The sequence below is a fragment of the Dromaius novaehollandiae genome, chromosome 2 (genome assembly GCF_036370855.1).
Source record: "Dromaius novaehollandiae isolate bDroNov1 chromosome 2, bDroNov1.hap1, whole genome shotgun sequence".
NCBI classification, from domain to species: domain Eukaryota; kingdom Metazoa; phylum Chordata; class Aves; order Casuariiformes; family Dromaiidae; genus Dromaius; species Dromaius novaehollandiae.
The window spans coordinates 16,724,948-16,792,346 of NC_088099.1; the positions used below are offsets into that span (position 1 = coordinate 16,724,948).

A 67,399-nucleotide genomic window follows, 5' to 3' on the forward strand; every position below is an offset into this window, starting at 1 on the left:
CTGCTTTGAAGATCAGTTTTCTAACGGTCAACACAGGATGTATCATCACAGCTCTGTTATATTAAAAGCTCCCTTTCAATGGGAGTCTGAAAGGGATTTCCTACCTCAAGTTTAACGGTAGTAAATTGAGCCTGCACCTTTGCATTAAGCAGTAACAGGAAAAAAACCCAGTGTATTTTACATAAGCAAAGGCACCAAAAAGATTGATCAGATTCCAGCTATGCACATTACCTCTTTGCTGATGGCCTCAAAGAAAGTTTCCTACGGAGTAAATGAAGTGATGACAAAGATGATTTCTCAGGGAATAGTTCCTTCTTTCGTTCCCTGTAAATCCGAGTGACAAGCTATTATTTAATAGAACTCTCCACAGGGAAGACGTTGTAGTCTCAGCAGAGAACCACAGAATGAAGCAGGCAGCATTTAGGAAGGTAACAAGCACAAAACCTCTGCCTAATATTGAAGTACTGGAAAACAAAATAATCTAGTTGGGATTAGGACCCACTTTGTACATAACACTCCACTCCATTTGAATTTGTAATGAGAACAGGAGAAATCTTGCTTAAAACTGGGCACCTTACACTGCTCCAAATGGATGATCACAGTACAGAGCATCCTGAAAGAACCTGGCTGTTTGTGTTGAAATGCTGCCCACAGGGTCATTTCTCAGCAGCAAGAACAATTCAGTTAGAGCTGCTGAGTGTCTTCAGATCCTCCCTCTTCTAAAAAGGCTTCTAGATTTAACCTGGAAGTTTCTGGAAGACATCCCACAATTTGTCTTTCCTATGATATACCCATCCCTGCCAGATCAGCTGAGCAAATAATCTTCAATGATCAGATTATTGCTGCAAAAACCGCATTAAACTTGCACTCACTAGTGGAGAGAAACCTGCCAAGGCTTTGTGCCTTACTAAACACAGACTGTTTCAATATAAGATGTGATACAATATATGGCCTCTTTCTCCATTGCTACAGAGTTATGTGGATACTGGGAAAATCAACCTTTCAGTTTTACTAGGTCTAATAGACATTATGATAAAAATATTTGTCTTGGATTAGAGACAGAAGATAACCCAGCTGGTGATTTTTCATCTTGTCAGGAACATTGAGCCTATTCCCTGAAATGAATTGTCTGTTCAGTCTCCTGTGTCTGCTGGGGCTGAACACCCTGTTATTATAAAATGGAAAAAGACAGATTCATCAACAACCAAAGAGACCGAGCCCAAAAATAATTCGGCAGAGATTAGCCCTTGGGTTGGCACACTGCCTGGGAGTGAATTACATCCATGCCACTGGATTTAGTGGCCTTCATCATATGGCTCTTACTTTATATTCCCATATTCCTACAATGATTCGGCATCTAGCTCCATCTATTTATTTTTTTCTCTTCAAATATCTTCAAATACCAATGCAATAAATGTTAGATTTGTAGTGATGAGATGTTTGGAACCCAGAAGCCTCATCTCTCTTACTTAGTTTGGCTTTTATGCCTCTCTTTGCTAGGCATTTTGTATTCATTTTGCCTTTCCTCATCCTTCCCAGTCCATTTACTGGTACAAATTTCTAGTAATTCACTGGGAACATGGCTGTTTGTCCAGCCCTCAGGTTTGAGTAGACTTCAGTGGAAGTACAGGAACGCGAATTCTACCCAGAAAGGTATGCACATTATGAAAAAAAGAGATTCAAAGCACAACTCAGACTTGAATTTAAGCTGACTTCCTGCTAGAGGACTGACTTTCCACTGGCCAGCAACAGAGCTCCATCATTTGGTAGAAGCCATCACTCCATGGAAAGCAAAGAACTGGTGATTGCCAAGGACTTGGAAGAGGCCCTCAGGAGTTATCACTCCTTGTATAGACAGAATAGATATCAGCACACTTGAAATATTGGAAGGAGTAGCAAGGTAGAACTCTGTAACTTAGTATCTGTTCAGAAAGCACTTACTTACTAGTAAAAGCAAGCATTAAACTAGTCTGTTTTCAGCACTGGTGAAGTATCTCCTGTGCTTTTTTTTGTTTTTGTTTTCAGCATAAAGATTTTTATTCTGGGTATGGCAAATGGGATTGTGGTGAGCTCAGCTCAGCTCCATCTGCTGACAGAAATATTATTTTTGGCTGTAATGTCACTATCGCCTTAAATAATTTAGGTCGGAAACATTCAGGATGAATTTCACAGAGACTCTCCAATGGAAACTATAACATTTCCTGCAGCATCCTGATCTGGGACACTGTCTAGAAGAAAGACGAAAACCTGAGATCGGTTCTCCCTCCCTGCCTCCTGAGCATAAGGAAAGTCTATGAGTGATTTCTTGAGAAACTCAGCCACTGCAGTGTCTGCCTGCAATGCAGAACAGGTTTCTGAGCTAACTTCAGACTAGCTAGTTAGCCCACCACAAATCTAGCTTTGGTGCATGGGGCTCAGTAGATATGTTTATCCTGTCACACTGCCTGCTATGCTGCTGTGATACAAGACCCAAACTAGTTTCCAGCTACTGTGGGCATGTCTGCAGAGTAGAGAAAAGCAGAGAAAGGAGGGAGGCCAGCATACAGTTATAAAGCTCATAGGAACTGGACTAGGAATTTTTATATCTGCTCCCTGCTTTATTAACTTATTTTACTTGCTATAAACAAACGCATTTCAAGAATAGATCTTAGTATATATTTCTATTGGTTCATTCCTCAGACCATGAACCCATGCAATCAAAAAATCAGGACAGACTTAAAAAAAAAATCTAAAAACCCAGACTGTGCCCCCTGGCCCTGAGCCAGTGAAGTGTACATTCTTCAGTTTTTCAAAGACTTGAATCATGCTTGTTAGCAAGAAAAGCTCTGAAAGCGAAGATTCTCATATAATAGTCAGACTCCAGGAACCATGGTTTGAAGAAAAAAACCTGATGTTGCAAAGCTTGCTGTAAACTAGGGCCAGCTGACAACATTCAGATTGTCCCTGTTGAGCCTGGACCTTTTGCTTATTAGTGCTAGTGACTGTGCCCACTGCAGCAAATGTCTAGCCCACCTCTGTCCAGCTGAAATATAAAGTGACCCCTGTTATAAGTCAGTAACGGATCTCTTGAAAGATTGCTGGTTTTGGTTTTTGGAAAGCAGTCAGCACTCAGACTTCCCAAATCACTCAACAAAGTAAGCAAAGCACTATACAAACAAATAGTTTTTTAGTGAAATGGCTTAGGAGTCTGTCTAGCCTGTTCCCAGTGCACAATGCCCTTATCACTGAATGCACCATCACATTGGAGGATAACTGAGTTTCAACAGAAAGACAAAAGGGCAGAAGGGCTATGGGGTCTGAATTCCCATCCCACCATTGGGAAAGATTTATTACAAGCAAAGCTGGATGCAAGATTTGTGAAGTGCATTGATGAAGAGGATTGCACAGCTGCTACCCACACAAAACATTTCAGTGGAAGAAACCTGACTTTGTAACAGTCACTGGTGCCTTGGGCAGCTTTTTCAAAGAGGAGCTCTCATAGGGTTTGCTGACGAGAAAAAAACGGTCTTGGTTAAGGCAAAGGATATATATTTATTGGAAATAATCCTGCATCCACTGAAGTTACCAGCAAATCCTCATTGACTTCAATAGGATGGGATCTCGTCCATTTGTGATGGAGAGCAATTGAACTCCATAGGATGGCAAAGCATTTAAATTTGCTTTCAGTTTAGCTGTGGAATTGGAAGAAGGGCCAGAGGCGTACTTCCTTACATGCATGTAGTGAGCACAGTCACTGTTCTATTGTTCCCAGCCTCTCTATAGCCCACTAATTAGGTAGAACTCTCAGCTGCTGTCTTTGATCTCACATGCTGTCTTTGATGCCAGAGTTGTATTACAAGACTGAATGATTCAGATTTATTAATAATTGTAAGTGAATTAACACAACTATAATTCAAGATAAAAACTGGGGTATATGTCAGCCTATAAATATCTGCATGTTAGGTTTCAAAAATCCCAAGTGACTTTCCTTAGTAATATGTCTGGAAAGTTTGTTTTTATTCCCACCAATGGCAATTTACAGAGTCATGTCCTGATCCTGGGCCTGATCACTCTTCCTAAGTGGACTTCTTCACCCACCCCATGCCTTTCCAAAGTCAGCAGGGCTCCATATGTGCATCAGCAACTGTCTTCACAGCCTCAACTGCATAACTGAGCCCAGAGAAAGAAAGAAAATACTTCATTTCTGACTATAAATGGAATCACCAATCAAATATAATGAGGAAAAGCCCTGCAGAAACATATTTATGACACACAGGATGTTAAAACAAACAAGAGTCAGTGACAGCGGGCAACTGACTATAGCAAGCCAATAATAATGCATCAGGCTTCGAGTTGGCAAGAACGATGCAGAACCAGATGTAATCTGTGAATCAGCAGCTCTGGAATGCCAGCACAGAAAGAATGGCAGTAACGATCCAAGAGGACACAAAGGCATGTAGAAACTCTTCCAACCCCATTTTAGCAAAGCACATGTTTCCAATATATATATACTCCTGTGATGGTAATGTCTCAGGGACTTATTAGCTCAGCTCCTCAAAGCATTAATTGAGGTTAAACAGAGTTCCTGAGATCCTGAACAGATGAAATCTACTGTTAACCAGACACTGAGGCAAAATTAAAAAAAAGAAAAAGAAAACTGCTTTAGAAAGAAGGCCTAATTGCCTAATTACTAGAGGGTGGAGATAAAAAGCTGTCATGTGGCTTAGTTTCCAAAATCCAGATTCCATAGGCTGGATCCTGCTCTGGCTCACACCGAAGTGGGCTGAGAACAAGCAGAGAGGAGCTACCCTGCGCTCCTGCCAACCTGGTGCCAAACGCAGGATTCCTTTCAGTGGGTGGGACGAGATACTCATGCTGTGGGCAAGAGCAACATTTGTCCCCAGCTAACTTTGGCTGTTTGCTAAGTAGTCTTAGGATAGAAGCGGGTCCAGCTGGAGTGCTTGGCATGCATCCTTGTCCTCACTCTGCTGATTGCTCCCTTTCCTTGGTCATAGAGGATGTAGGATTATTGCAGTTCTCAGCCTTCATTACTAAAACTCTCTTGGACTCTGTGAAAAGACACTTGTGCAGGGCAGTGTGAGACATTACTACCCTTTCTTTTTGGCAGTGTCAGTCACTTCTTCATCCCTGTCAGAGATGGGGGATACCAAAAGAGTGTTTGGCCTCCTTGGTCCCTTAGGATTTACAGCCCCTGAGCTGCATTGTTAGCTTGGGTTCACCGGAAAAAGCAAATGAAGTTTCTGTTTCCCTAAAGGGGAAAAGCACATGATACTTTAGAAGAATTAAGGGTGATTTTGAATATCTTTCTTTTTATGAAGGAAGTCATAATGCAGGAAATTTTTTATGGAGTAAAATTTATCTACTTCACGTCAGATGAAGTACTTCCCTACTGATTTTATGGTCAGTTTTCTTCTCCTCTCCTTTCCTTTTTAATTTTTGACCAGAAGAAAATAATTGATTTATAAAATTCTCATGATAACCTTTCCTCCAACTTTCAACAAAGAAGAAAGTAAAAGAATTTGTCTTCGTTAACCCTATCAGCTGACTGACTGCAGGGACACACCACTCTGCTCAGCACACAAACAGCCCATTGTGAATATTGAGAAAACACCTCAACGCTTGATAAGCAAATCACATGAAAGGACCTTCATAGTGACTGGACGGTCAGTTGGCAAGGGGAGAACTGATGGTGGTGGCAGAGTTATTGTGTGTGTCTATAATTACCACCCAAAGCTGCTCAGAATATTTCTACTTCCTTTGTCTTCTCGTGGAGCTGCTCCCAGCAAAATCAAATATCTTTATGACTTCCAGAATCTACCTGCACAAGTATTTTCCTGGAAATCCATTTCAGCATTAAGATGGAGGAATAATCAATCCTTCCAAAAAAGCAGTAATTGTTTTCCTATTCCAACTGAAAACTGGTCCTAGCTTTCACTAGTCCCCTGAATTAACATAATTAATTTGGTCAAGTTCAGAATAACAATGTAGAGTTGTTTTCAAAGAGCAGGATAGTAACTGTGTCACTTTTGTCTATGGTAGAGAAATCTCTGGTGTACTGTGGATGAAGACAGGCCAGGAAAAAAAGAAAGATGAGAATTTCTAGTGTTTTATCCTGCTTCTCGGTTGAAAAAAATCCCATATGAGATGGTAATGTATTTTGGCATTGGCTACGGTCAGAAGGAGAACATTTTTAGAGGACAACTGTAAAAGCAGTGTTCCCCAGAACAGCATTGTGCCGAGCTCTGAGGCACATTGTTGGGTTACATTCTTTTCAGTCCCACTATGCCCAAACTAAGACTTACGGGTAACTTTAATGATGTTCTGTGTGGGCGTTTTGCACTCGTTGAAATTACAGCCACAATAGTGCGAGTGAAGGGAGCAGCAGTACAAGTTTACTTCCACAGCTAATGAATCTCGGTCCTGACTTGAAAAGACCACTGGTAGGATGAGAAAGTTATGTCAGTCTTTTGTTCATTCATCACTAGTGCTGCACAGATTGCTTACATGTGTGATGAAGATGGTAGTTTGGGGGCAAAGGATACCTCATTGCTGGGAACTGGCCTATTATTTCTAGAAGAACTCCAAGAAAATAACTGGTGGTAATAAGCTGTTACTGGTGTGATATTTGAACTGAATTGTTAGAAGCATAAGATTATGCTTCCCCACTACAAAGCACCTGGGTGTTTTAGAAATTCTGTGCGTTTTTTTCTGTACTGTTTGAGAATGAAAGGAAACGGCTCAAACCTCTGTCTATTTTTGTTTCAATAAAAAAATTGGGAGCTTAAGCTTTTTGTCTTATGATGCAAAAACAAGAGCTGCAAATAAAAACAAACAAATCAGAATAAAGAATTGTCAGAGTTATTTCACAGCTGACCTCCTCTAAATACATACAAACAGAATGTAAGATCTTTATCTTTTGGTTCATGGCTTGTTCAGCTTATACAGATGTTTTGCTCTCCAAAAGAAAAGCCAGAAAAGAGGAAGTAAAACACAGTGAAAAAAAGAAAAGAAAAACTCAAAACAACCCTATGCCTAAAGGCTTATATTTGCAGATAAAGTAGAGTTGTTTGCAACTGTTTCTGAAAAGCTTATGGCTTTTCATATTATCTCCCTGAGCAGAAAACAACCAAGAAACAGAAAAATGAAGACTTCATTTGCAAAAGTACAAGACCTCAGTAAAAAGATTAAAATAAGATTAACTGTATCTTAAAATAAAGATCAGGGGTATTAATCCAAGTGTGATTCTTTGACAGTTGTGCCATACTCTTGGGACTTTGTTTTTGCACTTGTAACCCAGGCAGAGAAATGGCATGCAAGGGAGAAAGCTTCAGGAAAGGTTCATTAATGGCTGCGTAAATACCAGATTCTTGCCTTGTGTGGGCACTGGAAGTTTTTTTTTTTTTTACAAAGATTCAGTGAATACTGAAGTAGCCTCAACACTGGAGGACTCTACATTTCTTTACAAAGTTTATACACACATACAAGTTAAGATTAAAATGCATTTGCAAAATAGCTCTAATCGATCTAAAAGATCTGCAGTTAAGATTACCCTATTAATCAACCTTTTGATATTGAAAGACTTTTTTCTTAATATATGCATCCCGAGCTAACCACTAGCTGTATAAAGTGAATACTTTGAGTCTGTTGGCCCAAAATGCAGTGTATGCAGAGCAAACAGTGATTTGAGTTTGGCTGAGTATACATATTCTTTATGTAATTTTATCTGGTTACATTCCCAATCTGAATTGCGCATGAGATACAGAATGATAACTTCACATTGAAGAAAGGAAAAACGTCACATTGAAGAAAAGAAAATATGTGTACTTTCCAAGCTTTCTGCATGTTGCCACAGGTTTACAGTAGTTTACGCAGAATTGCTCACAGTAGATTGTTGGACAGTACGCAAACAGACCATATTGTGAAAATAACATAATGCAAGTCATTTGTACAGACCTAATGTTTGTGATCTAAAACGACAGAGCTTGCTAAGACAAACGTGTCATGTTTTGTCAACGATATATTTGTACCTCTGACAAAAAAAAAAAAACATTCTGTTGAAAAAGGTATTTTTTCTGCAGCAACCTCAGAAGTATCACAACATTTATGATAGCCATTCATTACATTCATCTGCACAGATGGAAAGCAAATCATCCATCATTTGATTGATTATTTCTGTGACAGCACTGAAACTCCATTAAGAATATTTGAAAATATAATCAAGTATAATGCAGTCAAAGAGCTTGAATTTTAGCAGTGTATTATCACATGCAGGTAGTAAGTTTAACTGATGCCACTTATTCTTCAGTCATCAATTTGATTCACCTAAAACACAATATAGCAAAGCAGATAAATCCAAGGCAAATTAATTCAGTCAAAATAGATTATTTCACATTTTGATTTCAGCAAATAAAATTTCCATTGCTTTATTCGTCATCTTTCAACATCCCCCTACCCAGTGACTCCTCAGGAAATCATAAGCATTACTGCAGGGTTAAAATGCCACAAAGCTCATATAGATTGTTTGAATGAGAAATATTGTATATAGATTAATCAGACTGTGGGTACCTGCTTCAGCAGTCTGGTATTAGAACCATTCATAGCTTACCATATCATACCATTTCATATCTTCAAAACCTAGATCTTAAATTTTGTGGAATTTGTTACTTGTAACTAAGTTGCAGCAGTGGAAAGATTTTCTTACCTAGACAAACAAAGTGGAAAAGATCACAGAAATTGGTGAAATACTGATATTGCTCTTCATTTTTGACTGCACACGTTGAGACTTTAATGATTTAAATTATTGAAATACATTAAACGATGATAAGGACTATTTTATAATCTTGCATAAGCTGAAGCTTATGAAAACAAACTGTACATTTAGGGACAAAAGAAAATAGCAGAAATGTTCCTTAAAATAACACATGGTAGCTTACTTTTCATGTGATTGTCTGTTGTTCCACCGAAAAAAGATCACTCTGATACCCACATAAAACAATAAATAATTTAACAGGAAAATCACATGTTGTGCTTTGCCTGTAAAAATGTTTGATTTTGGTCATTGCAAGTGTTAATTAAATACATAGGATACATCAGTAAATCAAAGCTTTTTAATGCCATGTAGGCAGATGATTTTAATACACAATTCTGTATTTAGATTTGTTTTCATTCAATTAACTCTATTTATCATTCAATTTAACGTGCTTTCATAGATAGTAATGTCTCTGGAACCTGGTAGAAAAGGTGCATAATAGTCCATTACTGGCAGGTTGTTCAGTTAATCTGTAAAGAATTACATTTTGAAGCTGATTGTTCATTATTTTTCTTTCAAATATACTGGAGGTATTTGCCAAATTTGTCTCTTTGACATGAAAGTAAAATGTAGATTTTGAACTTTTAAAAAGCCAGTCTCCGTTGCTTTTTTTTTTTTTTTTTTTAATAGCAGAAGTATAATAATAGGTTAGACAAAACAATTGAGAAGTTGTGGCACATTGGGAGTAGGGGAGGGTATGCATGGATGTGCCAGAAATGCAGTTAGGCCCTATGCTTTTCACTACCTACACTAACACTGCTCGGCAGCTACATCTTCTCTATGCTAATAACTCACGTCAGAGTCTAATGAGCCCTTTTAGAGGACTAAAGACAGAGCTTTGTATGGAGACTGCAAAGTTTCGAATCAATAACATTCTTAATGGATTCTATTTGATCTTTGCAAAATACAGATAGATAACTGTTTTGATCCGATGGCATATTAAGACACTTAATTTCAAATGAGTGCCAAATACAGCCTCTCCTTTGACAAAAGTGTTCTAAAAAGTTGTACTAAATACATGCAGCACATCCTAGACGATCATGTAATTAAAATGGAAGTTCTGAGACTGATGCATTCCTCCCGTAGGCAGTTTTCTATAAAACTCATTAAGAAGTTACAATTTACAATTTAGAACTCCATGAGTAAACGTAATCATTTGAATAAAATTCCCGTATTTAAGAGTCCAGTTCCATATTCATCCTACCTAAGCTTTAGGCATCTAGGATTTGGCTGCCCAAAGCTAAGAGCTATTTAATTGGACTCTTTTTTATAGTCCACAGAAAGCACATGGGCTTCTCCAAGGACAATTTATCTGACCTATCTTACAATGACATAGCCCACCCTCTAGAGATACTCACCTTTGCCCATCGACAAGATGTTTAACTGTTTTAACTGTTCTGGTTATTTAACCCTCCTGCCCCAAGACAAGGTCAAAGAAAGGACACAACATCTCTGTGGTAGACAGAACTTCAGCTTCCCCCCATCAAAATGCTGAAAAGATTCTCATGGACACCAGTCAGAATACAGAATACGAATACTGATGACTCAACACACTATGAGATATGATGTTTCCTTAGTCAGTCTGTTTTCTCTTGATATTTCTACCAAAAAATTAATTTTACTAGCAGAAGAACAATGTTCCCATAAATAAAAGATGACCGTTTTCCTAGCTGTACTGTTTTATTGTGTTTTTCTTTGTGGGAGCAAGCTAATCTAGGGAAAATAATAATCAAATAATCAGCTGACAGCAACTTCGAAGTCTTGTTTAGATATTTTTATTTTAATGTTGGACCTCAAGGAGTGGTGAAAGCCATGAACACTGCTAATCTCATGAGAAGCCCACCTGTAGTAAACCAAGCCTTTGCACTTTTTACAGTATTCTCCCTAAGTTATATAAATATACCTGTTAGCAATGTATTAAATCCTGTTGACCATTATAGGAAGGAGTAGAATCTAACTTATTAACTTTAAGCATGTCTAACAGGAATAAAAAGCAAAGCAAAATTACTTTTGCCACCAGTGCGTGCAAATAAAATGCTTACAGACAGAAGAAACAGATTTGCTAAATAAAAATCTGCCACCTTCATATAGCATTTTTCTCAGAACAGAAACACTGTTTAAAGTTAAAAACAACTCCTCTTCTGTTTTAAGGAGTCCGCTATAGTATCCTTTCATTAATACATACAAAATTTTCTAAAAGGTTTCCTCTAAACTCTTCTATTTCCCATAAGGCCTTCAGCGATCTTAATAAAGATTTATGCTGCATGGGAATTTCTAATTAATTCTTAAGCGATGCAACCAGGATGCTAGCACTCCATGTCTTTTTTTAAAGATTAAGTTTTGCTGTTGAGCTTTGAAGCGCAAAAAGAAAGGGTATGCCTGCCTTCCAGGGAAAGAGCTGTGCCACTTCCCATGTCTATATGCAAATGAGAGAAAACAAAAATGTACTTCATCCTCAGAGCGAAAACAGCTCTCGTTACACATTCAACATCCACAAATGCTCATTTGGGATTTCTTAAGAAATCTTTCATTTGACTAAGAAAGGAGAGCTCTAAGCAGTTCAGAGTTACAAATAGCTAGTCTTCCAAGGTTACAAGCACTTCTCAACTGCTGGATTTAGACCTTTGCACAATTTAGAAAACAGGAACGAAGAACTGAAAAAGACCACTTAAGTCACTGAATGAAGTCCCAGGTGATTCAAGAAGCACTGCAACAGATGTTTAGTTCCAAAAGCTCCATACAGCTGCTCCATGCACACTCCCATTTGTCAGGGTACACATCACTCCCAATTGCCTATACTGACAAGACCAGAAGAAAAGGACAAGACATGCCTCCAATGTACCATAAAAAGAAAGCAGGAGTGATCATTTCCACATGTCCTTACAATAGTAGGAACTTTGTTAAGTAAATTGCCCAGAAGATCCCCAGATGTTCCAAGAATTTCTAGTACCAGAAGTAGCAGCCAATGCATCTTGCCAAGCACCAAACCTATACCTGCCTGACTCCCACAGCTGATCAGCAGAAGTCCTGCAAAGTGAGGCTAAAACACGAATACAGTGCAAACACACTGAAATCTAGTCTCCAACAAGTATTTGGGTATTAGCCTTGCTAACAAATTGGACACAAAGAACAATTATCTCAGTCTTTAATTGTAACTTCAGGGTCATTCTTATCTTGTTTCGTGATCCCCCTCCATAAACTTATCAAACTCAATCTTAAAACAATTTGGGTTTCTTACAACAATGTACTATTGTTGTCTATCTTTTCCAAGGGATATCTAGCTATGGTGAATACAAGAGCAATCCAACTCATTTCTAATATTAAAACAACATGAACTCCTGTGCTAACCCCTACATTATTTTATTTAAACATTACATAAATCTAAAACTGTAGCAACCAGTGCTGCTTCCTGTACCTGCCCGCATTGGCAGGCTGTACCTTCCAACGGTGGAAGTAGGACCAATGTTTCTGCAGTCAGTATACATCCTCATGCAGCAAAGACAGCTGCTCCAGACAGCTGGTCATCTAGTAAATTTATGTATAAAAGATTGATGCAATTAACCCTGCACATTCTAGATTAAAAGCAAAATACACACTATACATACATTTTTAAAAGCATAATAGGATCAGTACTCACCTATGCCACTGTTAACCATGAGATGCTGATAGATAGAAGTTATAGAGAGAAGATTTCCAGAAATTGTGAATTCCTTTCTCATGTTCACAAGAATTTGGGGAACTATATCTGCACTAGATGCTCGATCATCAGTACTTGATTTCCTTAAGAGTGAGATATATACATGATTTAGCTATCACAAATAAAATGCTGATAGTGTATTTACAAAGCCAATAAATACAAGTTACTCACTTTTGAACAATGACGAATGCAAATAATACTACTTCACAATTTTGTTATTGTTGTTGATGACATATTTGAAAAATAGGTGGAATTAAAGTGTTGAAAATAGAAAACATCAACATTCTTGACCTCAAAACAAAAAGGAAGATTATGTTGATGAGGCTCAGAATTGATAGGTAAACAAAGACACAACTGCATAACAGAGAAATAGAAGGGTCTGTTCTAGAGAAGACTTTTGCAAAAGGAAGCTGACATCCATGTGGATAATTGTTAGGAGGCTGCTAACTCTGAGCAGTAGAGACCAATGTAAATTTGGCCTACCACATACAAGAATTGTTGATGTCTAGTACTAGAAATTTGAAAAAACTAAATTAATTTTGACTACTTATTCACTTTAGAAAATATTCTGAAGAATTAAAGTATCTGTAAAACCATTATTCTAAAACTATTTGATTGACTGTGATGAGCGAAAATATTTCTCTTCAAAGCCGCATTTCAGATCTTTCCAAAATTTCCAATTTGTCTGTTTCAAGTCTCCAAAGAGGATAAAATAGTGTTTTCCAAAAAAGTTCCTGTCTTTCTCCACACTCTTCCATCCCTATGGGAGTTAATAGGAACACAAGATATCAATATTGGAAGGAGAAAAATATGATACTCTTTATGCAAATGAAATTCACACTGTAACAACTTTGTTTCTGAACAGGCTACCGAACCAGCGCTTATCTGTACTATGCTGCACACGCTGAGTATGTATACATATGCATACCACAAGTATGTATACTGTAGCTAACTTGGAGAGCTGTAGTGGTCTCAGCGCCACAGCATGAGGTCCATGCAGACTAACTATCCCGTTGAGCCATGACTGGGTGAAGATACAGCAGATGAGATAAGAGAATCTAAAGGCCACACAAGAGGATTTGATAGCTGGAGGAATGTAGTAGAAAGCATTGTGGCAAGTTCGGAAGAAAAGGAAAAACTATCCTGGGATCAGTGGCAGAGAAGAGAGGACAAGAAAGCCATGAATGGAGGAGGCAAGAACAGTTAAATGAGCAGTGGCAAAGTCATGCAAAGCTCAGAACACAAAACCAGTGATCTTGAAATTATTACAGTTCTCAGGGAAGAGAGAATTAAATGTGATCAGAGCAAGGGGCAAGAAAGGTTATATTAGTAGCTATACTTCTTTTGAACTACCTGAGGTACCTACTGAACATTGGGAAAGCAAGGCAAAAGGATATCAAGGGAAAACACTACAGGGTCAAAGAGGCAGAGTATAGCTATATAAATGCTATTCACCTACTTGAATGAAATACGGATGTGACTGAAGTTTACTTAGGATGACAAAAGCTCTGCAGATATTGCCAGAAAGTGATTAGCACCTGCCTCATCCCTTACCTGATTTTCTTTTTTGGACTCAGCCACTCCTTGGTGTGCTACTTCAGCACTTTAGAGCCAAAGCTTCTGAATAACCACCCAGAGCGTCTGCTTTCTCATATTGTAATTCAATGTCATAAGGTCTGGCAAAAATCCAGATTAGAAAAGAGACTTCTAAATATCTCGAAAAGCTATTGAAACCTCCCTACTGCATCTTGTGGATAGCATGATAAATTTGCTTAGTGAAAATATAACTCCAAGGAGATGGAGAAAACTGTGTGAATAGCACTACGGCAAATACATGCGCATGCATGCACACACACAGACACACCCTTAGTTTGTGGCAGCTCTCCAGCTAATGAAGACTCTTCTATTTTTCTGCATGCAAGGCACACAACCATTTATGGGAAGATTAGAAGTCAGGATGGTGAGTCTATGCGAGGTCAGCAGGAACCGAAAACAATATAAAAAGTTAATTTTGAAGCACAGCTCCCCCAGTTTCTCTCCCCCCCCCCAACCCCCAACAGGACTGGTGTGCTTACCATTGACAGAGAAATTTGTTCAGCATACAACTTTGAAAAGGGCTTTAGCCTAGCAATTTCAAACCGGATTCTGGAAGGCAGCTGTGCTCTGCACGTCTCATGTGCTGTCACCAGCAGTAAATGGCAGAATTTAGTTAATTCTGTTGACGAAAGAGCTAGAAAAGGGTTTGTATTCCTCTCCACCAGCACTATTTCTGCAGAGCTTACTAAGCAGAGATTAATAAAATATATTTTACCAATGGATCTCTGATATGATTTTGAGTATAAATAAGTTTCAAATTTGCTAAGTAAAGAGCTAACTGTGTATGGTCATCTCTCTGACCAGAACTACACTTAAAAGCAAATATGTATCTTATAATCAGCATGCGTGTGTGTGTATGTGTGTGTGCAGTGACAGTGAAAGGCACCAAGCTGAGAGCACTGGAAACAGAAACCCTGTACAAAATGGCAGAGCAGCAGGAGTTGGATCTGAAGCGATGACGTCTACCAGACATATGCCAACTGTTGTCAGGGAGCAACAGGAGCGGGGCTGCTCCGCTGGGCAGCCGGGAGCCGGGGTGACCAGAGCAGGGGCAGTGCCCTCACCAGCAAGGGCACAGTCCTGCACCAGCTGAACAGGATGGTGACAGTAGCAGGTTCCAGCAACGATGCATTGCATGTAAGACAAAAGCGAGGTGACAAGTCAGGTTCACGGTCAAGCCAGTCCAGAACATCTAGACAAAAAGTCAGGACTAGCAGGGAACAGAGCAGGGCTCACGTCTACCTATAATGTAGCTCAGGCGAGGTCTGAGGGTCCAGGTCCAATCTTCAATGAAGCTTCCGGGCACAGAGGCAGAGGGTGCAGGGGTGGGGATCCCAGATGAGGCTGGTGAGGGCAATTTAGGCCTATTGGCATACTCAGAGCACTGATAGATGTTCAGAAAAAAAAAAAAAAAAAAAAAAATCTCTGAGACAAGGTCCAAAGATTTGCTCTATGGTTAGTGCTCTGTAGCGAGTCACACAGAGTTGCTGCACTACTTCTGTCTCACAGTGTTTCTCTTTACCATCAGAGGATAATCTGTCCCTTTTCCATTTTTTCCACCATGTCTGGCTTTAGTTAAGTAAATGGTTAGGGAAAATAAAGACTGGGATGGAGTAATTCCATTCTTTTTGCCTTTGTTTTATTCTTGAGGGTTATGTCGTAATTAATAATAGCAGGCTGTAAGTGGGATCCTAATTTGTGTCTGCTAAAGCAAGTGCTTCTCTATACATTCAGTGGAGTTACGTAGACGCTTCTGAATGCTTCCAGATCTTGTCTGCCTAAATGAGTATATGGAGAACTGGTCACTTGATTGTACACTGTACTTAGGCACTTGCTCTAAGAGAACTGCTTCACACTTGCTTTAAGAGAACTGCTTCATGGTACAGCTAAGTTAGGCCCCAGTTAAGTGACTCAGTGAGAAGACTGGATCTCATTCTGCATTTTCTGCTGCCACAGACAGCAGGTGGATGATAAGTAGTTTTCTGCATTTGCAAAAACTATCCTGCTAGTTGTTAGGTGTCATTTTAAGGTGTTCTAATATGATGTAGGACTTAGGAGTCTAGTCTAATTTTCCTTCAACATTATAGACTCAACATTTTTTTGGTGCGTGAACTGGACAAGAAGATCTAGCCAGGTAGTCATTATTGGAAGAGTATTGGTAGCAAGCAAAACCCACATACCTGGAACTGATTCTGTCTATAATTTTCACTGGCTGATTGAAGCAAGTGACAAGCTTGGCCAGTTAGCTATAAGAATTAATAAATGAGAAGAAAGGCAAAATGTTAGCTCTGCTCTAGTAGGCTTTCCAGGTCCTCCCCTAAGAAGTCAGCTAGGCCTTCCGAAACACTTCCTTTGAGCTTTACATTTTAAAGAATCATATTAAAACATGGTTTTGACCAACTACTGTCTGATTCCTTCAATACTATAAATACAAATTCAGAAAAACATATGAATTGAGGCATATGTTCTTGCAAATGGCTGATGCAAGGGACTATTCTTAACCACAGTGGAGGCAGAAGTGTCAGAGGGTGTTCCATAGCTTCAATGAAAAGGTTTTTTAGATCATTGGACATAAGATAGGACTGAATCACCTGCAAAATCTTAACATAACAAAGACAGAAGCTCTCAAAACCCCCTCCCCCTGCCCATGGATGTGTGCATCCACACTCAAGATGGGGCATTGCATAGGATTTCTGACATCCTTATTGCTAGCTATATGAAATCACTGAAGAACTGTGATGTGCTTTAAAGTACACATGATATATAAAACAAGTATTATGACAGGTAATACATATTATGTAGATATCTGATGATACTATACAATGACATTTCTTTGTTGTTCAACTGAAAGAGAAATTTTTCATTCTAAATACACTGATGTGACTCCATAGGCGAGGCAGACTTCCATTTTCCACTCCAGGTGAGGATCCTGCTTCTTTGCTTCCTATGAAATGCTAATTTCACCACCAGCTAAGTAGGTGGCAGAACAATCATCTCAGTGGGATTTTTGTCATTTCTGTATGCAAAGTGAGATGCAAGGAAATGATGGTTATAGCCATCCACTGAAATCAGGCTGTTGTCAATATCACACTCTTTTTGATATCACATCCTGACAATGGGATCAGCCAGGAAAAATTTTCCCCATTGGCCAAAAGCAAACTTTAACAAGAGAGAGATCATCTACATTTAAAGGTTCACATATTTTAATTCATTTCCCTTTTTAAAAGCTTCCTTCATCTGATAAATGAAAGACACATGTTCAATTTAACCTTTAACCACTTCATTGTGTACTAACTTTTGCCTATTTCTTTCTAGAACATTTGTAAAATGGATCAACAGGCATAAAATTATTTATAACAAGCCCAGAAATTTCTCTATGTGATACCATATTGGCACCAATTTTGTTCTGTAGCACTTGAGCCAAATTTCTTGGAGTATTACCATACAGACATTCTCACGACTGGACTTCAGGTCCATTGCCTTGCCCCTTTCACAAACAAAGCTCATGGCAGCTATAGATGGTATCCCTCTATGTGGGGGTCTTCTGAGCTTCACCTGCTTGCTGAAGGCTTCCGTGCCTATTTGCTGACAGGAGAAAGTGGGGGATCTTAGATCCCACTCTTGGCTTTGGAGAAGTTCCTGCAGCAGTCACAGACCTTTCTGCCTGTTTCTCTTATGTCCCCAAACTTGGCTCTTCTGCCTTGCCTCTTCTATCCCAGCTGTTTTTCCCAGTTCCTTCTCAAACCCCATACTCTATCTGCACATGAATCAAGCATCTTCCTGCTTCTTGAATTCAAGAAAGATGTGCTCCTTGCTTTCAGCTCCAGCTCCCAGATCAAACACATACAGAACACGAAAGGAAACCCTGCTAACCACCTGCTGTGGTCCAGACATGGAGCATGTTCATTTGTTCAGTGTTTCATACATACACACTAGAGCCACTGAGAGTAGTTGTGAGGGCTTGAGTAGTTTTACATGATTAAAAGCAGAGCCCTGACATGGATTTTTCTATGAAATTTCAGTCCTTAGGTAACACTGCTAAAACTTGTACGTGAGTTCTCCTTTAGCAACAGTGGCAAGCAATGTATCTCTAATCTTACTCTTAAAAAAAGCTACACCATTTTTGCTGCTGCTGTGAAAAAAAAATTGCTTGAGGCAAGCACCCAGCAAGCAACAATACAATCCAGTGGTGAGTTTAGTACGGATTAGAAGCAATGGAAAAAAACTGAGAATAGCTCTTCTCCAAATAGGATTCAGAGGCAATGCTTTAGATAGCAAGCTTACTGAATTTTGGCATGCATTTGCATAAAGTAGCCAAAATAAACTTATATAATATTATTACCAGAGCTTAATTTTGCTTTTAATTAGTCTAACGTTGTTAGAAACAATTAAATATGGTCTTGGTCATTAGGAATAAATTAGAGGTCAGCTTTTGTTTTTTATGCATTTCCAGTAAAAAAAAGTAAAAATAAAATTAGTTTTTATAATTACTCATATTTATGACAAGAAGTTAATGTGCATCAGCAGCTGCATCCTCAATGCGTGTTTCATCCTGCTAGTTTATACAAAAGCCTAAACTGGACTGGGACAGGAGATACATTCCAACATCATATTGTGTGCTGGAGCAAAAGGAAGATTTATAATTTCATAACTGAATGAGACTTTACATAATCGAGTTTGACTCCAGTAGTATCTTAGGCCACTGAATTTCATCAGTTCGACCTTCTGTTAATCTCAGTTTAGTTAGTTATTGAGTTCCCCAAGCTGAATTGACTGAACACGCTCAGTTTGTTTGCTGGTAAAGAGACTTTAAAATGTATTTGAATAAGCTATCTGAAATAAAATCTTGTTACTTTTAATGAAGGCTTTTACAGTGTCAAGCAATGACACTAGACTTCATAAATTATCTTAAGAGCCTTTATTGACAGAGGATGCTACAAGCAACAAAGAATTTTGTTTTAAGTGCAGCATATCTAGCAAATTAGTCACTCATTTGTCCTACAAATTGATTTGTAAATTCAGAATAAATCTGACCTGGAATATACCTTAGATTCTCAGAAATTGTATGCTATATTTTTCCAGCACATTGCAAATTAAAATGAAAAGAGCACTTGTGTTTGCATCAGGAACACTGAATTTCAACAAGTACTGTCAACTGATGAACCTAACATCTCAGAATTTCATTCTTTAAAGGGCAGGAGGAAGCAGCTTTAATTTGCTTCTCCACAAACACCTGGTTTAAAGGTTTATTCAAATATGCAATATTCTTTTAAGATCAAATCAAGATTACTGTCACTCTGCCAAAACAATTTTCATACTTCATTACATCATTATCCAGATATAGTTTCACTGTAAGCCTCAGGTTTGCTAATGCCTTTTGCTTAACATGCTGATCTTTTAATGCCAGGAAGACACTAGAGATCTAAAGGAACTGCAAATCATAAAAGAATTTCTAGAGGATTATTGCACTGATCATAGATGCGAAGAAACATGGTTAGTGAAATAGCAGGCATAAACTGGTTAGATAAACTACTTTTCTTAAAAGACATTCGTCTTTACTGAGAAACTTTACCATACGTGTTTGTTAGATAAATTATTTCTTTAGAAAATATATTTCATTTATGAGGTCATACTAGGCCTAAATACCAGATGGGAAGATTCACTTCTTATGACAACTGATACATCATATTTTCTCACTAAAACAGATTACTTGTAAACAGTCTTTCATCCTAAATGACTGAAAAATTATGGTATAGCAGGTAATTACATAATACAGAAGAGGTAAAATATATTTCCAATTAAAAATGAAAGAGAAATTTTTTAATTGTGACAAAATTGGAAACTTGTCAGGACATTTGGGCCCTGCCCTGCTTTTGGGAAAGTCACACCACATTTTTAAACACAAGTCGTCAAGACTGCTGTTTGATATCTATGTTAGAGCCGATAGAGATAACACACTGCCCTCTTTGAACATGCTGCATCATTATTAGACTGTAAATAGGTCACGTAAAAGAATGGTTGCTGAACTTTTTGAAGAGCAGATCACAGAAGAAAATCTTCATGACCGAAAACCTGGAACGAATATGAGAACATGCATGTTTAGCTGAAGGGAACTCGTTTAGTAAGCTTTCCCATAGCCAGTGTGAGAGATGGATACCATCAGTCAGATCTCCCAGGAGCTTGCATGGAACCAAAAGTGGGCAGTTCATTCTGCATAGTTCACACATTCTGGTATTTTTTGTTACAACATAATGAAAATGTGTAACTACCTATTCATGAGTCTATACTGTCTCTTTATGAAGTGTATGCTATCTGAAACATTTAAAAGATAAGCAGGGCTAAGCACTTATTTTCTTGAGAACCATTTTATTACGAGGTTTTTTTCCTTTACCAAGTTGTTCTTACTTTGAGTACTGTGTGTCAGCAAATGTTGCTAATGATACATCCCCTTCAGTTGCGGTTAATGATAATTACAAGTTTCCTAAATAGACTGGAGTAAGGGATATCTCAGCAGTGTTTCAGCTGGGAGTAATAATCATGAAGTTGTTGATTTAGCAGCTAACATTTATTTTTCCTCACATATTAAAGAAAATGAATTGAAAAAGTAGTAAAGAATTTATGTGCCCTTCATAAAAATAATCACCTCCTGTCACAGGAAATCTGTAAGGATCCAAATCCAGCAGCTGTACAAACACATGCCTACCCATAAGCACGTGAACAGTCCAAGAAATAGAGTCAGACGTATTAATATATCTTGCTGACTGGGTCATAAATTCACAAATTCTAAAATAGAAATCAACAAAAATAGGCTTTTCTCACATTTTAAGGAGAACAACCATTATGTTTAAAAAGTTTTATTGAAAGCAGCTGAACAGAACTCTAGTCAGATGCCTGTACATCATACGCTAGATATTGTGGAGCAGCAGTGCTCCTTTTAAAGGCAGAGTACATAGTCTGGCATTACCAAAAACCTGAAGTGCACTGGTAGGTTGGGAGGGGTAACTGTTGCTGCTCTGATCAAGACAGCACAGTCCTGCAGAAGTTTTAACTTCAGCAGAAAAATAAACTTGTTATAACATGATCTCAATTTAGAAAACTTAAGGCTCGCCTCATAACATCAAACAAAGCGCAAAAAGTATTTTTTGTATTATAGCATGAAAAAAGAAGCTGTAGATGAAATTAGATTATTAGATAACTTTCCTGCCATGCGGATTAGCATGGAGGAGTTGACACAACATCTACCTGGTATGCCTATGCTAAGTAAAAACACACATTTCAAAACCTTGCAGTAAAGAAGGGCCTTGAAAATGGAGGCTGCTTGATTTCAGATGGTCCCTATAACATTTACAACCATTTTACCTTTTTTAAGGAAAAAGAGAATACTTTTAAAGGAATGACACTGCTAACCTGAGTCATTCTGGCCTACTAAAATTTACTAATTTAAGAGGACTCTCTCATTTTTTATTAATTTCAAGGCCATTTTAAAAGTTTCCAGTACAGATGGTGATTTCTAACAGGAAGTTGACTTAACCGAGCTGAGCTGTAAATCTGTACTTTGACCCAGTTTGAAAGTTCATGTTATACCTAGATGGAAGCGGTATGGTGGTAAAATCTTGAAACTCTTCTGAGATCCTCTGATCTGAATGGCTTACCTGACAACTCTTTTAATCTAGCTACAGTCAGCAAGGTTCTATGGATTAGCGTTCAAGTTCCATCTAATCTGTACTAAATAAAACTTGTGATAAATGAAACTTTAGAAAAATATTGTGCATATTCTTTTTTTATTGGAATGAAAAGGTGGGGGGAGACTTTTTCATGGGGAATGAGTTGTAAAGGCTGCGTATCAGCACAACGCCCTCTGGTCCACACTCCCACTGCGGACTTCCCAGCCCCAGAAGACCTCCACAGGTTAACAAGGAATTAGTTCACGGGAGATTTAGAAAACACTGACATTTCCATGGCAGGCTTTCACTCATGCATTTTTTTCCCCTTTTAGCTCTGCCGAGCAGAGAAAAAAGAAGAAAAGTCAAGAAATTTCGGACGTTTCTCCTTCCAGCGCCTTAACTTCACGCCCGCCGAAGCCGGTCCGCCAGCTCTCAGGCCCGCCCTGCCTCGGCGGCCGGCAGCAGGGACACGGCTGTGCCGCGCCCCCCTCCCCGCCACGAGGCGACCGTTAGCGCGGCAACGCCGCCGCCTGCCTGAGGCGCGCGCCCCGCCCCGTCAGGGCTAACGGCGCTCGCCCCCCGGCGGCTGGGCGAGGCCTCCCGCCGCGCAGTACCGCGGCCAAGGTTAGCCCCCCGTACGCCCCCAGACCGGCTCCGCCGCGTGCGCGTGGGGAGCGGGGGAGGGGGCTGGGCCAGCGCTCCCCAGGGCCATGCCGGGTGCACCGGCCGGCGGCGCAGACGTCCCTACCACACCCTCCTCCCACACCTCAGGGAGCCACGCCCCCTATTGGTCCCGCCTCGCAAAGCCACGCCCCTTCTCGGCCCCGCCCCTCATCCTGGCAGCGCCTGCCTGGTGCGAGCGTCTGCACCCCGAAGCGCCGATCCTCCCGCCGGTGGCCTTGTTCCCTCCCCGCCAGCGACGGCTTCGCGCCTGCGCCGTAGAGCTCCCGTCGCAGCTGGCCTCTCGCCGCGCCTGAGCGGCACCTCCACGCTCAGGGGGCGGGGCTTGGGCCCTGCAGAGGGTGACGTCACCCCCTCCCGGCCCTGCTGTCCGCGCCGCCTCTGCCCGGGGAGGGGAGGGTCGGGACTTGCCGGCTGCAGGCGCCGCCATGGCTGCCATATTGGGGAGGAAGTGAGAGCAGGAGGCGGCAGCGGCGGCCAGGAAGGAGCCCTTCCCTTTTCCCTTCTGCTTAGGCAGACGCGGGCCTCCCGGCAGCGGCGGCAACGGCGGCTTGCGAGATCCCCGGAGCGGGTGGCGCGGAGGCAGCAGCGGCTGGCGGCGGAGCTAAGCGCCCCGGAGGCGGCGGCGTTGGCCTAAGATGGCGGACCCGGCGGAGTGTAACATCAAAGTGATGTGTCGCTTCAGGCCCCTCAACGAGTCCGAAGTGACCCGTGGCGACAAGTACGTCGCCAAGTTTCAGGGCGAAGACACCGTCGTCATCGCGGTGAGAGGCCACCCCGGGCGGGAAAGGCGGGGGGAAGCGTCGGGGGGGGGCGTGCGGGCCGTGGGGTCAGATACCGCGGGGATGGCCACGGTGTGAGGCGAGAGGCGGGGCCGCCTGGGGGGGGCTGTTTTGGGGTGGGGGGTGGGACAGGGAGGCGGCAGGTGGACGGGACCGGCTAGGTTGGAGCGGGCATGGTGGGGTAGAGTGTGGAGCCGGTGGGGGCAGCTGGGGGGCCCGTCCTCTGGCCGTGCGTGTGCGGTGGCAGGACGTGCCCGCGGTAGCAGGTCGGGAACCTGGACAAAGGCTCTGGCAAGAGGCTTGTAACTTGGGGTGTAACTCGAGTTGTCATTGCTGAGCCTGAGCCACGGGGCAGGCTTCACTGCGCCCACCGAAAACGTGTGTGTTAGGTGAAGTGTAACAGACGAGTCCTGCGGGGTGTCCCTTGGCTAGGCTACGCCTGCTTTTGGCGACCGTAATGAGTTTGGCCGCTGAATAAATAGTCCTTCAAAAGGACTAATTATCAACAGACAGGTTTTAGAAAGAAAACGCACAACAGCAATGTAGGCTCCGTTGACTGGTGCTTATGGTCTGTAAATCAGTCATCGGCTGATAACTTTTAAAGCAAAGTGAAATGAGACCTTTTGACTTCGTAGAAGTCTATAAATCCATTTTAACCTAAGTTATCTTATAAAGTATGAGGGCTTTATAAGGCAGTCTTGATGTTACAGGGGAAAAGATAATCCTAGCCTTGTTGTTCAGTGTGTCATATTTAGCTACAAAGTGGAGCTGGAATATAAAGTACAGTAGCTTACTGCATGGTTTAGTTGGTTTTCTGCAAGCAAACACTTTATTCCCAATGCTTGTGTCTTATCTCTGCTAACTTTTAATCATTCTATAGAGACAGTCCTAGTTCTGTGTTGCTGAATGCACAGCTTTAATGTCAGTTAATTATTTTTCTTTAAATTTTGTTTTTGTTATTCTCTTTCTTAAGGCTACCAGTGCTACCTTTTTCTCACAGTATCTGAACTTCAAAGAAGATGCTAATAACATAAGGGGGTTTTAATATGACATATTAAACACTGGTGCTTTATTCTGTTTGAATTCCACTGGTTTTTGCAAATAAAATATGGAATTCCATGAGTTTTGAGCTGCAAGAAAGCTAGAATGCTTGTGAAATGAGGTAATTTGGGCCTCTCTCAACTGACAAGCTTGTATCTTGGAGTAGATCTCTTCTGACTGAGGTTGTACAGGTAAACTCCTCAGACTAAGGAACCAAACCTGGACATGTAAAACTTAACTAGAAGAAATGATCTCACTCCCTCAGTGAGTGTGCATTCATTGTGATGCCATACGTTCTGTTTAAAATCCAGGATTAATTTCACAAATACTGATTTTTCTGACTTTTTTCTAAGTTTTACAAAGTTACCTTCCAACCTGAGGATGTAGCTAGCCAACCACATCTTGCCTGTGTCTTGTGGAATTCCTGAAGGGAGGATAGTAACAGAAGCAATTCTTCTCTTGAAACAGTTTCTAAAAACATTCCTCAGTAAGCTGTATGTTTGGTTGCTTTCCACTGTTTATTAGGATTTCTGTACTTAGAGCTACATGTAATATTGACTGCCATTTGAACAGTGAATTGAGCCACTTTTTATATCTATTATATATCTGCTTCCCTTGTCTGCTATCACCCTCTTGGGCAGCCTTCTGTGTGTGCCTGGGTCTATGCTGAAACACTGAAGGCTTCTTAAACAGTATTTAGATGTTGCTTGAAATGATGGATAGGAGATGAAAACTAGGAGATGGTGGGAACAGAGCTTATAGCAGGCTCTACTGCAGATTTGACTTCTCTGGAGGAAGGAGGGGAGGGAAAGCAGTGACTGTAGCCAAACCTTCCTCCTCCTTTCTTGGCTCCCCTGTCATCTCTGAACTCTCTCTTCACCCTTCCCCCCATCTCTTCCTAGCTCCTGTGTAATTACTGGCATGGTTGTCATTCTGGACAAGTGAGTTGTTTTGATTTGTGTTAGATAAAATATTTGCTTTAATTGTAGTTTGGTGTATAACAGCAGTTTGAATGGGCAAGTGCTGTTGGCCTATTTTAAAGAGCAGGCTTTGGAAAGGTACTGTTCTTTAACAGGATACCACTTCTTTTAACTAGTCAAGAGCTTTTAAAATTTTGATTATTAATCAAAGGCAGGTTCTTTCTGTTCTAACACTTTATTTAATATTTCTTCTAATGGCCCTTTTGGTTAATAGAGGAGTTTTGTTAAAACAGATAATTCAATGGCATGACTTGCTATGAATATGTGGACCACGTATATAAAGAGATTTATACTGTTTACCGTAAAGTTGAAAGCGATTTACTCAGGGATTTCAAGCTATGAGTAAGGTGTGTGGGGGGGACTAACAAGCTTATAATGTTTGTGATTATGTCCTTTATCTTTTAAATGTAAAACTGTAACTGGGTAGCTTTATAGCTCCGCTTAAAATATCAGTAGTTTTTTTTTCTTAAATCTCTATCCCTAGTCTTGCTCATCTTACAGCTGTGCAAAAGAGAAGATACTGAATGCAGTCACACTCAACCATTTCAGACAGAAGCCTAAACTGAAATCAGTACTGTCAAATGACTGAAGTGGCAAGGCATTATGGGTATTGACATAAATGGGCAGTGTCCTGCTTTCCTCCAGACTTTTCTAGTAATGATCATAATATAGTTCTTATTTCTATGCCTTGTAAGAAAGACTCCTGACTACCTGCCTGTATTTTAGTATTTGTTCAGAGAAGTGTTTTCTATACTTAAGACGTAGTCTCTGTGGAGAGTATGGGACATACTTAGCTTTCTTTTTCATTGCCTTTATAAACTATTACAGGATAGTAAATGAAAGCACGGCTTGGTTTAAGTTGTGTTAGAATCTGGCTAATGAAGATCACTTGCTTTTACTGCAGCTTTTGGTAGATTATTCAGAAGAAAATGTAACTTGTGCATTGCTGAAAGATATAAATGTATAAATGCAGGGAGCAAGGTGCATCGTTAAATAAATTCTTTATGTTATTTTACTAGAGTGAAGGAAAATACTCTAATCAGAAACACACTACTAAAAATACTTAATGCTTACAGTGAAACTGTAGACCTAAGCCAGAAGTTGTTATAATCTGTAGCTGAAATATTCATATTCTTTCAGTGTTTTCAATCTTGATGCCTGAATGGTAGATAATAGAGAAATCTCTCAGATGATACTCATCTAGTGATTGTATAAAAAACAGGTATGCTAGCTTACAGTGATGTTGAAAGGGGGATGTACTCCTTGATTGCTCTACCACTTTCTTAAAAACACCTCACCACTCATGTCATGTTTGTTTTTCATTCAGTAACCTAATGATGGTTTATGTGTCAGCAGTGTTTACTTCTTGCTTTAGAAGAAACAATTTTGCAAAAGTAAAGCTTTGCTGAAACCTTTATTCCAAATTTCCTCTGGTTTGATGCTGGAATTTGAGTTTCCAGTCATAAATTTTCATGATAAATTTTCATGTTTTAGTCCTCTATGATAATAAATAACTGCTGAAAAAAAATCTAGTTCTTTTTCTTGCAGGATATACAGTATGTGTAGCTTTACTAATGTTTATACTCAAATCATGGTATTTGCACAGAAATAAGGAACAGAAGGCAAAAAGAGCTGAGATCTACTGACTGTTCCATATGATCTGCAGTTTCTAATACTAGGATATGAAGAAAATCTTTTACTTAATCTGAAAATAAAATACTAAGTTGGGACTGTGCCCTTTCACTCACGTGCAACTTTGGACTGCATTTGGTGTGTCAAGGTAGCAGTACTTTGCCTTTGTAATAGGAAGAACTGAGCCACGTATTTGACATCATGTTTTCCAGAAATAGCTCAATGCAGAATTTCTATTTTCATGTATTTTGTGGCTGAAAGTGAGAATGTTCTTTAACAAAGAATCTTAACTTAAGGGGAAAGTAAGCCCATTACTTCAACCTCACACCAAGAAGAAGCTAAACACAGGTGTATAAAGCATTGTTTTATCAATCCATTCTAGCAAAAAAGAATGATTTGGTTAACCTTAAAGAGCATGTGTAGATGTTGTGGTAGAAAGCTACACCGTTGGTTTTCAAGTAACCTTTCACTCCTGGCTTTGCTTCAGATATTAATGCCTAGAAAATAAGATGAACTAAGATAGCCTTATGACTAACCAGCTCTATAACTTACAGAAAATTACAATGGGAAAATTCCTTAGAAATAATTTAAAATAATTTTATGTGACTTATTTTAAGTACATACAGTTTTTTTTTAAATTAAGATTTTAGTCTCAATGGGATCAGGGATTTTTTTTGTGTGGTCTTCAACAGAAGTACTACAAAAAATGGACTTTTTTGAAGAACAAGTCTTACGTGCTCCTAATCTTGTATAGTTTGGATAGGTTGAACATTCTTCTATATAAATGATAGTTAATCTCTAAATTAACTGCAGAAATGTGTACTTGGATATAAACCCTTTGTTAAAATTTGGTATAATTGCTGCTAAATCATGTTGACATGTACTTTCTGAGGGCTGTGGGAGTGCCTGCAGAGTTCTTACTGTGGGACGTTTGAGCGATATGTGTTAAATTTTTATTAGGATTTAAGTAAGATATGCTGAAAATAAATTTCTAGAGTATGTCAAGGCAGCATTGTATCGTGGTAGTGACACTACCACAGTTGTGGAGACGGTGTGATAATCTTACTTGGACCTCTGGTGTTTGCAGTTCCATTGTAATACCTGATTGCTTACTTGGGGAAGAAAAGGCATCTGACTACAGAAAAGTGTCTGTCACTTTAATCTTTCTTGCTTAATCTCTTAAAGGTAATGACTAGGCTTTCTAGGGCAGGGTAATCTGTGTAATGCTGGTTTTGGCTTTGTCTGCATCAGAAAAAAGACTATAAGAGAAGTGATAAGACATAGCATTGCAAGTGCCAAAAAACCCATACTGACTGAAACTATACTGAGTGGAAATAATTTTTTTTTTTTTTTTTTTTTTTTTTTTACGTAATTATCCTGGAACATGCTTGGCTAAATCTACTTGGTTAGATATTGATTCAGTGATGATGGAGGAGGGACAGTCATCCAATGTGGCTTCTCACAGGTGTGATAAACAAGTGTACTGTGGGTGGGAGGAGGAGTACTTAATTGGGTTTTTGAAGGCTTTGAAGTTATATTCTATCTTGATCTGGAAAGGGATAATATTGAGGCCATGTTGACAAATCTGCCAGCTTCCCCCTGCAAGGAATGGGGACGCAACAAGTGGTATGAAGGGGACTCTAGAAATTTTGTGGTATGTTGGCAGCAGTTATTATTTGAGGGTAACTGGAATTTATCATGTGCCCACCAGCTTTCACTGTATAAATAAACAAGATCAATTAAAGGCATTATTGCCTGAGTGAAGTTCTTACAGCTTAGCTTTCTGTTCTTACTAATCCATGACATTCATCATACGTGCTATTCTTCATCTTACTAAATTTTGTGAATGAATAGAGATGGTACTTACATGAGATACTGTAATTTGGCTCTGTTCCTGTGTGAAGGCATCTGAATGGCAGTTGGAGAGCAGAGAGTCTAAAAGTATGCTGTGTTCAGGGGTTACTCTTGAGTTACGATAAAAAATAATTTTCCTTTTACATAGATATAGAATAATAGCTTGTTTCAGTCAAACTTTGCTTGGCAGAAGAATAAAAAAAGAAAAAGCACTCTCCTCTAAATACTGTTTAAAAATGTTAGAAAATGGATGCTTTTTTAGAACCTTCTGCAAATTCCTGTAGATTGTGGGATTGTCACAGACTAGCACAGTTCTTGTGCCTACAGCACTTTCTAAACAAGGTATTCTCCCATACCAGAAACTAAACTTGATTTCTTTTTTTTAAGTTGGTTTTCTTTGAAGCAACTAGAAATCTGCTGTTTGACATTAGCAGTATTTTGCAATAATATATAAGTATACAATAATGTGTGTAAATTCATTCAAACATAACACTATGCAAAGTAATATTTGCATTAATATACTTTTCTGTTCTCTTATTTCTCTGAGGAGGTAAAAAGTGTTGCCAAGTTCTGTTGGGGGGTAGCAAAGATCAGATGTTGGGAATCTGTGAGAAAGTAGTGAGTGCTGTTAATGGTTGCTGGATAGAGTATGGACATTATGACTTTTCCCATTATATGCTTCCAATTTGTAATGGTAACTATGGTCAACCTAAACGGTACTATTTCAGTGCACACAAACGTGTAGAAGAACTTGAGTATGAAAGAAACGTGGTGAGTTTTGTGATGCAGTTGACTTGCAGAGTATAGTGTAGCTGACTGTGTGGGTGGAAGCTTTTTAAAATTACATCTGCTAGTGAGAAAGAAAATGTATGGCTAGCATTATCTTTTCTATAGTGGCTTATCTCTTTATATAATGCGTTCTCTGTCTTTAGTCTCTTACCTCAAGGTTACTTGCAATTGTTAGTTTCTCCTGGTATACTTAGTCAATATAATGGTCTCAATTCTTCCTGAGGAACTTAAGAATTTGATGTATATCTGAAGGTAAAAATGAGTATTTGGGAGGACTTGTGATTTCCCTAATGTGAAACAGTCTGCATCATCTGACAAACTTTAGCACCTCAGGGATAGTTTCTGCCTACTGAGTCTTGTGACTTCTTAAGCATACTTACACTATGAATGCTGTAATAAAGTGTGTGTGTGTGTATGTGTATATAATATGTATTTTTGTGTGTGTGTATATATATATATATGTGTGTATATATAAAACTTGAGAGGGAGCTCATCTACTTGGATGCAAGCCCTCTTAGCAGTTGGCTATGTATTGGAAATAAAAAGCTTTGTTTGATATTATGCTAGACCTTATTAAAAGGCACATAGAAGGTCAGGCTGGGGAAAGGAATGTGGGTGGGTGAAAGATGGAAGCCATGCTTGTTGCTCTGCCAGGGAGGCTGTTTCAGAATATCCTTGGGGGAGGGGAAGGATGATAATTAAATGTAAGTGAAATTGAGCACTTAACAGTTGCAGTGAGATTAGCAACAGGAAGTGACCTAGGTCCCTTGTAAGTCTTGATTATCTGCAAAAGATACTAAATCAAACTCCAAAAATGCTACAAAAATTTGAACTTCAGAAGATGAGCATAATAGTTCATATCCTAATGACTTATCACCTACTTAGAACTGTGCTATAAAAATCTCTTGTATTTGAAACAAAGCAAAATCTAACATTACTTTCAGAAAGTTGCATCAGAGTTGTTTCTTTTAGTGTCCTCCAAAATCAGTCTTCTATGAAAGGTTCTTTTCCTCCAAAACTGGCCCTTTCCTTCTGCTTATGGATAGTGGGGTTTTTCTGGGTGATGGTGGGAAGGAAGAATGCTGTGTGTGAGGAAATTGTTCTCATGCTGATTGCAGGTGATCTGAATGTTTGTTTTGGTCTGGGTTTTTTAACAAATATTACCAAGACAAACATTCTGTGTGATGTGTTGTAAATTGTTTTTGATAATTTGGGTCTACCAGAGTAATAGAGTAGTAGAAAGGAATAAAGGCTTCTCAGACGTACAGTCCAGGTATTGGCTTACGTTGTAACTTGGGTAGATTGAGGTCATGTGGGACAGTAGTTCTGGAAAGCTGTGTAGGTTGCACTTTGAAACCAAATATATTTAATTCAAGGCCTTATTTGTAGGCAAGCATGTAATGATTTAGGTAGTACTGCATGTAAGCCATTTTCCGTACTACTATCCTAAAAGTGAATAAAATAAAACGTAAGAATCTGAGATGGCAAGGATTACTTCTAAACTATATTCCAACACCTTTCAGTTATGTTTCTAGGATTTGTTTTTTAAATAGCTCTTGTGTCTCTTTTTTTTTTCTTTTTCCTTTTTCTCTAGTCCAAGCCATATATTTTTGACCGTGTATTCCAGTCAAACACATCACAGGAACAAGTATACAATGATTGTGCTAAAAAGATTGTCAAAGGTAAGGTGAGAGAACAGCTTTGCCATAGGAAATGTCTCATATATTTGTGTGGGTTTTAATGGTGAAAGCTGATACTTCTGTTACTCCCTCTTACCCTCCAAATGTTTAATAAAAACCAGCATGGATCATAGCAGTGTAAAATCTTACTGTAGTCTAGTAAATCAATGATCTCAATTCTAAACCTGCTCTCAGTTATTTGTAACATTTGATGATAATCACCTTTCACATTTATTTTTTTACATGGGTCTTTGCAAAACATTGTTTAAAATAATTTTTCAGAAATTAATCAAAAATACAGCATTTCTGCTTGAAAACAGTTCTTGTGAGTAGCTTCTTAAATATTTTTTTGAGATTTACTGGTGTCAGAAAAGATCTTACAGTTGTGTTACCTTATTCAAAGGAATATATGAAGGAAACTTGTAAAATCATGTGTATGCTGGAGATATTTTCTAAGGTTGTTTAATATGCAGTTAAAGGATTCTTTTGCTATGATTTTTAGCTTCAAATAAAAGTTTAAATATGAGTCCTCTTAGGATGTACAGTTTCAAATGTGAATTGTCAGAATTGGCCTAGTAACTTCTAAAAATTGAGTCTTACAAGGTCACAAAACAGTATATTGTTGTAGTAAGCAATTAGCTATTTTCCTCAAATTCTTTCACAGTTTCTTGAGGAGGTTAGTGTAATATTTTGAAAGTTGTATCAACTACAGTTTAACAAAGTCCTGTAAGAAACAACTGATAATTGATATTTTAATAGTAAAAGGAAAAGGAAGATAACAGAAGGTTGGGTAAATACGCATTTTTTTTGATAACAAGTAAGGTGAATTGCTGTGAAAAATCCATGCTACTGCATGAACTTAAGTCTTTAAGGAGTTAAATAGAGATCAGGATTAGACGAAAAGATTTTCTTACTTTATTGGAGATTAAAAATTCAATCAATTCAGTTTTGACAATTCAAAATCGGAGTTGACCAAGAACTGTAATCCTTCTTACTGCCTCCTTCATGGTCCCCCCCTCCCCCCCCAAATCTGAAAAACTAATCTGTTTTTTTTCTGGGTGTGTTTTCTTAGGCTATGATACATCTTGTGGCTGTTGTACTGTAGTGATGGTACAGGTGGATTTGGGGGCATGATGGGTTAGATAAGACTTCCCCATTTGGGATTAGCCCGTGGTTGTTTATGGAAAACAAAAGTTTGCTTTCAAGATGAGATTCAACAGTAACAGACTGGTAAACAAATGAAAATCTATAAAAACAAACAAAAAAAAAACAACCAGCCCCAGGTTGGTTCATCCACAACTTCAAATGTAACAAACTCTCCTTCTGGGCTAAGAGTAAGCTGCTAAAACTTATAGCATAGCCCATTCTCTTAACAAGCAGACACTTGAGCTTTTCTGTGAAGGCAGACATACCATAACATTCTTCTGTACAATTTCTTCTTCCTCTTAAGTCATTGAAGACTACCTGTTGTTCAACCTGGCAGTTGTATCAGGACATTAACTCAAAATTTCCTATCTGTTCCTAATTCTAAAGTCCTGATGTTTTGGTTAAAGGAAAGGGTCCTTCTAATATAGTAAACTTCTAAAAATGCAATTGATGGTGACTTAATTCATTAAAAAGGGCCTCCCCCAACCCAGACCCTAGCACTGAGTTCCCAAACATTGATCCGTTTAATCAATGATTTAATTTGCTAAACATTTTAGCAATTGTCTCTTGCATTCTATTTCATTTCATGTTTGCGTAGGAAAAGAACCCTAATGAAAATACTCTTTCCTTTTAGATGTGCTTGAGGGATACAATGGTACAATATTTGCTTATGGGCAAACATCATCTGGAAAGACACACACTATGGAAGTAAGAAATCTTAAAATAGTTTTCTCTTACTGTCACTGCCATCTCTTCTCACCACAGTACTATAATCTTTCTAGAAATAAGATGTCTGCTGTTTTCATCTTGAATTTTAACCTTTTTTCCCTTTCCACTGCAGTATTTGGGTACCTAAAATGTTTGTCAGGAATGGAAATGGCAATTAGTGTATTCTTTCAGTTCTCAGTAGTAGGAAAAGAAACATAGCATTTCTAATGGTAGATTTTCACTTTTAGTTGTTTGAGAGAAATCTGAGGCTGTCTTTTTGCCTCCTGGCAAATGCTGGGCTTAAATGGGTGGTCAAGACTTTATAGGTAAAATAAAAAGCTGACAGGTATGATATATTTAAAACTAGGTTGTTGTCTGTTGACTCTCTGTTTTGCCTTTAAATACTGTTTGTGATGTTGAATTCAATATGATGTTTCATCCTTTTCCAATAAGGGGAAGCTTCATGACCCAGATGGAATGGGGATTATTCCAAGAATAGTGCAAGATATTTTTAATTATATTTACTCTATGGATGAGAATCTCGAGTTTCACATTAAAGTAAGCTTTCTTCATTGTTACCTATTTAAGTAACTGTTGCTTCAGTATCAAAACTGGAACTACTGGAAGTAGTCTGTAGTTAAAATGTTTGTTCTATCTATACCTTTGCAGAATGCCTGTAACTTGGAAAATCTAAATGAGTTATTTCAGAAGTAACTGGCTCATCTTAAAGAAGAATTAAGTTAACACTTTAATCTTGTTTCCATTAAACATTGATGATAGCTATCCTGATAGCCTGTGTCAGTGCTGATAGTACTTGAAGCTTTTGATCAAAATGGTTTCTTTTGTAAAGGTGTATTTTAGTTCAGCCTCAAGGACATGAACTAGACATGGTATTATGTGGGAGGTCTAAGTCATGCTGGCTCTTTCTTATCCAAAAGCTGTGTTTTTGCTTTCTAATGCTCTTTTTTTCTCATCCCCCTTTTAGGTGTCATATTTTGAAATATACTTGGATAAAATAAGGGACCTTTTGGATGGTAAGCTTTTTATTTATATGAAATAAAAGTTTCTTCTGGAGGGAGAGATTAAAAAAAGCCTTATGATACTTAGCTATGTAGAATGCTAATAATAACCTATACATGATATAGGTACATCAAAATGAGAAAGCATGGAGCTAATCTGTACAATATCATTTAAGCTGCACTAGTGGTTGTTTTGTGTATATTCTGTTTCTATAAAGTGTTACTGTGAAATAATATCTATAACTGCTGGGGTATATGTTGTGAACAGCTCATTCATTTTGCAAAGAATTAATATGTACTTTAGCTTTAGAACTTCTTCTCTTCCAGTTTCGAAGACCAATCTTTCTGTTCATGAAGACAAAAATAGAGTTCCCTATGTAAAGGTGAGTGTCAATCTGATGGTGTTTTGATCTTTCATTTTTGTCACATACACCATTTACTTCTGGCTTGTTGATACTTTTTTTTAAAGGGTTGCACAGAGCGTTTTGTATGTAGTCCAGAAGAAGTTATGGATACTATAGATGAAGGAAAATCTAACCGACATGTAGCAGTTACAAGTAAGTATTATCTTTATTTCCTTTAGTGTTTTATCTGTTTATTATATGTATTAAAAAGTGGGAAAGACAAAAATAGTGCACTAAATAATTCAAGTTTTTGAAAAGGCCTAGTGTAAGCTATTTCAGCACGTCTTTTAGAAACAAGTCTTTCAGTTCATTTCTTGTTGGATGTTACTTAGGCTTGTATTAGAAGGAGAAAATGCTCAGTGAGGAGCTCTGAATCACTGTGGGGAAAAAATGTGTAGTTCTGTGTTAGGAACAATGCAAAGTCCCAGTTTGTGGAATTTGCTCGAATTAACCTGTGAATCTGTAAGTAAGCCACTATGTCTCATCTACAGCTTGGCCATTATGTTGCAGCCTCTCAGAAAAGCTGGTCAGAAGATATATTCAGACATATTGCAGATTTTAGCAGCATCCCAATGTCCCAAGTTTTGCTTTTTGGCCTGTGGCATGCAACTGAGTTGCCAGGAGCCGTGACATAGGTCTCCACGCTCCCACAAGGAGGAGAACAGAGGGTCAAAAAAGGCAAAAAATGACAAGGAAAGATAAGGTGCATGCAGAATAATACTTCAGTCTTTGGTAACTGTTGGGAATCTTTGAGAGACAGATTGAGGAGGAATCTGTTAATTTTTTTTTGTGTCTGGTTATTTACTTAACAAAAGAAAGAGAACATATGTTCTTTAAGAAAATATATATAAGATTTTTCCTTCTCATTTCTTTGGTTAAGGAGCAGAAATAAAAGTGGTGTTCCTGTTAAGGAAAGAGTAAGTCCTGCACTTCAGCTTGATTACTCCTAGGTAACATAGTACTGAAATGGGAACTAGGCTAAGTAATGGAGAAATAGCAGAAACTTGGATACAGAGATATTATGTTGAGCTGCATCTGTAGAATTAATGAACTGGTCCTTTTAGGTCTGTGAGGGATTTATGGTTAAAAGGGAGAAGAAATAGGCAGACTTATGTTCTCATTGTGATTGCAGGCAGCTTAGACCTTGTTAATTAATTAAAACAGTTTTTTAAATTCAACATGAGTCTTGTTTACATCGTATGTTTCACAGCACAGGTGGCGATAGGTATTTAAAGGAGAAAAGGGTGAGAGATGGCTTAACCATCTAGTTCAAATTTTCACAAAAGTATAAAATGTGATGCACTAAATTCTTGAAGTGTGCTCTGGCGTCAGGATGTAAATGTACTTTGCGATCTAATGTAGTAAGATTTGCTAGCATGTCAACTATGGATTTCACAGATTTAATTTATCAGTGAGCTTATGTGGTATTAATAAAAGGCCAAGGGAGACTGAATCTTCGTTACTCAATTAGGTGATACTGACTATTGGTTTTGCTGGCTCTGGTTTTACTGTCTCGTGAGACTACTCTGTATAGTTCCATTAGCTTTAGATCTGTCACTTCACTGTGGGAAGATACTGTCTTAGTCAAGTAATATTGATTGTACAAATATTTTTGACAATTTCTATATTTTGGATTATAGATATGAATGAACACAGCTCCCGAAGTCATAGTATTTTTCTTATTAACGTAAAACAAGAGAATACTCAAACAGAACAGAAACTAAGTGGAAAACTTTACCTTGTGGACTTGGCAGGTAGTGAAAAGGTAACTTCTAATTTCTCTTCTTATGCTCTGAAAAACTCAGTTCATTTTTTTTCAGTCACTTAAAATATTTGATTGTAATGCTGACCGTTCAGTCGTCATCTCTGAAGCGTTTTAATTCTGACTTTTAGATATTATCTCCTTAAGTAAACTGATTTGCATTTCTGCAGGGAGTTTGTAAATGGAATAGGATGAGGAAAAGGCTAGAGTTCATTCTCAGTATCTGAGAGAGGTAAAAACTGTATGGGTGTGTTGGATAGGTACTGAAATCAGAGTGTTTATGCATGTGGCATAGTTAAATTTTTCTTATGTAGTGGTGCCAAGTTTCCTAATTTGAAATTTTGATTAGCATTACTGAAATGATGACAGCTTTCTTTCCTGTATCAATGCTTAAAAGAAGGAATGAAACATCATGTTCCACTTTGGTTATTGTGTATTAGTATTATCCTGCTTTATTTTCCACTGTAGTTTACTCTTTTAAGACCTGGATTTCTGACACTGTCCTTTTAATCTTTCCTTCTGGGGCTTATTTCTGTCTTTGTCTCCAGCTTTTTCAGTCATTTCTGCTTGGTACTGCTTTTGCATGTCATTGTTCTGTGGCCTTTTTGTCCTATCTGATCCTACCCTTACTCTAGAATGTATTTCTTAGTGGTTGTCTTTTTCAATTGGAATCAAACTGGAAGCATTAAAGCTAGATGCACAGAAAGTTGAAAAAGCAAGCCAGGTTGCAGGTCTCCTTTCTGTGTAGTTTTGTTCCTTTTACTGTTTATCATAAATCTTGTTTTCCTACTTCTCAGTCTTTTGAAATACATTAATTTCTCTTTTCTTATGGGTTGTTTTGCACTGGATTAAACATAAGCAAATAGAATTGCTTAGTTGTAGTCACGATGGCATCTTGATGAGAAGGACATAAAGGGGGAACTATGGAACTATACATCAAATTCAGCCCTCAGGCAGGAGAGCTAAGATAAATGGAGTGGTGTGAGATAAGGTAGATTTTTTTTTTTTTTTTTTTTCTCTCCCCTCTCCCCAGCCACCCTCCCAGTTTCTGCTAATATCAACTTCCGTTTGTAAGGCATTCATGTGGGTCAAATTCAGCCTCTAAAAACTGTGTTCTCGTGAACTTTTAAAATAGGATCACTACTGTGTTTTCCTGGCTTTTGGAATGGCCTCTGGCCAAACTCTATAGATTTTCTTAAGACAAGAACGTTCTAACTTTTGATTGTTTTGATACTGCAAATTGTTCACAACACATTTCCTTTATTTATTTTTTTAAAGGAATTAAACAACCTAAGCAAAAAGTTTCAATTCATAGATGCAAGCTTTTAGCTATCCATTTATCTTCTATAAAAAGGCCTGCTTTCCAAGGGAAAATGTTCACTTTTGTTGAAATGTCAGAAGCATCTCCAAATACTGAGTTTTCAGTGAAAAATTTATGGTAATATAGGGAGGGAGGGAGTTGGAGGAAGATTTGGTTATTCTAACCCAACTTGCTGATGTGTACCTCTTAAAATCAGAGTTGCCTTTAATGGCAGAAAATTATTCAAGTTTTGTATTAAATGTGAAAAGTGTTTCTGAAGATGCATTTAATAATTCATGGAAATGTTATATAGGTTAGTAAAACTGGAGCAGAAGGTGCTGTGCTGGATGAAGCTAAGAACATCAACAAGTCTTTGTCTGCTCTTGGGAATGTCATCTCAGCTTTGGCTGAAAGCAGTGTAAGTGTTTTCTTTGTATTTTTAAACTTAAAGGCTTGTATGCAAGTGCATTATAATATACAGAAATTCTTTGCTGACCTATTCGGTGATGTGCATGGAATCTTTAATCTAATTGTATAAATGCATTGCACATGGCAATTACTCTTGTACTGTGTTGTCGCTGCTTCAGTGTGAGGAACAATAATGGTATTATTTAATGTTGAGAGACTTCAAACATCATACTGAAAGTCGTCTTGTACTCTAGAAGCTACCAAACTTAGATCTATGCCGTTATATCTTCCCATGATTGTTTTGCCATGACATTTTTAATACATGACATGTATTAAAGTAGAACTTGATTTGTCTTTCTAACAAAGTTCTACCTGGTAAAAGTGTAGTGCTTATTTTAACAAGTTGAATAAAGTGTTTGAAAAAACATGACTGATGCATTGAACTGTTTTCTTGGTAGACTTATGTTCCGTATCGTGATAGCAAAATGACGAGAATCCTTCAGGATTCACTAGGGGGTAATTGCAGAACCACTATTGTTATTTGCTGTTCTCCATCTTCATACAATGAATCTGAAACGAAATCTACTCTTCTGTTTGGCCAAAGGTGAGTAAATGACTTACAAGGTAACTTTCCCCTATGAAATTTTGTTTCTTGTCCCTGTTAAGTGCCTTGTAAGGTTGTTTCCTGCATAACAACAAATTACCTTTTGTTGTAAGTAAACCTCTAAGTGTAAGCAAACTACTGAAGGAATCTGTTCTTAATAAGCATATAGACTGAGATTGTAAATGTTACTGGTGATCTATTGCATATATAAATATGTTAATATTTTGCTCTTACTAAAACCAGAAATCAATGCAGAATGAGAAAAGATACTAAAATTAATTGGAATGTTCATTTTCTTGCTCTGGTTCTGCAGTGCACATGTAGCTATTAAGTGTTATGATCCGTGTGTGTGTGTATATATGGATGTGTGTGTGTATATAATCCTTAAGCTGGGCAGTATCCTGAAGACAGAGTGTATATTCTCAGGAGGACTGTGTATCATTTGGTTCAAAATGCGGTTTAATGTATAGTCTTGGGGAGGGGAATTAATATTCTTATTTTAAAGGGGGAGGAGGGAGTAAGGATGTACTCTACAGTTAAGCTGAATCACTTATTTGCAGAAAGAGCTTGCCCTCTGCCAACCTCTTTGGTAGCATGTTGAATTATATTCTCTGGTCTATTTCCTGTATCTAATGCTCTAGTAACACTTGAGTTAATGTTTATAAATTCAATTATAAGTTACACAGGAATTTGGAGGTACCCAGTTAGAACTCTGCCACTCTATTATTAATGTCTGGTCATAGTGGTCCAGTTTTTAAACACTAGATTGAATCACTTAATTTACTGGAACAGATTATGAAAGCTGTCAGGGTTTTGTTTTATTCATCTGTTGTTCTGTGTTAGCATACCTCTTGTTTTTCAACAAGAAAGTTTTCAACTGATGCTTCAGAGAAGGCTTTTACTATGGAAAGTGTACCTCGCTCACCCTCGTCAGTCTGGTATATTAATTTATTAATATTGTAATAATTCTATGAATTTAACCTCCTAGGGCTGTTCAATTTAGGCTGAAATCATCAGCTCATAATCTAGTAGGAAATAATGTACCTTTAGTAGTAACCAGTCCCAGCAAGACTTGGCAATAGATGCTTATAAGAGTTATAATATGGAGAAAAGTAAGTTTCTAACCAACTACTATTTACCTGACTAAATGTAGATGATCACATCTGAACTTTGACTTGTACACCTTTTTTTGTTAATGGAGGTTTAGTCAGAGGATTTTCAGGATGAAATGAACTGTTCTTTAAATGATCTAGATAGATTGCACTCTGAAAGTGTGTGAACGCTGTCCCTTGACCATTGGAAATATATTTGCTAGGTGTGGTAAATGCTACGCTTACTGCCCTTTGTTCAAGGCTGTGTGGTGTCCTGACTTAAATTCTTTCAAGTGAAAGTATCCAGCTCAACCAGCTTGAGATTTTTCAGCCTCTTCACAGGTTATTTGATTGTTCTTTCCGCTACTGGTGGCATCAAATCAACTGAAAGAACAGTAAGTTGGCAGGGAGTAGGAACAAGCTTTTGGCAGAGGTGGGAGTTGCTTACACTTTTGCTGGCAATGCATAAGAGAGTATATCTAAAAATCTTTAATCCTTAAAAAGAGCCAGTTTCAGAGCTTCTTGCTCCTTCTATGTAGAGCAAAGACCATTAAGAACACAGTCTGTGTCAATGTGGAGCTCACTGCAGAGCAATGGAAGAAGAAATATGAAAAAGAAAAAGAGAAAAACAAGACTCTGCGTAACACCATACAGTGGCTAGAAAATGAACTCAACAGATGGCGGAATGGTAAGAAACAACTGAATTTTTGTTATGCAAGCTTCGGCAAGAAGATAGACACTGAATTAGTCTTTAGGATACCTAAAGTAATTAAAAGCCCTATGCAAAACAATAATTAGAGTATTAAAGCTGCGGTATTAGGTCGACACTGAAGCTTACCATCTTACCCAGTCTGTATTTCAGCTGTGACAATTTTTAGTAATTGCACAATGGAAAAAATGTCTGAAAGTTTATTGGTTAGGTTTTTGAACACTTGGTTTAGTGGGAAAACTAGACTTAATTTTTAGAATTCATCTTGTAAAAATATATATATTTTTAAAGTAATATTAATTGTAAATGCAGAAGCTGAGTAAATCTCGCCTCTGGTTTTCCAGTGCAAATCAATATAAGAACTTGTCCTCATCTAAAACTATCAACCATTTTTATAGGCAAAAAAAACCCCTGCTGCCAGCACAGAATGTATGCCCTCCTTTCTTCCTGAATGTTTGGGTTCTCTTTGTTTGCAGATCTGGCAAAGTGCAAATTAAATGTTCTTTTCCTTACTTTAACACTTCACATAAGTCATGCTTACAGAAGCAGACATGTCCTGGAGGTTGGCAGCTGTAAAAGATGGTTTTGCAATCATGCAGATAAGTCCTGCACCACATCGTGGTGTAAATCTGACAAAAATGAGCTTATTTAAATAAGCTGAGTAAGATCTGTTGTGTGGGGTTTTTTTTAATATTTATATGTTTTTGTGTGTGTGTGTGTGTGTGTGTGTGTACATATATATATATACTCACTCACTCCCTTGTATGGAGATGGTATGAGACCACACCTGAAATGTTAAGTGTAGTTCTTTCAGAATATTGACACAAGATACTAATGTTGAAAAGAGCCCATGTCATCCAAGGACTGCACAAAATGTTTTGTAGTAAGGCACTAGGAATTTATGAAGTGCCTTCTTTAGTATGTGGTATTTTCTCCATGTTAAGTTAGTGAAGTGCAAGAGGCTTAATGAACATGAAAAGGACAGAAAGTGTAACCAGACAGATGTTTAAATTAGAAATAAAGCAGTTTCACAGTAAATATGGCTAGCTATCAAAACAGACTACTGAGGAGAAAAGAAAGGATTCTCTATCTTTATTGTCTTCAGGACAAGTTAGGATTCTGGAAAATACAATTTAATGTGGGATTTGGAACTCACAGCAGAGTAACTGGGTGAAATGTCATGGCTGTGATAAATAGGAGGTCAGCCTGGATGATCTATGGTTATCTTTTTTTGTCATGAAATCTGTGAACATGATTGCTTATTGACCATGGAGCTGTATCATTACTAGGGAATATGCAGTACTCTTCAAGGCTAACTTCTGAAAGGTGTTTCATGAGTGACTGTACTAGAAATACTTCGTAAGCATATCTTTTATTTAAGGGGAAACTGTACCAGTTGATGAGCAGTTTGACAAAGAGAAGGCCAATTTAGAAGCTTTCACAGTGGACAAGGATATTACTGTTATTAATGATAAACCAGCTGCCACAATTGGAGTAACTGGCAATTTCACTGATGCTGAGAGAAGAAAATGTGAGGAAGAAATTGCTAAACTATACAAACAACTAGATGATAAGGTATGACATTCTTATGTAATGTAAGACCTTGTGGAAAAACATCTTGAACTACACTATTTAATACTTAATTTGCCACTCTTCATTTGTTAATACTGATTGCTTGAACATATACCTGGAGTGCCTTACTCTAGTTCTAAAGGTCTGCTTAAGAGAAATCAGAAATTGCCTTATCTGGTGCTAAATGAGTATCCTGTCTTATTTTCTTTCTCCACTTTGCTGAAACTGACAAAAAATACACTGAAAACAAACTATCAGTAGATAGAAAACAGATTTAAAAAAAAATAAGGAGGAAGAGTTTGTGAGAATCTTTAATCATGTTTCTACTCATTGGGTGTAGAACATTCCTAACAGATTCTTTGGAATAATATCGTACCAGGAGGAGGAAAATAATGAGTAAGCAGAAAAACTAGTGACTGGAAGAAAAAAAAAACTATACCGTTTTCAATTTATGCATATTTTATTTGAACATAATTTAAAACTTAAGCAATGTACTAAATTTGGAGAGAGAGAATCTTTTGAATTCCAACTTAAGTGTTTCTTGGAAGTTAGAAGAGGAACTTGGAGAAGATCTGCAAAAACATAGGTATAAGAACTTTGTCTTTGAAGCGTGATGTTTTGTAAGTACACACCAGGTTAAGAGACTAATGCGTAGGGCAGTGAATCAAAAGGATGTTTCTTCTTAATGTTATTGCTTTCAATTCAACTGTTCTATATTTTGAGGCAAATATAGAATACCTGACATCTGTTTTCTCTCACTGTTATTTCAACTGCAGGATGAAGAAATTAATCAGCAGAGCCAACTAGTAGAAAAACTAAAAACACAAATGTTGGATCAGGAGGAGGTGAGTGTCTTTGCATCTTTATATTTTTCTTCCTTTTTTTTAGTTTAACTTAAAGAAATGGGGGATGTTTTAAGTTGAGTCACAGTTTATGACCAGGGAGTAGGATGGTAGCTTGTCACTGTAGTAGTTCTCTTATTCCTAACCCAAATGCTCTTCCTATTCATTTGCCCCACTTATGCTGTAGTAATGGAGCCAGCTACATTTAAGCTGGTTTACTCAAACCTCAAGCCTCCATGAAAATCGAAGGAATTGCAGTATTTTACACTAAATCATTGGCTGTTGTTTTCAGCAAAGAAGGCTAGCAGGTTGTCAAAAATCAAAACATCTTGACTTACCAAAGAAGCCTGTTTTAAAATTTACTTTTGGTCAGTAGTGCTGTACAGGCATATTGGGGAAAAGCAAACAAACACGTAATGGTCCTTAATGAAGAGAGAAGTATGTATGTGTTACTTCAGATCATACTTGCTGGAATATTCAAACCATTTGTGCGCACATGTTGCCAGTGATGTAATATGTATTAATAATGAAACTAACAATTTCATTATCCAAGGTATGGAAAATAATTCTATAGAGCACCATGATAACAAACAAACAAAAATCCTTGGTGTATATGGAAAGAAGGAAAAGGTTCTTGAGGACTCAGGAAGTTGGAGCTCTTATTTACTCTGTTTATGTAAATAAATCTACCTCTTCAGCAAAACTTCATTTTGCTTTTTTATTCCTCTTCAGCAGCTAACAGCATTAAAATGCTGAAAGTGTAATGCCTACCTATTGAAAATTTTGTAGACTTGCGAATAGTGTTCAGCTTCTCTTTTGAAAACTTGCTACATTTCATGTGCATTTCTGGCTGCTGTTCTGAAAGGATTTGATTGATAATCATTTGCATTTTGAAAGGATTTTTAAAAACTAATGACTCTGGTTATAGATGAGCAGTTTGACTTTTTTATTATGCTCTTGCTGTACCTGTCCTGAGCATACCATCATGCTGGGCACCGTAAAAGCTTAAATATATGGTATTATAGTAGGTGAAAGCATTAATTTCTTGATGATGATGATTATTACTACTATTATTTATTATAAATCCCTATCAATGTTGTAGCTTCTCGCTTCTACCAGACGGGACCAAGACAACCTGCAAGCAGAACTGAATCGCCTCCAAGCTGAAAATGATGCGTCTAAAGAAGAAGTGAAAGAGGTGCTACAGGCCCTTGAAGAACTAGCTGTCAACTATGATCAGAAGTCTCAGGAAGTAGAAGATAAGGCAAAGGAATATGAACTACTTAGTGATGAACTCAATCAAAAATCGGTAGGAAATTGAAACAAAGGAATTGCTGTCTGTCTTCACCTAACTTTTTTTTTTTTTTTTTTTTTGGCCTTACCTGCATTTCTTCCTTGAAGTCACTTAAAGGCTTTTTAGGAAAATTGAAAACTGAACTCTAAACCTTGTTTCATACGAGGAAAAACTCAGATTTGATGTTCTAAATAGCTAATATTCATTATATATGGCTTTCTCTTTCTCCCTTTTTTTTCTTCATTTAGGAACATCTAAGAATTCTTCCATGGCAGAGATGATCTGAAAGGTTTCTTGCTGTGTCAGAACTTGTTTCCATCTTTAGTCTGTCAGTTTGATAGTTTTCATGGATAGTTTCACTAGATCTGTAGAGCTAGATGGCATCAAACAATGTTAGTCTTCTCTATAACGTTCCAAAATTATTGCCGTTTTGATTTGCTGATGCAAATTGGCAGGACTGAGATGCAGATACAGAAGTTTTGAGTCACTTTGCCGAGTGAAGAAATTGTAACTTGAGCTTGCTGCCTTGAGTCACCATCGTTGAATATGAAGAAAGAGTTGATATATTTCACTCCAAGCTTACCTTTCTCTGAAATGCCTAAATACTAACAGTTCAGCTTGAAGCTTCTTCAGTTTGTGGTCTAGAACACTAGTCCTGGCAAAGCAGGATTTGCTGAAGCCAGTATGCATCAGTAAAATCCACAATGAATGTTGGACCTGACAGCTCTGTGTAGCACCTCTGGCATTTTACCACCTTAAGAGCAGTTAGAGAAGTCCTAGATGTCAGAGATTAATGTTTTCATTACATACTGGTTATCTGATTCAGTTTTGTTTATCTTTCTGGTACAGTGAAGGCAATCCTCAGATAACAATCTGCTCCAGACTCTTTCCAGTCCTAAAATTGCAGTGAACATGCTACAGTCTTCCTTGAAAGGAACATGTATTTGCATGTCATATTTAAGCTGTATTTTGCATGCCATATCTTGATGCCTTCAAGAATAGGGGGTTTGTCTTACATTCTAAAAGGAGTAGTCCTGAATGCTGAGGACCTATTCTGAAAGAGGGCCCAGGTTCTGATATCCATGTCACATCAGTCTCACAGAATGCATACCACTAACTGTCGCATATCTGCACAACTTTATGGAATGACTGACAGCAGTGGTAGCCAATTATTTGGCAGACTTGAAACAGTTAAAGACAGCTAATACTCCATCTTAAAATACTGTATACTGGAAAAGATGTGCTTGTTTGCAGGCATTACAAGCAGAATACTGTGATGGTGCAATTCTCATTCTTCTTTGGTCTTGAAGATGAAAATTTAGTGGGTCTTCTAGTGCATGTGGTTTTCAAGTTTCAACTCATAAGACTTGTCCAGGCTGAACTCTGGCATTAAAACTGAGACTCACAAAATCATCTCTTTATGCAGCTCGGAATATTTGGAAGTTTAAACTTACTGATAACTTACTGACTCTAAGGTTCCACCAAAAGTCAGATGATCTCTGGTTTTCCTATTATGAGTAATCTTTAACTTTTAGTGGAATAGGTTAGTGGTATGAATGTATGATTTTGTGAAGTGTTTTGACTTTATTTTGAATTAGTGTACAGAGTACCATGTAAGTTTAGATCTTCTAACTGATGTCCTTTGAGTGCCATGAACAACTCAATTCAGGAGAAAGGAACAACTGTTCTGAAATGCAGTAAAATTAAAAAAATGTTTTGGTGCTGTCAGTCTGTCACAGCCAACCCATGCCACAGCTGTCCTGTGGCATCACTCTGCTGAAACTTTCCTGTTGTAAAACTTCCAGGGAGTTGGTTAAGACTAGAGAACAGGCAACGTGTTATATTAGAGAAAGGTGACTTCTTCCAGGTTATTTCTACTTGCATATGTGGGTTGCTAGTTGTACGTGACTATGCAGACTGCTGAGCTGCAAATGTTATAACCACAGCAACTCAGACTGGCTGAAAGCCTCCTCTAGAGTAACTGCAGTACTTCTGAACTCTCAGGACCAGGTGCCATTTTTTGAGTTGCAAGCAGGAAAAAGTTAAGAGCTCTGCATGTAAAGACTAAATTCTTTTCTACTACCAGAATATGATGAAAAAGGTTAAACTTGCTGTTGTAAAATGAACGTGTATATCCTTTTTGCTATAAATAGAACCCTTTGCCATACTTGAACAGCATTCCGCACATATATGATTAACAGTGTTGCAGAAATTTTGCTGCAGAGTTGTAAGATTATATTCCATGAGCTGAAAAACTGTCTTTTGACAGAAATGTAAATGACTGAGAAAGTTCTGTCATTGTAGAACTTCCATAGTTTTGGTTTTTTTTTTTTTTTTTTTAACTGTATAGCATACTTTAATAGGTTGATATTAATTTATTTCCAAACCTAACAGAATGGGACTCTTCAGTAGGCAACTGTATCTTGCTATATTTTAAAGAATACAAAACTAGTTCTAGAAATAAAATATTTATTGTTTATTAAAATATAACTTCTTTTGCTCTAGGTCACTTTAGCCAGTATAGATGCAGAGCTTCAGAAACTGAAAGAGATGACCAACCATCAGAAGAAACGAGCAACAGAGATGATGGCTTCCTTACTAAAAGATCTTGCAGAAATAGGAATCGCAGTAGGAAATAATGATGTCAAGGTAAAGATTAGTTAGTGTGATTTTTTTTTTTTTTTTTTAAATGACATTTATTACACATATACATTGTGAGTATCTAGGATCAGAGTTCTTAGTATAGTAAAGATAACTAATATGGGAAGCATCATGTTTATTAATAATTTGGCCATAAGCACTGAAAGACAAATTTGCTTATCCTGTGCTTATATTGAGACTTACCAGGTCCCAGGCAGAATTTGGTTATGCAGTGACAAAGAAGTGCAGGCATTATTTTCTGACTTATTGCTTTAGTTCATATTGTTAATATGGTGTATGAAATGCGTCATATTCAACAGCTTCGTCTCTGAAGTCTAGTGCTGACCTGCAGTGGCAGTCAGTATATTACATGTCTTAAAAATGGATTGTGGAACTGAAATAAAAGAACTCTAAAAAGATCACTGTAGAACAAGGCTATAAGCAGTGGTGTAAATCTGTAGAATAAGTTTGTAGGAGTGGAGAGTTGAGGTAATTTGCTAAGCATGTAATACACCTAGTTTATTCATACAAGTCTGGCAGTGGATGCGAACAATATTGGATAAAGCAAAGTTAAAGTGCTTTTTGGGGGGGAAATGCTTGAGGGGAGGAATGCTAAATGCTAAGCTGCTCCATCTCCTACCTAACTAAAATACTTATTGCACAGAGAATTATCTAAACTTTCTCAATGTGTGATTCCAAACTTTTCAGCAGCCTGAGGGAACTGGCATGATAGATGAAGAGTTCACAGTTGCAAGACTGTACATTAGTAAAATGAAATCAGAAGTGAAAACAATGGTAAAACGTTGCAAACAGTTAGAAGGCACACAAGCTGAAAGCAATAAGAAAATGGAAGAAAATGAAAAGGAGTTGGCTGCCTGTCAGCTCCGTATCTCACAGGTAAATGTTTCTCTAGAATGTTTCCTAAATGTTCTTTTGCATTCATCAACCTGTTGAAAGAACACCTCACAAAGCAAGTTGTGGTCCTGCAGCCACAGGACTCCCAGCTGTATCCTTAATGCTTTATTCTATCTTAATGCTTCTGAATAATTGAGCTGAGTGGATGTCAGAATTTCCACAATATGGCTGTAGCCTAATCATGCTTTTGTAGCATTAGTATTAAATACTTGGGTCTGCATATTCTCCATCACAGGATGTTTGATAAATACCAATCCTGTGAAAGCAGTGGCTAGTGACCACTCTGCTTACTAATGCAGTGAGTTGAAAGCGGAGAGGTAGAGTTAGCACAGTAAGATTACAGTAGTGTAGTATAGTAGGCTTGCATAGCAGATTAATCTTATTTGTAATGTAAGACTGGCCATTTTAATGATTGTTAGAAAAGATAAGTATTGAGACTTCTAATACTTTTAAATTGTGATCTACATATGCAAACTTCACTATGTTTTATTTTACATACAGCACCTCATCTTTTGTTATATCAGGAGATGTATATTTCAGTTCAGTCTTCTAAATATAGTAAGCCTGTCTTTCCTCTGATAGTATTTAACCTTCAGAACATCTCTTCTTCCAGGCAAATACGTACTTGATTCCAATCCAGAATGAAAACACTGTCTTATAGGCTGCATTACAGATCTATTTGCAGTAGTCGTACTTTTTTAGAGAGAATTTAGTTGGCATCATTTTTGTTTTGAGATCAGGTTGTTTGTTTAGAAATGAGTATAAAGTCATTATGCAGATATAGTTCCATTATACCTACTTCCAAAGTAAATGAGTCTTTCCATTCTACAAGCATGAAGCTAAGATCAAGTCATTGACCGAGTATCTTCAGAATGTGGAACAGAAAAAGAGGCAACTGGAAGAGTCTGTAGATTCCCTTAATGAAGAATTAGTTCAACTTCGAGCACAGGGTAGGAATACCTTTTTGTGATTTTTTTTTTCTTTTTTTTCCTCTCTCCCTTCCCCCCTTTTTAAAAATGTTTCAAGTGTGTAGCCGTAAGTACGAAATTGTTCCATACTATCTAGTTTGAAGGGTAGAGCTGCAGAATGGCTTTTTGTGACTCGGCATACAAAATTAAATGAAGAGGGAGTCACGCTTGCTCTTTGAAAGAACTACAAAGAACAGGGTTAAATTGAAGATGGGACTAATTAATTGATAAACTTTGGGGAAAAAATTCCTGGGGAAATTAGGATTGGGGGATGGGGCGGGTGAGATGCACAACACCTACCTCCATCTTCCCTGTGATTACCTAGTTACCTGGCTGAAAAACTGTGTTTTTCCATTTGTGTTTTCTTCCTCTCCCCTATTCCTGTTAGAAAAAGTCCATGAAATGGAGAAGGAGCACTTAAATAAAGTTCAAACTGCAAATGAAGTTAAGGTAAGTTAATTTTTTTGTTCTTTAAAAATTAAGTAAAGCATAACAACTTCTTAAAGTATATAATGTATACTGTTTTTTCTAATAGCAAGCTGTGGAACAGCAGATTCAGAGCCATCGTGAGACACATCAGAAACAAATCAGCAGCCTAAGAGATGAAGTTGACGCAAAGGAGAAACTTATCACTGAACTACAAGAGTAAGTAATTGCAGTTATTTTGTTACTGCCAAATATCTCTAGGCTGTGTAAGGAAGCACAGTAGGGTGGGTAGGAGATGATAAGGGTTTCCCCCCAGCACTGTGTTTCTAACCTGAGTGTTGCCTTTTCCAGTGTCATATCTGACAGGTTCAGTTGATTGAGTCAGCGTATCAGAAGTTACTTGTTAATGATGATATGATTTGGACTGTAACTTAATGGGTTTCTTCTGGACCTTTATCTTGTCGGGGAGAAGACAAAGGTCTTTCTACTTCAGCGTAAACTTGCTATACATGCTAAAGATGTGCAGATCTGTTCCTTACTCCCTTTCCTTTTTTGAAGTACTGGCATGTAATATTTACTTCCTCTGTTCAGCCAAAATCAGAAGATGATGCTTGAACAGGAGCGTCTTAGAGTTGAACATGAGAAGTTGAAAGCAACAGATCAGGAAAAAAGTAGAAAACTGCATGAACTTACGTAAGTGGCAACAGCATGTAAAATAAACATGTGTGGGAACAGTCAGATTTTTAAAAACTAGTGACCTGGTATGATGTGGGAAGTGGCTCTCATTAAGAAGAGAGAGCCTCCAGAGCTCTCTTTGACTTAATTTTTTTACTCTTAGAATGATGGAGCCTTTTCACTGCCTTGATGTTTAAGATTGGAAGCGAAATAATGAAAGATATATTATCTTATATCATCTTTTTCTGTGTTAATATGCTATAGGTTGGAGCAATTATCTTTTCTTTTTTCTGCTAAGTATTGCATGCTCTCAGACTGGAAAAGGATTACCTTAGTTGAGCAATTCCCTACTTCTCTTTTGTTCTAGTGTAATTTAACTAATTTGGTCCTAGCTTGCCTGTACTTGAGATTAAACTGCTCTATACTTCATGGAAAAACTAAATACAGTATTTTAGTGAATTAGAGGCTGTATAGTTTATGCAGAATTTGGAGTTGAATTCTGCTTGTAGGTCAGTATGTATCTTATAAGGCTTTATATAGCAGTGGCATTATCCAAGGGTCAACTAGTTCAAACCACTTCTTAATCTGACCATAATCTCCTGGAAATGTCACTAGAATATTGATGGCTTGCCCTTACTGGCATATATGGATTTTTTTAATGTATTCTTAACTTCTGTAGACTTTTGAAAAGGCATATACTTTTCGATCATGTTTAAGAACACATGGAGGCTTTTAGTTTTTTAGCACAGAATTTGAAACAATCAGAAAGACTTGATTCATCTGCATTATAGAGGTAACCATTAAGCAACATGAATGCCTTTCAGTAGCCTTACTGTGAGAAAGAATGTTGGTTTAAGCGACTAAAATTTTAATAGTACTTTGGTCTTGAATTCTTCTTAATTATTTGTGTGCTACACCATGTTAGTTAGACTTTTTTTGTCTTGTAAGCTTGTTATACGTACTACACTTTTGCTTCTTAATTCATTATGGAGCCAGACTACATATAGGGTTAATCTCTTAAAGGTACTTGTTATGTTAGAAACGTTGCTCTTCAAATGACTTATAAAAGTATTTAAATAGTTTTGTATTTTATGTCCTCTTCTAAACTATTTGAATACAATTATTTTCCATTGTGTATCATAAACACACATGGGCTGTCCAGCAACAGTGACTGACTTGCTTATGTTTTATTGTCCCCCTCCCCCCCCTTTTTTTGACTTTAATAGTTCTATAAGATGCCTACAACTACTTTGCCAGTGAGGGCTGAAAAACAGATTGAGATGCTGAGCTATTCTTCAGGATATTTTTTATCACCTGAAATGTTTAATCATTTAGCTGCTACCTACTAGGCTGAGGAGAAGCTTCAAGAGGAAAAGAAGCTTCTTAAATAATAACCGTTTATCTTTGTGCAGTCTGTGGCCTTCCTTCTCCAGCCTTGATTCATAAAATGAAAAGTGTGAGTCCCTTGCTGGTGTTCTGCCATCTCAACAATTGCACTGCCTTACACTTCTGAGAAAGAGCATTAGTAGTGCAGAGCACCTGTAGATGTAGAGATTCTGTCTTTCTGTTTAACCTGAAAGCAAAGTGCTGTCATTGGCTTATATTCTTGGAAACTGAGTTTCTATTGTGTGTGATAGAAGCTTTGGCAAATTTATTGGGGAATGGGGGCGAGGGGGAATAAAATGGAAATCCTAGGCTCTTTCACTTGATGCTTAACAGCATCTCAGCTGATTGAAGGTAAGAGTATTTGTAGGATAAGATTTTTGCCAAGTATTCATCCTAATTTTGATTCTGAGAATCCTTTACATATTCTAGAAACCTGCAGTTCATGTACCTGAATGTACTTGATGGTGTTCAGTCAACATTCAAGTGATTCTCTCCTCCTGCAATTTTTTTCCCCCTTTGATTTGGATTTCTGTGTGGTGTCATCTGTTGGCTGCATCCTTATTTAAGGACTTAAAAGAAAAATGTTATCTTTCTTTCAATTTGCACCATATAGCTTTTACTGCTCTAGCCTCTTAATACATTACATTTTCAGTTTTGCTCAGATGTTTTAGGATTCATATATTCTCTTTTAGGGTTATGCAGGACAGACGGGAACAAGCAAGGCAAGATTTAAAGGGTTTGGAAGAGACTGTGGTAAGCTAGTCAGGATATATTCCAAAGCCAATGCCATTTTTTTTTCTGAGTTAATTTTAATTGTGTTTAAATTACTTTTCTTTAACTGCAGGCTAAAGAACTTCAGACTCTTCACAATCTTCGGAAGCTGTTTGTTCAAGATCTGGCTACTAGAGTGAAAAAGGTAATGTGATGCTATAGTAAAATTTGCTGTTTCTGAGAATGTTACATGAACTTCAATTTAAAACTAGATTAGGAATTAGTCTCTTTATACAGTGCAGTGTAACTTTTCTGGTTTGGTCTACATCTAAGTTCAGATTTGTACTCTTCCTCTCCCCCCGCCCTTATTACTACAGAGTGCTGAAATTGACTCGGATGATACAGGAGGCAGTGCAGCACAAAAACAGAAGATTTCCTTCCTTGAGAATAATCTTGAGCAGCTCACAAAGGTCCACAAGCAGGTACAAGGCTTAATTTCAAGTTTTAATTTAAAAAATGACTTAAGGTGAATTATTATAAAATGCATATTGGTCATAATGTAACTGTTTTGTATAATCAAGAAGTGCTTCTATGGCTTGAATGTGTTTTCAATATAAAACAACAGACTAAAATATTCCTATAAATTTGTTTAATAGATACTTTAACTGCATGATGGTATGTAATGAAATAGTTGAATTTAAATTGGAGAAGACCCAGCTTAGCATTCAGAGTTAGTGTATCAGTCTGGGGGAATGCCTGACTGTCTGAGTATAGAACATAGATCTTAAAAACCTATGTCGAATAGTATGTTCTTCCGCAGTGACTAACTTTCAAATGACAATCTTACTGCTGAGCTATTATTTTTAATAAAAGCTTAAGGAAATACAGTAGTATTATCTTATCTGGTTTTGGGTGGCTTTTTAGCTTTTTTGTTTGGTTCTCCCATGCCTCCTTCAGAAAGAAAATAATTCAATTATTTTTAGCTGGTACGTGATAATGCAGATCTTCGCTGTGAACTTCCTAAACTGGAGAAGCGACTTAGGGCTACAGCTGAGAGAGTTAAAGCTTTGGAGTCCGCACTGAAGGAAGCCAAAGAGAATGCCTCTCGTGATCGCAAACGGTATCAGCAGGAAGTAGACCGTATAAAGGAAGCTGTAAGATCCAAGAATATGGCCAGACGAGGACATTCTGCACAGATTGGTTAGTAAAAGAGGATCCCTCACCTCCTAGAACATCTGTCTGTGTGTCTCTCATAATTTTTTCATCTTGTGTATGCATGCATCTTTTAACCTTAATAGGAGCCCCATACATACACCTGTTTCTGCCAAGAGTTATCCTTTAGTTAAGAGTCGAATTGTGTGTTTAAAAAAAAAAAAAAAAAAAAAAAGTCTTGCTTTATTAGATTGGTAGATTTTGGGGGTGGGAATGAATGAAATGGACACTCAAAAACCACAGCTAACATCCTAAGACCCCTGACTTCCTGTTCTGTTCTTGTTCCAAAACATTTAGTACTCCATAGCCCTTCCTCAAGGAAAAGAGTGAAAAAACTAAAATGTGTAATAGCCAGTACTGTTTCTTAGTTTGTGGTGGGAAGGCAGTCGTACTTGCCTGATCCCCCCCCATCCACCTTGCTGTTAAGTTGTCAAGAGCTGAAGGCCAGGATGGTGGCGTGACCTATGGAGGACTTAAATGTGCCTATTGCATTATTGTTGCAGCTATATTCAGCTGATGCAGCTGAAATGAGCATGGGAGTTGAACTTTCCTTGTGCTCTGAAGGTCTGCAAAGAGCTGTTGCAGAAGTAAATAAGATGATGATTTCTTTTTTTCTGGCTGCATCAGGTGGCAGCTCAAAGATAGATACTTTGCTGCTTTATCTTTCCCTCAAGTGATCACCAATAAAAGGAACAGAGTTCTCTAGTAAACATAACACAGGTGTAAAGCCTCTTGTACTTAAGCATCTATTTGAACAGGGCATGTCTTACTAGAGAACAGTTTGCTGATTTGGTAGAAATTCTGAAAGGAGTTTCAATGTTGTCGCTACGTGTATGTGCTTTCTTTCCACTCTATCTGCTGAAAATTAAAAAAAAAAAAAATCAATATGGCAGAACTTTGTAAAGTTATGTGTGTTATAGTTACGTGTCCTGTTCAGAGCTAGTGCAAAACTGACTGAAAGCATAGTTTGTTTATGAAAGTGTGTGCAGTTTATGAATTACCTGTCAAAACTACTTTTCTTGAATTCAGCAATAGAGCAAGCTTTATATTCCTGTGCAGGTAAGAAGCTGATGAAGCAGTGTTATCTGTGGAGCAACCAGTATGCAGAGCCATTTGCAGGGCAGAGTAACTAGTGACTCATCAATCAAATAGGTGTGGGAAAGACAGCAGGATGTAGTGATTTACAGGAACATATCCCTCAAACTTTATCGAAGGATATGTGTTATTTGAGTATTTACTGCCAAGGAATAGGGCTCTTACAGGGAAATGCATTAGGTGGGACAGATTATCCATGTGAAAATAATTGTTAACAAAAGCTTTGTTAGTTTTGATTCTAGTAGGGACAATAAAACCAAAACCCTGTCTATTTTTTAGGGCGCTTATGATATTAGGTGCTAATCTGTCAGGTTCTCAAAGTACCATCCCTAAACTCATTTTCCTGTGATTCAAAGTGCATGCAACTTCGATTACTACTTCTAGGATGTTGTAAAATAAAGCATTAGTAAACTTGAATAATCAAAGGTAAAACTGTGAGGATGTATATATTCTTAAGTCGTGTCCCTTTCATGTAGCTAAGCCTATCCGTCCGGGGCAACATCCAGCAGCTTCTCCAACTCATCCAAGTGCAATTCGTGGGGGAGGTGCATTCACTCAAAACAGCCAGCCAGTTGCACTGCGTGGAGGTGGAGGACGGCAGGACAAAGTGTGAGTTTGTCTTCCAGGGTTTGTTTTAAATGTGTGATTAAGCCACTTTATTAGTTTTATTATAATCCATTCAGCTAACTGAAGTCATGTGGATAATCTGACTAACTTTCCTTTTCCTGAATTTTACAATTAGAGGAATGATATACACATGTAGGTATTACTAATGCTGCTGTTTTTTAAAATTGGCATTTGTTGTAAAAGGGTAGTTCTAGAGCTGAGAATCTTACTGTAAGTAGAACAAAAGGTAAAAACAGTAATAGATCTAGTTACTTGCTACAGCAAATAATTAACGTGTTTTGGTGGGTTTTTTTGTTTGTTTGTTTTTTTTTTTTTTTTTTTGGTGGGTGGGAATGGTCAGACAGTGTAATTGTTCTGGCTTGCTAGTGTTTATAAAAAGATTGATGTAGTTTTCAAAAAGCATTCAACAATGAAATAAAAATGACCTTATATGTTGTTTCCTTGCTGATCTTACTAAGCTTGCTCATTGCTTCATGTGTCAGTGACTTGGAAGTATTTAACAGAAATATTCATGTCTTCATTCAGTAACTTCAGAATATTATCCTAGTTAAAATATGGCTACAGCAATTGAAATTAATATGTTGGTTTTTAAAACTGAAAAGATGTTTGTAATCTTCTAAGTAATTACACTGAGTCTGGTACTTAACATGCTCAAGTTCATAGACTTGAATTTGTTTTGGTTTGGTTTTTTTAGACTAATATCTTCATTGTAATTGATCTGTTGGTCTTATTCCCTACCAGTAATACTTCAGTGCATCCTCTGTCATCAGCTTCACTTTTTTTGACTGTTCTGATATGATATTCTCTTGGTTGAGTTTGTCTGTCTTCAGTTTGAAAATACTCCTAGAATGATTGCATGGTGCTTGGTTCCTAGGTGTTTCTCTTTTGAAGGGCTCCAGAGTAGCTTATGTTACCTTTGTTTCCATTCTTTTCTATTTATTAGATGACTTTTCAAAGCTTCCTCTTGTATTCTGAAAAAAATCGGGCTGTAGGACTAGCTAGGGTACCTGTTTCTCTTCAGTAGTGTCCCTTAGTAAAGAACAGGAAGAAGCGGTACGTACTTCAATCTTGAAGAATATTTATTGTGAATGACCAGGGTGCTAGTAATTCAGACCCTTGATTATCATGGTGACAAGGTGAAATTAGTTTTCAGACATCTACTTTGGTCAGCTGACCTAAGTTGCCTGATTGCCTTTGCAGTAATCTAGATGTAGTAATCATCACCTGATTGTTTTAGATTCTTACTGTAGCGTGAGTTTCTGCGTGCTCCAAAATATCTTGCCTAGAGCTATAACTAGAGGGATCCTATTCAGTCTCATATGCCTTTAAGAATACTCATAATAGTTGATATAATCAGCAATAAGTAAGTAAATTTTGAGCTTCTATCTCACTTTACAGAAGAAGGAGCTTTCACTGCCAGTCCTGAGGAATTTTAATAGGGGCATGTAGCGCTTTGACTTTCAGATGATTTGTAGATAAATCATATGGGAGATATCTAAGTACTGGTGAAAGAATGCCTTTGGAGGAGGAAAAAAAAGGCATAAAAACTGACCTAGAATGTAATAAGCTCACAGAATCCCTTAAGGAATTGTAAAGCTTCCATATAATTCTTTTTGTGTCTGCATGTTACCCTTTGCTGTCATATGAAGCTGAGCCTTGGCAGTTACAAGCAGGACAGTGGTCTTACATTTTATTCTGGTTTCCTATTCTTTTTTTTCCTTGGAAGAATTCATTGAGTATATGGAAGTATGGGAACAAAACTTCAAGCATCTTCATTCTTACTAATAAATTATAAGTTGTTTCTGAGTATGCAAATACTACTAAAGAGCTTAATTGCAGATTTTCTCCTCGTCACAACTTGCAAGACAGCCAGTAGCATTTTTCTGTGTAATAATGTGTATTATTTTACTAGTTGTTTTGTGGATTAATACAGGTGGTAAGCATCTGAACTTCTGGTTAGAATAGAAGTTTTGGTACAGTAGGAACATGATGTACTCTTCTACATTTGGAGATCACCCTTTAACAAATTATTCTGGATATATTAAAGAAATATAAAGACGTTCAATTGCTACTTCTCTATACAAATCAAACTTTTTTTAGCATGAATAGTGTCAAAGGATCTCTTCATTCTATACCTCATCTTCGCAAAATGGCAAAAACAAAACTTTGTGCAGAAGCCTGTAGGTAGGTAGGTAGTATCAGGACAGTTCTTCTCACTTCCATGAAAAGGTGGCAATAGTCATGGTAGTAAATGGAGTTGGGTTATAATTGACTTGTGTTTAGGATGTTTACTGCTTTGGATATCCAATTTTGATCGCTTCAGTCAGCTTATCTTACTATAAATTTGTCTTGGTAACAGACATTAAATGCTTAGTGTTGTATTACTTGTTATTCTAAAGCAGATGTTTTATTACCATTTATTTAAGTGATTTAAAGATTGAACTCTTAAAGGCTAGGTAAATAGTGAATGTGGTCTACTTTAAGTGTAAATAGCTTGGCTTTTTTGGCTTATGTGGTACATGCACTTAACTCCTTTTATTTTTCTCTTTTGCAGTTGCTGAAAAGTAAATGCTGTGTGAGGAGGATTGGATATCGTACAGAGAGAGTCATTCCATGACAATAATCTCTCCCTTTGGGGATTGTAGGATTATTTTTTTGAAAATGTATAAATTATACCTGGCCTGTACAGCTCTCTCCCCCTTCTACAAATTCTGCTAACTGATTCCCAAGAAAACTAGAGTGCAATTTTGGCGTCTCAAAAAATGACATGTTACTTAAAGTGTAGCTCTGTTCATTACATGGTTTGTCTTTCATGTCTTAAATTTAGTCTGCACTGTGCCAAGCTGAATGTACGTTAAGAAAATCTTAGTTTAAATTTTCTGGCTTAATTTGTGTACATTTTTATTGTCTTAGGGAATGTGCAACAGTGTTTAAGTATATTTTCATTTTTATCACCCTACATAACACTACGTATCCCACTCTCTGAATTAGAACAGCACTCTATATTAAAGTTCTCCTGGAATGCTACACAGAGGATTGGAACTAAATTTATCTGTACAGTATAAGAATACTGAAGTGTGCTTATGACAACTACCATCAAGCACTGCAATCTCTACACCACAGAACTAAAGAGTTCAGTTTGAACAAGGCTATTTAACGGTTATATGTAAAATGCCTGTTTATCGGGTTATTTAGAAATAAATATTGTACAGTAACAAGAGTAAACCTAAGTTTACAAAAGAGGCTTTGGCAATGGAATATCTCATCTGTCTTCTTCCTCATTCTACACACAATACAGTTTCGTGGAGTGAAAACATTCTGCTTCATTCTGATGAGCCTGTATATCCATTTATCTATTTCTGTGATGGTTCACTTTTGCTATTTTAGAACAGCAAAATGAGATAGCGTAATCTAGAATTCACCTTGATATTCCAGTACATACACAGTAATGGAATCTTTGGCTAAAATTTTAACTTTCAATTTGAAAAAAGAAAAGGAATTAATTTCAGCAACTGGGCAATGAATTCAGATTTACTAATAAAGGATACATCTTTTTAAAGCTGATGTGTCTGGAAATCCCAGAGGCACGTGTTTAAAAAAAAAAAAAAAGTGCTACACTGAATTGTATTTGTAATGCATTTGTAAGTAGGTATATGAAATGTCCGAAGTAGTACTTGTCAAATATTTTTTTCTTCTCTTTGCAATAAAGTCCTGTAAAGTGGCTAATGAAATGAAACATGGGGTTTTTTTTCCTTTTTTTTTTTATTTTCTTTTTTTGTTGTTGTTTGGAGCTCCAATACTCCTGAACCTGGGTTTTAAAATTCTACTGCATAATTTGCATAACTTATAGGGTTTAGCTACTACAGTTTTTAGAACAACCTTCTTCTGGACAGAAATTAGTCACTTTGAGAAAGAGGAAACTTAATATTACTAAAAAAAAAATCAGATAGCTTTTCAGAGCCAGTTAATATACCACGTTGTGTATTAGTTGACTTTTTTGCTGGGTATTCATCAGTTATTGTGGAAGCAGTGGAGATTCTATGACTCTTTAGAGGGCAAATCACTTTAAACTTTTATATAATAAATATACAAAATATTTATATTATGATGGAGCATAGTCAGATTTTAGACCTTTATTCACTCTTTTCTATAACTACAGTAGCCTGAATTTTTAATAGTTTGATTTTTAAAGGCTGAGTGTATCAGTCAGAAATCTCACTATTTTGGAATTTTCAGCTTTTAAAGACTATTTTGTTTGTTAAGGCTGCCGAACACTCCAAACTTGCAGTTGTTTTAGAGCACGATTAAAGACAGCACACTGAGGAAAGAAAAATAAAGGAACAGCAAACTGTTTTAAATGAAATTTCACATGATGGAAACGGCACAGTTCATTCTCTCTCTCAATGTTAACCACAGGTTTTCAGACCTTCACTACTTAAGTTGCAATCATAAAAAACTTTCTTGAAAATATGTTCAAATGAAGCAGGATTTTTTTTCTCATGCCTGTGAATGGGGGGGGGGGAGGGTTTCATTCTTGTAGGTAGTTATCATGGGGTTGGTGCTGAAAATTGCTGTGTTTAAAAAATAAATAAATAAATAAATGCTAACTAGCCTGTAGCTCTCAAAGTGTACATCACCTTTTTATATTTAAACTTTTTTATTTTAAACCTTTGATGTTTACCAAGAACTGCCTCTTAAAATGTTTAAAAAAATAAAACTGCTTTTTTGTTTTTGTTTTTTCTGGTTTGGCTGTCATATGTCAGCTGGACAGGACAATTACTGCTTTTTGTAAATTAAAATATTCAGTCTATACGGGGAATGTTCAGTACACTGCTGTTTCAACCTGCGGTCTTTGAATGGTTCTTATTTTTATGTTCCTCTAGATCATATTTTTTAAAAGATGGTTTAGGATAGGAACTTGGTGAAATAATATTTATTTCTGGTGAACAACTAAATTATTTACATAACTTAAATGCTGACTCACTACTGTGTGTAACTCTAAATTTGACATGAGAGGACAAGTCTACCTGTGGAATATGATAATTTAACTGCAGTACACTTAAGATGCATTAAAACAATTGGTTTGGGGAAGACGCCATATAGTTTTAACTTACCTGCATGCTGTAAATGTATTTGTGTTTAAATAAAGAGACGAAAAGTCATTGAACTTAGTGCATTTATTCAGAACTCATACCAGTGTATTCAATTGTGTTGATAAACTTGTCAAGTAAAAAATATTTTATGCCTATGAAAATGTTCAGAATGTGATTATGTTCTGAGAGATCAGAATTTGAACTCTTTCAGTCTGGGATTTTCTTAACTCATGACAAAAGCGTACAACTTCTGTATTTAGTAAACATGCCAACTTAATCACTGATTTTTAAAAATGGCTTCTCTTGATTTTATTTATTTATTTATTTTAAGAAGAGTGTATCGAAGAACTGTATGGTGAGAGTAAGCTGATAAGTGACACATTGTAAAAGGAATTCTCCCTTGGCGTAGGGTGTAGACACTGACCTTCCTTCTAAGTAGAGATTTTCTCTATTGCTCAAAGCACTCTTTTCTTTCCATTAACCATGATCTGTCTTAGTATTCAACTGCTTTTCCAAAAAAAGAAAAAGAAAAAAAAAACACGCTCAATAACAAAAAAAGAAAAAACACAAGCAACCATTTCCACCATTTAAGGTATGTCTGCAAGTAGCTTTTTTTTCCCTTAATCAGGAATTAATGTGAGAATCAGTTATTTATGCGAGACTATCGCTGTATCCTACTCTTAAAGGGTTTTGTTTGTTTTTTGTTTTTTCTTAATGATTGAATTCTAGAGTAAATTGAAAGCCAGTCAATATATTTTCTTTGTGGTGCAGAAGGAAATTTAAGGAATTGAGGCAATGGCCAGTAGGCCTGAATTAAGGCAGTTAAGGAACCGAACGGTGGCTGTGCTCATGTTCCACACTTACCTTTTAAAATGAAACTTTTAATGTGGAAACTGCTCAGGGGATTGGGCATGTGATGGGCATTTGATTAAGCTGCTGAGCAACCTGAAGCACAGTTTTAAAGGCTTTTTAATATAAAAATGCATTTTACCTGCTTTGGGATGGACTAAGAATGTGTGCCTGCTTATAGCAGCTCAGCCTGCAAATGGCAGTTTCTAATGGTGTTACAGCGCTCTTGACTCAACAGCATTTTCAGGCTGGTGTGTGGATGCTTGTGGTTTAATCTAGTCCCAGTTAGACAGCGAAGGAGGGAAGTGAAATGGGGATCTTCCATTCTGCTAATCTGACAACCCAAATAGTTGTTTTGGTTCAAGAGCTCATCTAGCTAAACCTGTTTCCAGAGGTGGCTGTTAACTTTCCTCTTGCAAGCCCTTTTAAAACAGTCAAACAAACACTATTTCTCTCAATAGTCCTGTCTAAGGTTTCAGCTCAGGGGCTTTTGTGAGCCTGGTGTGATTTGTCTGAATGGCAGTGCTTAAGGAGCTCTTTTTCCATGTACTTGGACAGTTTTCTTTGGAATCCATGTAAACTTGTCTCAATGCCCCTTGGAAAGCATTTCCCCTGACTTACCAGTTGGTACATGAGCCTCATTTTGTTTTTGAACTTGGCTCCTGATTTGGTGACCCCTCAATCTTGTGTTACAGATTGATACCTGTCCAACATGTCTATGCTCTCCCCCCTTTTTTTTAATCTATCTCCTAGGTGGTCTCTTTTTCATTCTCAAGACTAACTTTCGTCTCTTGGTAATCTGAAACATTTGGTTCTGATTTTTGAGTGCTGCTGAGATGATATTTTTATGGACCGGTGTAGTTAAGTGAGGCTGCAATCATCTTCAAGATAACTTTCTCAGAAAATGATTTAGCTAAATTCATAGAGCTCAAACGTGTGTGTATGTGTGTGTGTGTGTGTGTGTGTGTGTGTGTGTATATATATATATATATATATATAAAGCATAAATAATACATAAAGGAGGCTTGGTCTCAATTTAAATCTGCTGTAAGAGAAGGGACCCCTAGAGGAAGAAACTGTACCTCTAAAACTATTCAGTAATGAACTAATCTTGCACTGACAAACACTTGCTAGTGTTTCCTCTGAGAGGAAGAGGCTTCAGTTACATCAAGGTGCTCCCTTTTGTATAGATATGTCTCTGCTCAGGCATTACCCATGCAAACCCTCCCATTTGCAGACAAGTACTTGCAAAAGGGCAGATAAAACTCCTTTCTCTCAAGTCTTTTGTGAACGGCAAGGTGACCTAAAATTACCTCTGAAATTAAGAAAAAAAATACTGTGTTACATCTCCTACAAGGAAGAATGGCAGTTATCTATACTGATAACCTATAAACTAGCATGGAATTAATTGACCTAAACCTAAGCAGGAGGGAAAACATGCATTGCGCAAAGTTTCTCTAAGTTTCTTTTATTGACTACTTTGGGATGGATTCCCTCTTGAGTGAACCAAGAAGGTGTAATACCTGTTTTGAATGTGTCAAAATACATTTTTTATCACTATATTTACATATGCTATGTGTAATACTTAGTCCTAAGTCACTTCAGCATGTAACATAGCATCGCTGAATGATGCAAAGAAAAGTATTGAAAATCATTACTTAAGACTTACGGGTGAGTCAGAATTTTTGCCTATGCAGGTTTGAGCTGATGAATCTTCCTGAACTTCCCTCAGGACTCAATTCACCACTTTATTTTTAATTAATGCTTGCTGGAGGAAATGAGGAGTGAAGTGGGACTGGGAAGAGAGAGTAACTTCAGCTTCTAATGTCCTTTAATATTTCATTATGGAAGTGGAAGATGCAGAGAGTATCAGTCAACTCCAGGCTATCCAATGTAATTGAGAGAGGAAGAATTAGCTGAAGAAAAAAAAATGCAATGTAAAACATGCAAATGAGATTGTAACAGAAGATATTGAGCCTACATGCTTTACAAAATGAAAATAAGGGGCTGATGACTATAAAGGGAAAAAAATGAGTTTTTGCACAACAGAGTATGGCATATCTGCGTTTTGTGTACTCCAGTTGCAAGTAATTTGGTATCTGAAGAGAAATGACTATACCTTGCAGCTATATATTTCAGCAGTATATTTATATTTTATTATGTATATCCTCTCTATATAGCATAGACATTTATATCACTGAATGAAACTGAATTTATGAAGCACCTTGCTTCCTAACATATCGAGAGGGCTGTTTTGATACATACCTCCAGCAAGTGGAGGGCAGCACAACCCAAATTCTCAGCGTTCCTGAATCCCCCAAACCGGGGTTGGAGAAGGCCTCAGAGATGCACACTTTCACAGAGATGTTTCCACAGCATCTCTTCTGAGCAGCGAGTAGCACCTATGGTTCTCTGCAAATGAACACAAATTGAATGCTTTTAACAGAAGTGATATCTCTTGGAGAAAACATGACAGATGGTGGTGTACACAGGGAGGCTTGTTTCAAACGCAGCTCCTTGTGAGGCCTTTCTGGCCACAGCTGGTTTCCGGGTCTGGTTTGCAGGTGGGGTGGCCGAGCTCGGGGCCGGGGCTGGGGCGAGAGGGAGGTGCAGGCGGGCTCAGGACTGCGTGGGGAGCTCTGACTGAAACATAAGCTGTTCCTTTGAGAGAAGGTGCCTTTAAAACTGTGACCTGTTCTTTTTTCACTCATAGAGCTGTGCTGTGTCAGATGTCCAAGCCTGGGGCGTTATTCGCAGCATAGTCCGCCCCCCTCTGCCCAGTGGGAGCCTGGGACCCTGCTGCCGTCGGCCTTGCCGCTACGGCTCTTCTTCCACCTCGAGCTGGGCAGCCTTTCCCTGCCCGCGCGGGGGCTGCAGCACACGTGGCTCGTCCCCGGGCTGGGGCAGGGGGGACTTGTCTGCTTTTCCTGAAAGAAATACTTGTTCCTGCTATTACGGCTCTCTCAATTTTCTTTTCTTCCCTGTGTGAGACCCCATGTCATAGGGCCATGTGACAGGAGAGGAGCCAAAATGCAGCTCCTCCAGTGGAGCACGTACAGGTCAAACCGCAGAGGAGTTTCACGTTTGATGTACGATGCTTTCCAGGTCTCAGTTTTGGAATACAATAAAAAAGGAAGAGTTTTTTTGTCGTCACTGCTGATGTCTTTCTGGCTGCCCAGGAAAAGGACTGTTTTCTTGATGCAAGAAGATCAGGAGGAGCCGTGAGCCACGGCTGTTGTACAGGATCGCAGAATGGTTGGGGTTGGAGGGCGCCTCTGGCGATCAAGCGCCCTGCGTGAGATGGGTCACCTCGGGCAGGTTGCCCAGACCTCTTGTGAGAGGAGCAAAACCTCCCCTTGGGCAGGAGAAGGGACGGCAGCTGGAGGCTTGGGAACTCACCGCTGCAAACGCTTGTCCCGCACGGTGTAATTCCTGTGAGCGCTCTGTTCTGGCATCGTGGCAATGCCCCCGTAGGTGAGCTCTGGTTTTAAAAGAGAAGTTTTCGGTCCCCATGGCCTTAGGCACACACTCGAATATTGCCAATTCTGGAAGTTTAGGGTGAGTAAAACCCTCATGGGCTCGTATTTCGTGTTTTATATTTGCCCTGAGAGTGTTTGTTCCCCTCAGCCGAAGCAGCAGCAGCACCCTCGGCTGGGCTCAGCGCGCCCTTTCCTGCGGCTGCTCCGGGCCTGCAGCACCCCGGTCCTGGCGCAGGCAGGAGGAGAGGCCCTTTCACGCACCTGCTCTGCTTCATCCCCCTGCTCCGCTTCATCCCCCTGCTCCACACGGGGCTGCGCTCCGAGCAGCAGCCCGGGAAAATCGGGACGGGCGGGCAGCCGCCAGAGGGAGGGCAGTGCCGCCGCGGGGAGCCGCTCGGCACCTGCGCTTGCTGGGGAGATGTAATTTCTCATTTCTAAAGGATTATTTATTTTTACTTTCAGATGTTAATTATCTCAAGTGGTTGCTTAGCTGTTTTGTGTTAAATGTATTGAACTTTTTTGCGTTATTCTTATCAGCATTTCCTTTATTTTTGTTTCCCCCGCCCCCTCCCAAATGCTGCGTTTTCTCGCATTCACTTGCCCGCGGACACGCAGCAGCTGGGTGACAGGGTGCTGCAGCTGCGTTGTCACATGCCTGAAGTTTTGTTAGCTTTCTTCAGGTTGCTAGATATTTTTCTTTCTTAGGACATGTTTTAACTACATTTTAAAAAGGTCTTTCTCATCCCACAAACCTCTTTTCCGTCCCACATCCCACTGTCCAAGCGCGTCTGAACTCAGAGTGGACCCTTCACTTACTTTTTTTTCCTGCGCTGTAATGCCAGAGGTGAGGCCCTGATGCATGACCTTGGTAAAGTCGCTTAAGTAAAGGCTGCAGCCTTTATGCTTAATACCATTTTTTTTGCAATGAGCTCTACTGCTGGCATGCAGAACAAGTGCTGTTTGTTACACAGAAATGCACCCGGAGCAGATCCTCTGTGTGCCTTTCCACATCTTCACATGTAAAGTGGTGGGGCTACAACTCCTCTGTCACATAGAGGTGCCTAGAAAGAATGTTGACAAAATACTGCAAAAGGCTGCGTATTGTATTTCTGAATAAATACTGTAATATTCTTCTAGGCCTTTCTGCTCTTTATGTAAGCATTTTTTTGCAGGAAGAGATTTGCAAATACTGCAATTTGATCTCTATTTGAACTGCAAAACAGTGTCACAGGATGCAGAAAAAGAACCCTCGTCTGTGCAATGGGTGAATCGCTATTAACTGTACTCATAGGTGAAACTCTGAGACATTTTTGTATTTTTCTCTCGTTTCCAACTGACATATCTCCATTGATCCACAGGCACATAAACAGCATGAGAGAAGCGGGAAGAGGCGTTCCAGATGATAAATGGATTTTTTCCCCCCACGCTCATTATATGAGAGGACTGGCAGTTTCCCGGGGCAGCCCTGTACAATGGCGCTGGTCTGTAATAAATGCAGATAGTCTTAAATTAATGTTTCATTCCCATGGTTACAAAGAGTGGCATCCAGTTCCAGCACAGGATAATTCAATGACAGTATGGCAGAAAGCAAAGCACTTAGCCTCTTATGGGCTGATCAGAGACACAGAGTGTGCGAATGGGACTAAAACTACCCTCATAGCCTCTGGCGCAATTGAGCTGGGAACCTGGAAACAAGGGAATATATGTAAGCAGATTAAAAATATACATAAGAATGAGCTGATTTTAATAAAAGTTTTCCTTCTCCTTTCCACCCGGCTCTAGCTCGAGCCTTTCCTGGAGCTGCCAGGAGAGGGGAGCTGTATCTGCACAGAGTGCCTGTAGGGGAGCGTGAGTGCGTGTGGAGCTGAACCAAAGGATGACCTCCATGTACCTGGGTGATGAAGCTGGCGGGGATCAGGTCCTCGTAGCTGCCAACCTGACCCATGGTGGAGACAACCTGAGCACTGGGCTTTGATCAGAGTCAGGCAATGTGGGATAAGGCAGGGCTGGTTAGGGAAGTGGGTTCTGGGGCTGGCAACTGGGTGTAAAAGAGCTTCTGGGGACAGGAGTGGATGTTTGCAGCAGAGCGACCTTGGGGCTTGCAGGGCCCGCAAGGGTGACCTGAGCCTTCGCTGCCCACCCGGCTGCCTGGGAATGGAGCCGCCAGCCCCGGACCACTGTGACGGCCAGCTCGGAGATGCTGCTCCCCCCTCTCCTCTGTTGCTTTTGTCCCTTCTGTTTGGTGCATAGCTGGAGCGTGACTGATGATGGGGCTTCGTTAGGCCCAGCAGCGAATGCAACTTCCTTTTGAATTTATAACACAGCTGATGTGTAGACACTCTAGAAGGTACAAGATGCTAAGATCTTGAGACAGCCTGCAAAGAGGAAGAGATTTGCAAGGACGGGGAATTCAGCCTTTATTATCACAACTTGCCTCAGGGTTTTGTTCATCTGAACGTCAGCAGGTCTCCATGAGTGGGAGGACAGGCAGGCCTCCGGTTAGCACAGCGGGGCTAGATGGCGCTCCTTGAACTAGCTCTCAGCTGTGGATGCTGGCTGTTTTGGAAAGGCTATTTTACAGCATGTGTTTTCAGTGAGGGCAATGCTTCAATCACAGCTTGGGATAAAATCTTACGCATGCTAGTTGCTTTTTTCTTTTAATCATATCAGTTATTTTAAATAATGGATGCTTTTAAAGCATCTTATCCATGTCCCCCTAGAATTATTCTGAAGATTCTCATCACACTTGTGTTTTTTAATTAACAAAAGCACTTGGAGCCACGTCTGGCATGTTTTATTGATTATAATCTTATGGCTGGAAGCTGATCTCAGTAGCTATAGAAACAACTTTTTTTTTTTAATATCAACATAACTCCACAAAAAGTAGGTAAGGGGGAAGCAGGCAATTTAAATTATTGAGCAACTAAAGAGCATTTTTTCTGTAACTGGCACCAAGTTTTCTAATCTGATACAGTAAATAACAGATGGGGACAAAACCTTTTGACAGCTACATCTGCTGCAGAAGCTCATGAAAGGGAAGAGCATGGATGCACGCGATGTCTCGAGAGCCCTTTCTACCGCTCCTGTGTTACTCCCTTCCTCTGCTGGCCTGCAGACGCCACGGACCCAGCGGGGTGGCTGAGCAAGGCACCATGAACCGCTGAAGGAAAGCAAGTGGAGGAGCAGCACCGCAGAGCACGTGTTCAGCGCCCTCGCTCCGTTATGGCATGGGCAGGAGGACCTCACATGATTGCACGCAG

General features: G+C 38.4%; 1 protein-coding gene across 2 annotated transcripts; it reads left to right on the plus strand.

Annotated features, from left to right (window-relative positions):
• Positions 1-22,775: 22,775 nt before the first annotated feature.
• KIF5B (kinesin family member 5B) lies at positions 22,776-59,880 on the plus strand. Of its 2 annotated transcripts, none has more exons than XM_026101540.2 (26): positions 22,776-23,211; positions 31,120-31,207; positions 32,985-33,058; positions 33,512-33,616; positions 34,044-34,092; positions 34,405-34,460; positions 34,547-34,634; positions 36,122-36,246; positions 37,857-37,961; positions 38,410-38,555; positions 40,186-40,334; positions 41,737-41,930; positions 42,704-42,772; positions 43,872-44,078; positions 46,569-46,712; positions 47,415-47,600; positions 48,451-48,568; positions 48,975-49,036; positions 49,122-49,231; positions 49,604-49,705; positions 51,766-51,826; positions 51,918-51,989; positions 52,162-52,266; positions 52,768-52,984; positions 54,568-54,700; positions 57,273-59,880. In XM_026101540.2, the coding sequence occupies exons 1-26, from the start codon at positions 23,086-23,088 to the stop codon at positions 57,277-57,279; spliced, it is 2,898 nt and encodes a 965-aa protein (XP_025957325.1). In that variant the 5' UTR covers positions 22,776-23,085; the 3' UTR covers positions 57,280-59,880. The 2 variants fall into 2 exon arrangements, with proteins under 2 accessions (XP_025957325.1, XP_025957324.1); XM_026101539.2 differs by having other exon boundaries at positions 22,780-23,211; positions 47,412-47,600.
• Positions 59,881-67,399: the final 7,519 nt, after the last annotated feature.

Bases quoted from the DNA above. Each gene is read 5' to 3' on its own strand.
- KIF5B (XM_026101539.2), top strand. From the start codon at position 23,086: ATGGCGGACCCGGCGGAGTGTAACATCAAAGTGATGTGTCGCTTCAGG. The intron at 34,461-34,546 runs GTGAGTGTCAAT...TTTTTTTTAAAG, and splicing joins ATAGAGTTCCCTATGTAAAG to GGTTGCACAGAGCGTTTTGT. The intron at 49,037-49,121 runs GTAAGTTAATTT...TTTTTCTAATAG, and splicing joins AAACTGCAAATGAAGTTAAG to CAAGCTGTGGAACAGCAGAT.